This window comes from Oryzias latipes, chromosome 2, assembly GCF_053564925.1.
Source record: "Oryzias latipes strain Hd-rR chromosome 2, Olatipes_Hd-rR_3.1".
Classification (NCBI taxonomy): Eukaryota; Metazoa; Chordata; class Actinopteri; order Beloniformes; family Adrianichthyidae; genus Oryzias; species Oryzias latipes.
In genome coordinates, this window is record NC_136238.1 from 17842535 (window position 1) to 17897958 (window position 55424).

At 39.7% G+C, this 55424-nt stretch overlaps 1 protein-coding gene and 1 pseudogene across 3 annotated transcripts; both read right to left on the reverse strand.

Annotated features, from left to right (window-relative positions):
• Nucleotides 1-17085: 17085 nt before the first annotated feature.
• On the reverse strand, nt 17086-34177 carry LOC101172391 (uncharacterized). 2 transcript variants are annotated; one of them, XM_023964566.2, is made up of 2 exons: nt 34041-34177; nt 17086-18611 (listed from the first exon to the last, which is right to left on the reverse strand). In XM_023964566.2, the coding sequence occupies exon 2, from the start codon at nt 18547-18549 to the stop codon at nt 17227-17229; it is 1323 nt and encodes a 440-aa protein (XP_023820334.1). In that variant the 5' UTR covers nt 18550-18611; nt 34041-34177; the 3' UTR covers nt 17086-17226. The 2 variants fall into 2 exon arrangements, with proteins under 2 accessions (XP_023820334.1, XP_020563849.2); XM_020708190.3 differs by lacking the exon at nt 34041-34177 and adding an exon at nt 29246-29508.
• LOC101172139 (uncharacterized) lies at nt 33810-44030 on the reverse strand (annotated as a pseudogene). Its single transcript, XR_013652606.1, has 10 exons — nt 42758-44030; nt 42350-42469; nt 41427-41505; nt 41079-41277; nt 39146-40939; nt 38776-39045; nt 36516-36521; nt 36248-36459; nt 34315-36108; nt 33810-34214 (listed from the first exon to the last, which is right to left on the reverse strand). The product of XR_013652606.1 is annotated as an uncharacterized LOC101172139 (transcript).
• Between the last annotated feature and the right edge of the window lie 11394 nt (nt 44031-55424).

A 55424-nucleotide genomic window follows, 5' to 3' on the forward strand; every position in this document is an offset into this window, starting at 1 on the left:
TCTGTACAACAGTATAGGCAGTGCAGTAGGAATTGGTGTGGTCTTCCTACACCTCTTGTCGTTCCTGTATGTTAGGCCACAAATTCCTATCCACATCACAGCGAATATCCTCTCTTGCAATGCAGCAAAATATTTTTGTCACATTATGACAACTTGGTCAACCATTTTGCAGTTAATGACTTATATGATGAACTAATGACTGGGTATTTTGAGGAGTAAGACTATTGCACAATGAACTATATAATACATTTTGATCAACATGACATAAACAATTGATAATGTAGCAAAGAGCAGAGAATTGTACATAATCATTTGCATGGATGTACCAAAGCAATTGCAATTTGTTCAAAGAAGTGAAAAACTGCTTATATGATGTGCACAAGTGACATCATGATGTGAAGATTGAACAAATAGTTTTGGGAATTTCATTCTGATCTGAGAATTGTACTAAAGCGACTGAGAAAAACTGTAAAAGAATGGGGTGATTTGTGTCTGAAATCTTGTCATCACATATGCCCAAAAGTAGCAAGTAAAAGCTTCAGGAATCCTCAAGAATTTTCTGGGATCAGAAAATGGCTGGATTGACCTCGTAAAATGGTTACACTTCTTTTAATGTTTGTTATGCTAGAATAAAACGGAATACCCAGCTTCATCCAGGTGCACTTGTCTGGGATAAAGGCACTTTCACTACATTTTTTTTATGCTGCAAAACACAAGTAATAGTTGGCAATTATTGTGGGTGCTTTTATTTAAAATCTGACTTTGAAAGGGTCAGTGCCTCACCAGCCACAAACCTCACTGCTCTGCATATAGCTTATTTACGCAATTGAGGGCAGGGCTACTTGGCCAAAGGAAGAAGATATTGGTTCCAGTACCAAGATGCAGAAGCTGTTAGATGGTTTCAAATTTTCTAAGCGGATATAATTATAGCAAGTGAACATCTAATAATTTTAGCATTCATTGTTCCCCCAGGGTGTCCTAGTTGTCTTTTGAACAGCTGGGCACGCTATTCTCTAGAAATACGAAATGAATCCCGAACATTTCCCGACCAGTTCTATCGTTTCCCCCTTTATTGGAATCAGCGTCAGTTCATTGCACTTTACCATGGGTGCTTGTAAAAAAAAGTACTGTGGCTCAGGATCATTTCAACTCGACTTCTCCTAATAAAACAGTACACTATAAAAACTGGGTATAAAAAAACTACTTCAATTAGTCTATAATGACATGGCATGGTGGTATCAATAGAGATAGCGCAGTGGAACGGGCAATGGGGTTATAATCCAGAGGTCCTGAGTTCAAGATCAGTTTTAAACATTTTTTTAAATTTGCTTTGCGTTTGTTTTCTTCATGTGATGTATATTTTGCTGTGTCAAGCACTTCTCACAGAAAACGTCACCTTTTGTGTTGTTTTACGTTATTCTTTTTAATCATCATTAACAACATTGTTTTTTTTAATGTTTTTTCATCATCATTTTCACATTGAAGTGTTACAAGGAGCTTAGTTGAAGCACATGATATACGTCCAGTCCGCCACCAGATGCAGCTGTTCTGTGTGGTTTCATAGCTCGGAATTGGTTCATTTTTCTGGCACAATTACATGAAGCCCAAGGGAAGCTTCACGGGCCTGCTATTCCCATCCCTAGACTAGAGCTTTTAATCTCAGGAATAGGCTATTGCTGTTACATGGGATAAAACCAAACACACAGATACAGGACAAAGGGACACTATTTAAGGCATGAGGGAGGGAATGACAGGAGGAAACAATTATGGAGGATTATACTTATCTCTTTGGTTCAGGTGATTTGGGAGCTATTACAAAAATGACCAAATTTCCAATGCAATTGATATAAAAATTCATATAAAATATTTACCAGCTTTATTTAAAAAACAAAGTGGTCTGTCTGATGTGTGGAGGTTAGAACCAAATTTCAGCATTGGCTTTATCACTTTGTGTCAGGCAGTTTGGGAGCTATTAAAAAAAGTCCAAATTTCATATGTAAACCTCTGGAATTTTGATATAAAAAATAATGTAAATTATTAAACATCTTTGATTACAAAACAAAGGTGTGTGTCTAATGTAGTGATGTCAGAACCACTATTTGGCATAAGTTTCATCTCTTTGGTTCATGCAGTTTCAGAGCTTTTGAAAAAATGAACAAATTTCACATGCAAATTTTTGGAATTTTAACATAGAAATTCATATTAAATATATAAAATCTTTGATTCCAAAACAAAGGGGTGTGTCTGATGTGGAGAGGTCAGTACCAAATTTCGGCATAGGTTTTATCTTTTTGGGTCATGCAGTTTGGGAGGTATTGAAAAACATATTTAAAGTTCTGGAATTTTGATAAAACAATTCATATAAATTTTCTATCATCTATAATTTTAAAATAAAATTCGGTGTCTGATGTCGGGATGTCAGTGCCATAATTTGGCATAGGTTTTATCTCTTTGGGTCACCAGGTTTGGGAGCTTTTGAAAAAAGTGTCCAGATTTTTCATTTGAATCATTGGCATTTTGATAGAAAAATTCATATAAAATATTGAACATCTTTGATTACAAAATAAAGTGGTCTGTCTGATGTTCGGATATCAGTGCCCCAATTCGGCTTAGATTATATCTCTTTGGGTCATGCCGTTTGGGAACTATGAAAAAAATGACCAAATTTCATATGCAAACCTGCGGAGTTGTGAAGCGTGGAGATTCTGTTGGAATGAAAGCGCATAGACGGGGGTATTCAATTCAAGCCAAAGATTTATTACCCCAACAATTTTTCTAATACAGATATCCGGGCTCAATCAATTTCCCTCAATGCCTTTTACTAAAACAGGACTCACAGCAGAAACAAAGAAAAGAGCACTGTTTTCTCTCCCTGCCCAGGTTTCATACAATCTCTGGATGAATATGCAAATGCAAAGAGGAGGGTGTAGAATCCGCCTGGTCAGTGGTCTCCATGGCTCAAGGAATGTTAGCTGTCCCGCAGCCACCTGCATGGTTAAGATCAGAACACAAACTTCAAAGGATCCCCCCCCCACCATGGCTGCCTGACACCCTGCTCCACATCCTGACATTTGCTACTAGGAGCTTTAAGTGGGAGTTTTATGACATGGATTATCTATTATGCTCTTCAGTTGTAATATAAAAATGTATATAAATTTTGTGTAATGTAAGATTAAAAACAAAGTGGTGAGTCTGATGTAGGGATGTCAGAACCACAACTCTGCATAGGTTTCATCTCTTTGTGTCAGGCAGTTATGGAGCTATGGAAAAAATGACACCATTTCACATGCAAACCTTAGGAATTTTGATATAAGAATTCATATAAAATATTTAACATCTTTGATTAAGAAAAAAAGTGGTGTGTCTGATGTGGGGAGGCTAGTACCACAAATTGGCATAGGTTTCATCTGTTTGTGTCAGGCGGTTTCAGAGCTATTGGAATAGAAATTACAGATTTCATTTGCGAACCTGTAGAATATAAATATAAAAATGCATATAAATTGTGTTTAATGTACGATTACAAAACAAAGTGGTGTGTCGGATGTAGTGATGGCAGAACCACAATTCAGCATAGGTTTCATCTCTTTGTCAGGCGGTTTCGGAGCTTTTGAAAAAATGACACCATTTCATATGCAAACCTCTGGAATTTTGAAATAAATATACATACAAAATATTTAACATCTTTGATTAAAAAACAAAGTGGTGTGTCTTATGTGGGGAGTTTAGTTGCACAAATCGGCATAGGTTTCATCTCTTTGGGTCTGGCGGTTCAGGAGCAATTGAAAAAAAGGCAACATTTCACATGCAAACTTCTTGAATATTAATACACAAATTCATATAACATATTTAACATATTTGATTACAAAATAAAGTCTTGTGTCTGATGTGAGGTCATCATTACCACAATTCAGCATAGGTTTCATCTGTTCAGGTCACTTGGTTTGGGAGCTATTGAAAAAACTGACCAAATTTCATATACAAACCTTTGGAATTTTGTGTATGGTGTATGTTGGAGTAATAATATGGCATATATTTGCAATCATAAGGGCACATGATTTGGAAGCTAATTAAAAAAATGTTTGATTGTGCACAATTTAAGGAATCTCCTCATGTTTGCAGAAAAAGGGGACTTTGATTTAGTTCAACATTTGAACAGCAGATTCTTGTATTCAGTTTACATCTTGTCGTTTTGAAACTTTATCATGATTAGTTACTTGTACAGTGACGCAGCTGATTAAACCTACAGACCTCTATGCAACGTACACACCTGTTATATCTAGTGCATTGGTTGACGAGCTAAAAGCAGACTTTAGAAAGTCCATTTAGTTCATGGTGTTCTTACTGGTTTTACCTTGAAAGGGCTACTTAGTCTTCTTTTTCCCTAATGTTTGGTAGCACATGACTGCCACTTACAGTTGGAAAAGGGTTAGTGCAAAATGTTGGAAATCTCATTAATCCTCCTCTAGGCTTTTCTTTCACAGCTCTGTTCCGATATATGAAATACTTGGAAATACGAAATAAAGAAAAGGGTTTGTCCTCATAGCTAGGGATGCAATTTTTCTACTGTTACCTTCTGCAACAACAAAAGCTTTTTTATTTTTTGTCGTTGACCAAGACTGAAGTAGGCTAAAATGTTGCTGTTGATGTCATTGCCTATATTCTTATAGGCAATGACATTAACATAATTTTTATATTTTCTTATACCTTTCAGTTGCATTGACAGCTGTATGTAAAATAAATGGTAACCCTCAGCACCCTCGGTGGGTGGAGTGTCCCTGCCCCAGGAGTTTAAATATCTGGGGGTCTTGTTCACGAGTGAGGGAAGACCGGAGCGTGAGATTGACAGGCAGTTCGGAGCGGCGTCCGTAGTTATGTGGTCATTGTATCGGTCCGTTGTGGTGAAGAGAGAGCTGAGTCCGGAGAAGACCCAGGACACGCTGGAGAGACTACGTCTCTCGACTGGCCTGGGAACGCCTCGGGGTCCCCCCAGAGGAGCTGGAGGAAGTGGCTTGGACGAGGGAAGTCTGGGCATCTCTGCTCAATCTGCTGCCGCCGCGACCCGGTTCCGGATAAGCGGAGGAAGATTGATGGATGGATGGATGGATGGATGGATGGACCCTCAGCACGTCGTGACTCATGTATCTGCTGTGACATCAAGGTTTTATTGTATAATTAGTTCTTAAATGTATAAGGAATTGTGATTGTTATGCATCATGTGCAGCTACGATAAGATGGGACATAAAACATCTGATTAGGCATTACTCTAATAATCACTTGCGGCAGCCTTAACATTTTAAAAGATTTTAACCAGTTAACTTGAGATTTTAACAGCTAAAGTGGGGTAACTGTGAGCCAGCCTATATGAAGTTATTTTTTTATTTATATCCAGCATTTTGGGTTCTATACTTAGTCAATGGCAATTATCCTAAATCTGTAAGTTGTTTTGAAGATGAGTATTTACCATTTTCCAACATTTTTTTGATTATGCTGGTACCATAACAAGTTTTATCAACATCATTTCACATCACATCAACATCAGCACTTAATGCAGACAGGGGTTGTAATGAATAATCAATTAATTGATTTATCCAACCAAACTGATCTGTCTCATTCAAGTTGTTAATCACATCAAATTCAACTATAACATTATTAAATCATTTCAAAATGAAACAACCAAGTGCATCACATCAGATAACACTCATGTGATGTCTTTTAAAATATATGTAATTCTTTCAGAAGGGACACCTGACATCATTTGTCGGAACCAGTTATGCTTGGACTGTAAGTGTTTTTCCAGCATCGGGAATACACATTTTTGCACGACTCAATCTGAGATATTTAAATGGACTTTCCCCTTTGTTGTAGTTGTTTATTTTTTGGAAATATACCTAATAAAATAACTTTTGGCTCCAGTGAGATCTGATTTAAGTAATTTTCTCTGTTGTGACTTTCACTTCTTCCGAAAAGTTTGTATACATTTGCATTCCCAAGTACAGTGGAAGTATGTTCCTTTAGTTTCCATACATTTTGGGCAGACATCTGTTATATTTTTGTTATATGCATTTAAATCTGCTGGTGTTACATATACACTCATTAACCATTTATATTGTTTTAATATTAGTCTAGAGTAAATTGACACCTTTTGAGATGCAGAAGAAGCATCTTTCCATTCCTCATTTGTAATTCCTTTTTTAGACAGCTTCTTTCCATTTACTTTGTATTAAGAACTTTCATTTGAATTTGACAAAAACATATTGTAAAACTCCAAAATGGCGTCTTTTGGGAGCTTTCCCTCACCATAGATTTTTCTAAAACTGAGCATTGTGGTTTTTTTGTGTGATTTTTTTTTACTAAGTTTCTTAACTGGATACATTTATAAAAATTTAACTAAACTCATATTTAGTTTTTAACTCTTCAAATAACATCATAATATCAGAAGCTGCCAAATATGAGTCCTGGATGGTGGAAAGACCTTTAGTTGCCCATAATTTAAAAGTGGCATCCGCTCTACCTCGGGTGAAGAATTTGTTCCCCCAAATTGGGCTGTATTGTAAAAGTGGTTGAGAATTTTTCATGTAATTTAAAACTCTGAACCATATCTGCAACATGTGTTACAGATATGGTTATCTGTAAGAATTGGGTTCTACGTTTCTTTGAGTAATGTTTTTGATGTGTTTGAATGAAGAAACAATGGGAAGGGCAAATGTAGATCCTAGGAGTCTATTTCAACCCAATGAAAGTTATGTTTCTTTTTTGTGAAATGTTTCTGTTTTTCAAGACTTTTGCCTTGCCGTTTATGTTGATAATCTGGACCAGTGACGTGGGGTCAGGTGAGGCCCATGCCTCACCTGTCATGATGGTGATAAAATAGAAAAAGGTAAATTAAGTAGATTTTATTTCCACTGATCTGTGTTAAATATACATTTTCTGTCAACTCAACACATTTTCCACAGTTTCTGAGGTTAAAATCGCGGATTTGAGTGTTGCACAATCACAAACGGAGCGGAAACTCTGGGTGAGGCTTTGAAGCGCCTGTGCCTCTATGGAGTCCTATACTGTTCATAATTAAATAAATAAATATTTAATTAAATAAATAAATATGACCTCATGCAAATACACAATCAACCAATAAATCTCTCATTAATATATAAAAAGATCATGAAATTGTGAAAAACCTGCACACAGATTTTAAATTAGCCATTATATTATTCAATATATTTTATTTTGCTTTAAAAACCTGTTCATTATTTTAAAACAGCATTTTAAAATATTCATTTTAATCATGTGGAATATTATTATAATTCTACGTCTTTTTTCAGAACCTTGGATTTCAAAATCAATATTTTCCAAAGTAGCTTTGTTTTTATTTCATGTTGCTGTTTTTCACAATGGCTTATTTATAGACCTTTTTCACACTTCCGCATTTTTCGACCGGAAATACGTCAATGACGTGTAAAACAACTTCCTGTTAGCAAAGCGGCACATATGAAGAATGACAGAGTCGAAGAGTTGCAGTTTCTGTTGTGTTCCAGGCTGTTTGTCTTCCAACCAAAAACAGCCCGGCCTCTCATATCATTATTTTCCTGTAGATCCAAACCTGAAACCCAAATGGATACAGGCGATCCGAAGAGAGGAAGGGCATAGTTTAATGTAAACACAGGTAGCACCGTCTGCTGCCGGCACTTGCTCCGGATGTGGTGCGGCTGCGTCGTTCGTCGCCTGAAGAGTGGTGTCGTCCCGAGTATTTTCCCTTGGAAAAACTTTACTGCTCCGTGGAGAAGGGAGTCAGTATATGACAGAACCTCAAACGTCAGGCTATGCAGCTTTGCTGTGAAGATGGCGACATGGTGGCTAAGTTAAGTCAGTAAAGATGGATCAGGACTACGTGACACACCCACTGCAAGTAAGGTTGTTCATAATGTGTTTGGTTAACGTTAGTCAACTATGTGTACCGTTATTGGATAAATGCATTTCTACCTGAACAAATGAATGTTTATAATAAAAGCTGTTCACGCTCTCACCTTAGAGCGTACATCCATGACTTAGAAGCCAAGTTCCTTTGCTGGACCCAGGAGACGATGTCATGGCGGACAAAGAGTTCCTCATTGAAGACCTCCTTACTGACATTGGATCTAAGATCATCATTCCACCTTTTAAGCTTTCAGCTCAAATCAGCAAGGAGGAAATGGAACAAACCGCAGCCATTACCCGCCTCAGAATTATGGTGGAAAGAGTGATCGGTAGGATAAAGTCCTTTCACATCAGGGACTCTCCCGTTCCGCTCACACTGATGGGCAGTGTGAATCAGATCTGGCTTAACTGCCGTGTTTTGGCAAATGATCATGGACTTTTTTGTGTTGAAGAGTGAATTAATGTTTGGTATGTAAATAATGTATAATGTGCAAATAGTATGGAAAAATTTAGTGTTTCCACATATTCTTAAAATCTAATTAAATATAATTGTTATATTTGTAATATTTTCCTGTTGAAATGTGACTTTGACTTCACAAAAAAATTAAATGAACAAATAAAACAATTTTGGTCAAAATTGTGCCTCATTTAATTTTTTGGTTTGCGTAACAACAACTGATTAATCACAACACAAATAACATCAAAGATTTACAATAAAAAAGAACATTACAGATCATCAACAGTAAGACAGAAAGCTGAACTGATTGTTAAAGACAAGATAAGTGTAATTTAAGGTATGCATTCATGCATTTGCTATAATATATATCCAAGTTCTCTTTCATTCCATCTGAGAAACCCCATCCAACACAGCCATGAGAGGTTGGGGCTGCACCTGGCATAATCTGCTTCCAGATGCCATCATATATGGATCTGGCTGTGGTCCTACACAAGAGAAACACAACACACAAAAGTTAGACATAAGTGCATAACTACATTTAAATTTAATTCATTATATCTGCTGCAACCATAATTTGGTTAGTCATAACATCAAAAAAAAAAACTTAACGTGCTCTCACAAAGCAACAAAAAGTTAAATTTTTCACCTGTACAGTGCCTTGTACAGTGTGGACCTCAGACCGTCCCTGCCAACTGTTTTGGGCTTTTGCACCACCAGCTCACTAACCGGTTCAGGATGGATTCCCTTATAAATAAAAGGCAAAAAGCAATTACAGTCTGTAGTCACTACTGGGGGTGTTTTTATAATAATTTATAGTTGTTATGGATACACATCCGTTCTTAAATCATAATGATAATTTGATCACGAACCCACCTGTGCTCTCTCAGGATGGCAACTATGTGATTGCAGAATCCTTTATCAGCCGTACAACTGCAGTAGAAAGCTTTCAGGTTGTCACTTTCTGCATCCATCCAGTGATATCAAACCACAATAAATTAAATAGGTTAAAATTAAGACATACTTATGTTGCTACATCAATGTAACACGAAACTATAACTGTCAGTAGGGTGACCAGATTTGAGTTTGTAAAAAAGAGGAGTGAAGTGAGTTTGTGAGATATTTCATCGAGAGTAATTGGTGTTCAGAGCTGCATACATAAAGCAAATATGATTACATTTCATCCATGTTCAATGTTATTGTATTATATAAGTATCAAAAAAGAGGACATGTCCAGGAAAAGAGGACGTCTGGTCACCCTACTTTCAGAAAAATAATACTAATAGTAAGTGAAGAAAGTGTCTGCAGCAAGAAGAATGAACACGCAAACGGGCAACTTAACATTTCTTATTTACAGCTTCACCAAATTTTTGGGTGTTATGTTAATCCCATGCCTTTTAACTAAACATACACACAACATATTCACTGCGATGTGTTATACCTTATATTACAAATAACACCAGGATTTACAGTTGACGTAAACACACAGAGTTAGTTATCGGTGATGCGGCTATGGCTAAGCTAGCTGAAGCTTACCTTGGTAATGGTGGATAAACTCTTCGTGGACGAATTTATATCCCTTGTCCAATTTGTTTCCTTTAGTGGACGAATGCATCTTCACACTTTTCATCACATCGGCGCTGATGAACTTCGGAACACAACTCAGGCTCTTCGAAAACACTCTAGGCTCTGCCATTCTCCGCCAGCGAAGCACAAACCGGAACTAAGTTTACACGTTGCTGACGTGTTTCCGGTTTTTGCGACAAAGGTCTATTTCATGAAGAGGTTTTTCAGGAGAATAGGTTTGTCTGTCAATCAGTGATAGTGGGTGGGATCTAAACGCTCATTGGCTCATCCAATGAAATCAACTCTTATTCCTCGATACCCGCTCAGCGGTGTGTCAGTCAGAGAGATTACATGTTTCAGTGATATCCGCGCGGCTTTGCTGACATTAGAGATCAAATAGAGTAGAACAATATATCTGCTGCAGAAGATGCAAACATATACGACTCTGTTTTTGTAGTTTGAGGGTTTGTGTGGACCAAACCACAGAGGAGCTCCGGTCGTCCACGTCTCGAAGTCCCCGGTTGAAACACTCCTCATTCTTACGCCATTCACTCATAGCTCACATCGTGCCTGATGTCAGCACGCAGGAGGCGAGCTGGCGGACCGACAGTCAGACCAGGCAGCTGCGCAAAGGGGGACAAGCCTGTTCGTGCCTCCTGAACCTTATGATATTTTTCTATTTTCATTGAGACAATGATTATAATCCGGTCCTCTGATTTTATTTTCCCTCTCAGGGAAAATGTTGAACCTTTCCTGCGATGACGTTTCTGACATGTTAACACTCTCCATGTGCATTGTGCATCCATGCATTGTTACTGAGATAAGCACAAGCAACCGCTCCATGTGGCTATAAGGCTAAAAACATTAGCTGATAGCTCCTCCCACACACGGCATGGTGCATTCATGGAAACTCCAGTTCATAGAAGCTTAGTGGAACTCCAACAACCACTCAGCCTAACTTAGGCCACTACTAGATGTTCATGAGAAGATGAAAATTGCTGAACCGACCACAAAATCACCCGAATAATGCACACTCGCCCAAAGCCACTATTATCCGCAAATTTAGAACCAAAACTGCCCAATTTATGGTAACACTGTGGATGTGTTGAGGTGCATACTCCCCCTAGTGTTGAGGGGTGTGCATTGCGCCGTCACGTTTGCTGAAGCATCTTCGATCGATGTAGTTACGGTGCTGCTGCTCATGTCTGAGTAAGGAGGAGTAGCCAATCACAAAAGTGTCTCCACCTTGTATAGTTTGATTGACAGACAGACCCATTCTCCTGAAAAAGCCCTTCATGAAATAAATAAGCCATTGTGAAAAACAGCAACATGAAATAAAAACAAAGCTACTTTGGAAAATATTGATTTTGAAATCCAAGGTTCTGAAAAAAGACGTAGAATTATAATAATATTCCACATGATTAAAATGAATATTTTAAAATGCTGTTTTAAAATAATGAACAGGTTTTTAAAGCAAAATAAAATATATTGAATAATATAATGGCTAATTTAAAATCTGTGTGCAGGTTTTTCACAATTTCATGATCTTTTTATATATTAATGAGAGATTTATTGGTTGATTGTGTATTTGCATGAGGTCATATTTATTTATTTAATTAAATATTTATTTATTTAATTATGAACAGTATAGGACTCCATATGCCTCATGTCTGACGGCAGGGCTCAATCTTAACAGACACGTGCGCTGAAAACACTGCTGTAGGCCCGCAGAAAAGGCTTTTACGGGGCATGCCTCACCAGCAGAAGGCAGGCATGAGCTGGCAGCTCCTTTGTAGCTACACTGGTGCCGTAGAAGCAGACCAAAACTCATACAATAAAGGAAAATAAGAAAGACTATTCCCACAGTTCATGGAGCTTTTTGTGGAGAAGGATCGGCACATGGATTCAAAAAGTAAGGCCAACCATGGTTTTCAATTTTTGTATTTTAAGAAATAACAAGGGAGTAAGTGGAAATAATTGTAAGTAAAATCATTTATTTTATTTTTATGATAATTTTCACAGAACACATTTGATAATACTGATCAAAGCTCCAGAATTTTAAGTTGGAAAAATACCAGAAATAGTTACTGAGCGTCAAATTTGTGCTGAACACGTCTGTATAATTTAATTTGTTTACAGTAAATATGAATAATTTATACTCAAGAAGAGCGTTCTATCCATGTCTATAAAATAAATATTCTCTGTAGGACTATTTTCTTCTGTGTATTTTACAAGCTGTTTTTGGATGAGCAGGGAAATATTTAGTTCTTTCATTGTTTATTTTACTCCAGAGGAGTCGGTGCCTCACCAGCCATCAACCTCACCGCACGTCACTGATCTGGACCTATGTTTTAAAATTGGTTTCACGCCCAAATTTATCCATAACCCTGAACAGAAAAGGCCAAGGGACGTTCTCAAGGGCCTTTTCAGCATTCAGTGCTAATAAAGCCGTTTTGCTTTATTTTTGTTACTATGGATAGTATTTTAAATCTTCTCACTTTCTGAAACCCTTGCCTTACAGATATAAATTCATTTTGGTCTCTACCAATAATACTTGGCACTATATTCTGTAGTCGCATTGCTCAGAGTTAACAGCTTTAAGGTTGTCTAAAATGTTCACATTTGTTTAAAGGCTTTCCAGGTCTGGGTAATAGAATAATCTACATACTGTTCATTGATGGGGTGAGGTTGTTATTTCTAAATGCTGTTTGGAACATTTCAAAAATGGGTGTAAATTTTTTTTTTAATTCCTTAATCGATTGGAAGAACCATCTGGTCCTCATTTTTTTTGACAGATTTGAGACTATCAATTGCATGTCCAATCTCCTCTTTACGGATCTATTCTTCTCAGTAAAGATAGATAGTTTTAGAAAAATAAAAAGAACAGTTATCAGTTCTAAACTCTACTAGAAAACATGAACACAAGATGTAAAGACCAGTTAGTTTCTTTATCCACCTATTCCGTACTACATTTCTTGCTTAGCAATGCAAAATATTTACAGAAGTTAATAAACAGAGGAGTATACAAACTACTTCTACTGCTGTCATAGTACACACAAACTTTGATAGCATTCACATTACCTAAGCATATACACAACAAGGTCAATTACACAAATTCATACAAAAAAACATTTATACTTAAGTCTAAAAAAAATCCACCAACATCAAATTAAATATTGCCTTTGAATTGTTTGAAAAAATGTCCTTAAAAAAACAAATGAACAAAGTCAGTGTGAAAGTAATGATATTTTTAACCTGGTAAAAGCCATTCAAGAGCTGAAAATGTATGTTGTAACTCATAACCCTTTTCCTTCTCACATTCTCATTAAAAAAAAAATTTGTGAAAAAGTTTAACATTTGTCCGTCAATTAAAAAAGTGAAACTCATTTGTATAGAACCATTACACATACATTAAAACGTATACATTTTTATTTTTGTGTATTTTAAAGATTGTGAATTGTAGATGATGAAATAGGGCTGTAATGCGTATACTTGCAATCTGCTCCCAAAAAGTAATACGATTATTCGCAACATCCAAAAGAGCTGATTTGTGATCTTTTTGCAGGAAAAAGTACAATTATTTATTGCTCTGAAATGCAGAATATTGCTGAAATTTAAGTTCATACTAAGAAAAGGGAAATGTGCAGCACCACTATCACAACAATTAAACTCTCTAAAACAGTGTTTTCAATTTGTGTGCTTGCGCGGTGGAGCACCTGGGAGTTATCAATGTAAGAAGCCAACTCTTCCATACCAGTAGGTGGCAGCAGCAGGTAGCTAATTGCCTTATGCCTGGAGACAAGCAAATTAGTTATGGCAGTTAAAGCAGCAGGTGGCGTTGACGGTGGCATTATGGATAGCAGAGGACGGTAAAAGTGATGGATATGTTTTTAAAGAGGAAAAATACTGATTCTGAACTGGACGCTGGACAAAATTTGGAATCAGATGAAGGCCCTAGTGTGGGCGGAGGTTAAAAGAAAGCAAAGATGGTGATGTCCGGTAATGTTTCTGGCAACAAAGTCCCTCTCTCAGATAACACAATTTCCAGACATATTGATGAGATGTCTGCAGACATTGAAAGTGTGGTTTTGGGCAAGATCCGTATCAGCAATAAATTTGCATTGCAACTTGATCAGTCTACCGATAAAAGTGGACAAGCTCAGCTCTTGGCCTATGTAAGTTTTGTGGATGTAGACACAATCAGAAAAAAAACTATTTTGCAAGGCTTTGCTAGAAAAAACAACAGGAAAGGTTAATGTTTTGGGCCACATCAGAATATCTGGAAAAAGGAGGACTTAAGTGGGAAAACTGTACAACTGTTTGCACTGATGGAGCTGCAGCCATGGTCGGGTGCACCAAAGGCTTTGAAAGCAGATTGAATGTAAAAAACCCAGATGTGATCATTACACACTGTTTTTTACACCGCCCCCGTAGCCAAGACTTTATCAGTAGATCTCGTTCCTGTGTTGGATGATGTATGCGTTGTAAACTTTGTGAAGTCATGACCTATGAAAAGTTGCATATTTGCAGCTTTGTGTGAGGAAATGGAAGCGGAGCACAAAGCCTTGCTGTTTCATACGGAGGTCCGATGGTTGTCGCGCAGCAAAGTGCTGGCCTGTGTGTATGAGCTGCGAGAGGAACTTAAAGTGTTTCTGACAAATGAGGGTTCTGATTACGCAAAGCTGCTTGCAAATGATGAGTGGTGTGCAAGACTGGCATACCTGCCAGATATTTTTTATCATCTGAATGAACTGAATGCACGAAGGCAAGGCCAAAATGAAAACCTGCTTGCAAGTACAGATAAAATAAATGGATTCCGTTCAAAGGTGCAACTATGGCAGAAACATGTGGAAAGTGGCAATCTTGACATATTCCCACTTACCAATAAATGGGAAGATTTTAACACTGGTGCACTGTGTGAGATAATAGTGAAACATTTGAAAACTCTTGAGAAGAAGATGTCATTATTTCTCTTCAGCCTCCACAGAGTCTCTTGACTGGGATAGGGACCAATTCAGCTAAGGATAATTTGTTGGGAAGGACATGACTTTACAGGAGCAGGAGGAACTAACTGTACTGAGACAAGATTGGAGTCTCAAGCTAAGTTTTGCTGATCTACCTTTGGACAGTTTTTTGGTTGGCAGCTGACAAGGAGTTCCCCATGCTGGCTAACAAAGCTATTTTGAAATTGCTCCAACATATCTGTGTGAGCTTTTAAAGCCTGACTGCTGTACAAACAAAAACGTATTACTGTATACTAAAAAATTGGGAATTGTGGTTCAATCTGTGAATCATTGAACTTGATTCAGCTTATGTGGATGCGGTTTTGAATCCACCACAGCTCAGGTTTCTTATGGAGTTCTACAAAGATCGATTTTAGGGGTACATTTGTTTCCCTTATATATGTTACCTTCTGCTTCAATTCTGAGAAAGCACAAGATTTCCTATCATTTGCATGCAGATGACGGTCATTTTATCTGCCATCAAAAAAAAGGGTGATTCCTCCATGAAACAGCTGCTGTCATGTCTTCAGGACAGTAAGGACTGGTTGGCCCTAAGCTTTTTGAGTTTTAATAAAACGAATACTGAAGTTTTAGTTCCGGGACCAAATGATTTTAGTGGACCATCCCCAGTTGTGTTCTTTTAGTGGCTTTTCAAAACCAACTGTTTCTAACTTGGGTTTTAAATTGGACAGTCATTTTAAATTGAATCAGTAGATAAGCTCAGTGATAAAGTCATGCTTTTAAATCTTCGCCAACTTGCAAAGGTAAGACCATTCTTAAGAGCTGCACATGTTGAAACGATAATCCACACACGTAGACATCCCGGCGGGATTACTGTAACTCTTTATTTTGGACTTGGTGTCTTTCACATCTCTAACATGTTCAAAACGCAGCTGCCTATCTTTTGGTTGGAGGGACGTAAGAGAGACCACATCACAAGAGATTTTGGCCTGTGCCAAAAGTGCCTGTTAGGGTTGTGCCGATGGACGATATCATCGTCCATCGTGATGGGTGACTGACATCCCGATGGAGAGACCACCATCGTGATGCCACGCCCCCGCCACGTTGCGCGTCGACACCATAAGCCGCGGTTACATGTACAAAATATCTTGATGGGATCAATGGTCGGATTAGAATCCAACCGTGTACATGGGCCCAGAAAAATGTTTTTAGAATATAAAAACGTTCACTAAGGTCACACTTTCCGTCGGAATAAATCATTCGCACATGCGCAGTAGGGTTTGAAAAACGGAAGGATATAAACTCCGCCGAGCGGCTTTTTTTCTTTAAACTTTATTGTATGTAACAATTCAATACAAAACATTGTTAAACAGCGCCGAGCGGCTATATGCATTGACATGTCAGCTCGGTAAATTACGAGATGATCTTCTAAACGTGCTTTTAATAATGTTACGGTTACTATGAAACACCTGTTCGCTCATCATTTGAATTTTAATCCGTGTGGTCAGTGCTTTTTCTGAACGAAGCCAGGATTAGCAGTATGCTAACACGGGCTAACAACATTAGCTTTGGGTGGTGCTGCTTGCTGGCTGCACGTAAACATGTAAGAATAACATCAGCCTTTATTTAGTCGGGACACGACTGGAAACACAAATCCGCGTGATTGTTTGAATGTTTTCTAAGGACTGAGCGACATTTCTGCTTTGAAGCTCAAACCGCTCTGTGTCTGCTGACGATCCGAGCTGTGCACAGACACACACTTTTAGACCCGGTTCTGAGTTCGGTTGCTTGTACCCCTAGAGCTGCGGGACGGATCGCAGTCTTAAATCTCCCACACATATCGCTCATGTACCCCCCCCTTCCCATCAAACACAAAGCTGTAAGTCTGCACTCCCCCGGAAGTGCGGGAGCGGACTACTTCTCTTCTATTTTGTTTGTTACTTTTTTTGTTAAAGTCACTTCCCTCAGTTTATACTGGATCATCGCGGATTGGGAAATAAAATGAAAAAAGCAAAAAAACGAATAGCAGCTATATAAGAACGAAAAATGTAAAAATACCCCCCCCCCCCGACGATGTCATCGTCCATCCCGATGGTTGACAGCAAACATCGTCAACGGCCAATTTAAGGGACATCGCCCAACCCTAGTGCCTGTGCATTTTAGCTTCATTATAATATATTTTTATTTCTTTCCATGGTGCTGCCCCGTTATACCTCTCTAAGCTTTTCTCTCCTTATTCTCCACCCCGGTCTCTCAGATCAGTTGCTTCTGGAAGGACCAAAGTCTAGACGGAAGCTCAGAGTTTTAAAAACGCATGTTTCAATTTGATTTCTAAGAAGTAAAAGGTTTCTCCCCGGTGTGAGTCGTCATGTGTCTTTTAAGGTGAGATATTTGACTAAAACTTGCATCACATTCTTGACAAGAAAAGGGCTTCTCTCCTGTATGCGTCCTCAAGTGTCTTTTTAGATGAGATATTTGACTAAAACTTTTATCACATGCTTGACAAGAAAAAGGCTTCTCTCCTGTGTGAGTTCTCATGTGTGTTTCAAGATGAGATTTAAGACTAAAACTTGTGTCACATTCTTGACAACAAAAAGGCTTCTCTCCCGTGTGAGTTCTCATGTGTCTTTTGAGATGAGACTTTTCACGAAAACTTTTATTGCATTCTTTACAAGAAAATGGCTTTTCTCCTGTATGAATTATAATGTGCGTTTTGAGACTAGATATTCGACTAAATCTTGTGTCACATTCTTGACAAGAAAAAGGCTTCTCTCCTGTATGAATTCTCATGTGTCTTTTGAGATGAGATTTTTCACAAAAACATTTATCACATTCTTTGCAAGAAAAAGGCTTCTCTCCTGTATGAGTTTTCATGTGTACTTTAAGACTTGATTTAGTCTTAAAACTTGTTTCACATTCTTGACAAGAAAACGGCTTTTCGCCTGTGTGGCTTCTCATGTGAAGTCTGAACTTAGACCAATAACTAAAACTTTTACCGCATTCTTCACAGACATGAGGTCGTTTATCAGACTTATTTCTCTTGCAGACGGAAACTTTTTGAGCAATCAGAACATTAGTGTCAAATTGACACTGTGAAATGTGAGAGCTGTCCACATTTTGGACATGACTTGTGTTTCCTCTCTTACTCTGATCTCTGTTTTGAGAGTGGGTCTCTTCATCTGTAGTTGATGATTCTTCCTGCTGGGATCCTTCTTGATCCTGACTATAAATTACATTAAAGCTCTGCTGATTGTTTAGATCTGCTTCACTGTACTCATTTTCCTCATAAGTAGGAATCTTCATAACGGTATCAGTCTCCTGCTTCATATCAAACTGCTCTTCATCCTGACAGATGAAGAACTTTTCTTGCTCCTCTTTAATCTGTGGATGTTCTGGTTTATCCTGTTCCTCTTTAAACTGTGGAGCTTCTGGTTCCTCCTGTTCCTCTTTAAACTGTGGAGCCTCTGGTTCCTCCTGTTCCTCTTTAAACTGTGGAGCCTCTGGTTCCTCCTGTTCCTCTTTAAACTGTGGAGCTTCTCGTTCCCCCTCTTCCTCCTTAATCTGTGGAATTTCTGGTTCCTCCTGTTCCTCCTTAATCTGTGGATCTTCTGGTTCCCCCAGTTCCTCCTTAATCTGTGGTTCCTCCTGTTCCATTCTTGAGTTCCTTTGCTGGTTGCAGAGATTTTCTTCTTCGGTCACATAATGCTGGGGGAGGACTGCAGGGACACAAGAAAAAGTAGGACACTGAGAGGACAGAAGACAGTAGAAATACAAACACTGGCCCCTTTATTAGGCACACCTGTCCAACTGTTTAAGGACAGACACTTTTGCATATAGCATGAAAAAAAAAATCTTCAACCGAAGCCTTGATTAGACCTGCTCGTTTTCTCATCAAGAAGAAGGCATTTTCAGATTAAGAAGGTGTCAATCAAGCAATGATGATAATTACTAACACTGTACCTAAGGAGGAGAAACATGGAACTGATCTAATTTTCACTACAATGTCTAGACAAGTTTCAGCTATGTCTGATAATTTGGCCGATCAGGTGGACCGGGAAGTGCAGGTGGTTTAATGTCCAGTGTGATGAGTCTGTGGACAGCAGCAGTACATAGCTTTTGGTTTCCACAAGAGAAGAACTCTTGACACAACTGCCCTAACAGACAACTACAAGAGGAGTTGAAATGTATAACACGGTGAAGGAGTTTTTGTTCAGAAAAAGGTACCATTAGTAAAGCTGGTAGCAGTGACTGCAGACGGGGCTCCTGCTATGATCAATAGACAAACAGGTTTCATCACTCACTGTAAAGCTGACCCAGACTTTCCAAAATGTCTGCATTACTGCTGCTTCATTCAAAAGCAGGCCTTATGTGCAGAAGTGATTGGCTCTGGACATATAATGACTCCTGTTGTGAAAACCATAAACAACCTCAGCTGCCAAGCAAAATAGCGCAGAATTTTCAAGGTGCTATTGGAGAAGATGTCTGTTGAATATGGTGAATATGAATTTGGTGAATCTGAACTTGCATTTTTGACTGATATTACTGGAAAACTAAACCACTTGAGCTGCGAGCTGCAAGGCAATGACAAAACTATATATTTTTTATGGAACAGCCTGCCCGAACCAGTGTTTCTTGTGGGGATCTTTTCTGCCAGGGCTTGCCGGCTTGGTCGGTGGTTGTTGCTGCAGTTGTCGCCCTTGCTGGGACAGCTGGGGTTTAACTTTGCAGCCTCCCGGCTGTGAAGTGGACCCCGTTGCTGTCCCAGTCTGGGTGGGTGCTGTGGCGATGTTCCTATAGCCAAGCTGGCTCCTGGAATGAAGAGATTCCCAAAAACCGTTTCCTAACTGCAGAGCCAAGCATATGTTTACATGTTTAGGTCAAAAATGTGATGAACAGCTTCATGTTGTCTTGTGATGTAAGTTTTTAACCTAAGTAAGCCTAAACATGCCACCCTGTTACTAATCCAGTTGATATGGTTCTTCATTTGTGTCTAAGTGATTAAAAACATTGTTTTTATATTTAAAGCTCTAAGCAACAAAACAGTTGTCTATACAAAAGACCTTTTTACAATTGTGCACTTTTAACAGGACTCTGAGTACAGAGACTTTGTTTAAAACTGAAGGTGACAGAGACTTTGGAGAAGTGGCTACATTGTTCTGTACTTCTTTGTTTCACCCACAGAAAAGTTAAATTGCTGATTTGTTTTTAAAAAGCTGCTGAAATAATTATCTTTTTAAAATTGCAATTTCTAATTTGGGTTTTACATTTTGTGTTCCATTTTTTTATTAGAAAGATTTGTTATTTCTTTGGTGTTTAAAGGTGGTACATATTGTATATACACAATCATCTTAGAGACATTTGCTATATGTTGTGTTTGTTGTCGTAGTTTAATTTCTTTGGATGTATAGAAAGGAAAAGAAGTTGCAGCATTGATTAAAAAAGCATAAAAGAGACATTTACTGTCTGATGTTACATCTGTAGGAGTGTACTGAGGCTGGGTTTTGTTTTGGAGCACATTCATATGTGTCGTTTGTAAAAAAAAAAAAAAAAGATAAAATATAAAGTTAATTGTATTTTTGGATGACTAAAAAAGCAATGATTAGTGCTAAAGATCTATAAAAGCCAAACAAAACAAAGGAAAAGGCTGTCTTTCAGTGTTGAACTAGGCTTTCTAACTGTTGTCATTCTTGTCTGCCACTCCTGGCTAATTTACATGTGAGCACACAGCTGGGGGGGGGGGGGGGGGGGGGGGACTCCACTCCTGCAGCAGGGGAGACTGAGGAGAGGCTGGAGGATGTAAGATTAAAAAAAATCCTGGAGTTGACCAGTTCATTTTATATATGTATATATTTTTTATTTTGGTGCTGATAACCTAAACAGAAGCTATGATAAAAATATTTGTTTGAGTCAAAATGTCCAAAACGTTGCTTTCAGCACAATAGGGTGATTAAGGTGGTTAAATGTTTCTCATACGTATAGTGCTGCTTTTCAAACGTAGAGCTTTGTAAGACACATCTAATTATCAAATCTCAGCTTCCTGAGACAAACGGCTGACTGATATGAAGCTTTTTTCTATGACTGCAACACAATCGACCACTTCCTGTTTGGCGGTGGCGTACGAAGGCACCGTCAGATGTACAGCCATGAAACTTTAAATGATGAGAGAAGACCCTTCTGAGTATGGAAGCGATTCTGTAGCATTAATAAAAAGCAAAGTCAAAACCAGAAATGCTTTTTCATTTTCAAAATGAAGCTGCATTTTTTGACTCAAAAATAAAATGAAAAAGCAATCCACCAAAATGCTTTTTCTTTTCCTTCCTCAACACAGCTTATTCTGTCACTTAATTAAAATTAAAATTAAAATGGTATTTGACATTTCATTTTCAAGACGTTCTCTGGTAAATGTGTAGCATAATTGATTTAGAAATGTTTAATTTGACGTTTAAAATAGATTAATAGAAATGCTTTTTAATTTTCAAAATGAAGCTGCATTTTTTTACTCAAAATTTAAAAGAAAAAGCAATGTACCAAAGTGCTTTATCATTTTATACTTCAACCCAGCTTTTTCTGTCACTTAATTAAAATGATAAAGAAAATGGTATTTGACATTTCATTTTAAAAAAGGTCCACGGTAAATGTGTAGCAAAATTCATTTAGAAATGTCTAATTTGACAATTAAAATGGATTAACAGAAATGCTTTTTAATTTTCAAAATGTAGCTGCATCAAATGACTCAAAATTCAAATGAAAAAGCAATATTTCAAAATGCTTTTTCATTTTATACTTAAAACCGCTTATTCTGTGTCATAATTAAAACGAAAATGCAAAGAGGGGATTGCATTTGCATTTTAACATCCACCCTGGGAAACTTGTAGCAATATTCATTTCTTAAAAGCATTAGCAGAAGGGAGGCGGGGCGATGACGTCACTGCTTTCGCCGTGTGTACGGCCGCTGACACACACACACGCACCAGGAGCAGACTGTGTTAGCGGCAGAGAAGACGGCTTTGAGTTGGTTGTGAACTTCTGATGAGTTTACACAGCTTCTCAGGACTACATAACAGCATGTCCTTCTTCTGCGGTCCTCCTCCTGACGCAGCGCGGACAAGCTTTTGTTCTTCGGACCGCCAGCTGCCTTCGCACAGCGGAGCGCGAAGCTCCCGATGATCGCTGAAGGCGGAAATGCTGCTGCGATCTGAGAAACCATCATATGAATTTGTGTTTCCAGTGGTGTCCAGAACAAAATAAACACTGATGTTATTCCCACATATTTACACATTTATTTGCAGCTTCGCGCTGAATTTGCTGTTTGATGACAGCAGGAGCTCCATCAACAGATAGCAGATTTCTCGATGCTAAACGTTGCTGGTTGGACCAAAAACACTCACTCAGCGCGAAGCTGCAGGAGACTATCTTCATAATGTGCTTTTATTACTGTCATGATTATTATTAAGGGCCTGCTTTGCTCGATCATATGTTTTTAAATCCGTGCGGTCAGACGACGCTGAAGAAGTTGGTTTGCGATTCACAGCTTCTGATTCGCGAGGGAGATAAAGGAACATTCTGCTGCATTTCTCGCATTAAGATCCAGGAATCCAGGTTTGAGCAGTCCAGGTCCAGCGGTTTGTGAACAGGACCCGGTTTTAGGTGATCTCAATGCGAACACAGACACACCAGGTCTCTCAGCGACAGCGGCCGGACACACGGAGAAAGCAGTGACGTCATCGCCCCGCCTCCCCTCTGCTAATGCTTTTAAGAAATGAATATTGCTACAAGTTTCCCAGGGTGGATGTTAAAATGCAAATGCAATCCCCTCTTTGCATTTTCGTTTTAATTATGACACAGAATAAGCGGTTTTAAGTATAAAATGAAAAAGCATTTTGAAATATTGCTTTTTCATTTGAATTTTGAGTCATTTAATGCAGCTTCATTTTGAAAATTAAAAAGCATTTATGTTAATCCGTTTTAATTGTCAAATTAGACATTTCTAAATGAATTTTGCTACACATTTACCGTGGACCTTTTTTAAAATGAAATGTCAAATACCATTTTCTTTGTCATTTTAATTAAGTGACAGAATAAGCGGTGTTGAGGAAGGAAATGAAAAAGCATTTTGAAGTATTGCTTTTTCTTTTTAATTTTGAGTCATTTGATGCAGCTTCATTTTGAAAATTAAAAAGCATTTCTATTAATCCATTTTAAATGTAAAATTAGACATTTCTAAATGAATTATGCTACACATTTACCAGAGAACGTCTTGAAAATGAAATGTCAAATACCATTTTCATTATCATTTTAATTAAGTGACAGAATAAGCTGTGTTGAGGAAGGAAAAGAAAAAGCATTTTGATGGATTACTTTTTCATTTTATTTTTGAGTCAAAAAATGCAGCTTCATTTTGAAAATGAAAAAGCATTTCTGGTTTTGACTTTGCTTTTTATTAATGCTACAGAATTGCTTCCATATCTGAGTATCTCCAGTTTTAAGTTCATGCACATCGGACGAAGCACAGAGAAAATACAGGGCAGAATGTGCCCCATGCAATAACTAGGTGGCGCTATAGAGCTCGTCCAAAGTTGTCATATCCATGGGTTCAGAATGGAAGCTTTATCATATCCATTGAATTTCAGTGAGATTGGACAAGGAATGTGCACGTGAGAGCAACTTTTGTGTGCATGGCGAGATGCCCAACTTTGCTGCTATGTCACAACCACACCCCCGCATTGAAAGATATCGTTTTTATCAGAGTAAACTTCAATGGTTTTTCAACAGGTGGACGCCATTTTGAGGTGTGTCGGCTCATCCTACTTGGAGCAGTGATGCTCCAAGTCAAACATGTCATTTCCTGTTGCCAACAGGTGGAGCTACATCTGTTCCGGATTCTTCCACTGCTGATGTGTTTAAGTCAGACTATAATCATGCACATCAATTTTGGATCAGATAAGATTATGCATGGCTGAGTAATGGCCATTTGTCTTTTCATGGCATGTTTTCGAAACGACCTCCAATTTTTACGTGCCGCCACGGTCACAAACAACCATAAAAACTTAAAAGCTTCGCAATTTACCATCGGACATGTGTCTAGTTTACAAAACCAAAGTTTGGAGTCATTATTCACAAATCTGTAGGAGGAGTTCGTTCTAGAACGATGCCTGCAAATGACCAAAATACAGCAAAAATGACATATTGACATCAATATAGCAGACTTCCTGTGCATCTGACAGCTTGGTCCCAAGAGACTTTTTTGTAGGTTTTCATCTGATGAACATGTCCTGTAAAAATCAAGCTTGTATGTTAAAGAACATGGCGGGGCTCGCAAAAACAAACATTGTAGGTGGCTCTATTGAGCCGTTTTTGTGCACCCATGCGAGTGCTGTATATCTAAGTTGGAGATATGTAAGGCTACGTTCACACTGCAGGCTGAAACGACCCAATTCCGAATTTTTTGCACCTAAGTGGCCCGATTCCGATCTTTTCACGACAGTCTGAATGACACAGATCCGATCTTTTCAATTGCGACCCAGGCCCCGTGGGTTTGCCGTCCTGAATCCGAATTGTAGCCGTTCTTTTCAATTGCGACCGCCGTCTGACCGGCCAGGCGACTTGATTCCGAACCGTACGTCATCGACACGCAACAAACGTCATCATTTTGCGTTAAAGTAGGCAGGAACGAGAACGTAAACATCAACCATGGTGGACGATGCTGCTGAGATCAGTCAGTGGAAGGGAAGTGAGATCCCCGATTGGATTAATATTTGGGCTGATCGCTCTTTTCAGGCCGAACTCCAGGGCTCTTATTGCAACTGGGCGGTTTTTGAAAAATTTTCCAGATAAATGGCAGAGCGTTATAGCTGTAACCTTTACAGCTATAACTTTTTTTTCTTTCTCCCCTTCCGACCGTCACCGTGCTCAGAAGCGCAGGGGACCCGAGGCGATCCTCCTCCTCCTCCCTGTTCTGATCCTTAGATTCTCCAGAACGGGTTGATAAAGAGTCCATAGCATTTATTTTGGGGGAAACCTTCTTTTATTACCGTCCTCCGTAACACACAACATGAATGCGCGCCCACACTGCCCCCCCCTATTCTCTATCGCGGCACGCGCTTGCACACACACACGGGGCGCGCGGGCCCAACACATACACATTCCTCTTCCACTACAGTGGGTACAGACGATCCCGACTCCAATGCCTTCTTAAAATGAGAAGATTGTAATTGTGCTGCTCCTTCGTGAAAATAAATTTAATATTACAAAAAGAGTTCCGCTTTTGACAACACTGTTGTTGACATCTGCTCCGCAAACAAGTGACGTCGTTCACCGTTGAGTATTCTTCTGGCTTCTGCGCATGCGGGTCTCGTTTGGGTCGTGTCACGGTCACACTGGAGATCACAAAAGTTCGGATTTACTTGGAAATGTGAACGGTCTAGCAAACAATTCGGATTTTTTCAAAAAATCCGAATTGAGCATTAAGCCCTGCAGTGTGAACGTAGCCTAAGAGGCATCTCATTCTGAAATCTCAGCCTGGTGATACAAACAGCTGATTTATTATGAATTTTTAATTATCTGACTGCAACACAATCGACCACTTCCTGTTTGGCGGTGGCATGCGCAGGCACCGTCAGGTGTACACCCATGAAACTTTAAATGATGAGAGAAGACCCTTATGAGTATCTCTTGTTGTAAATTTATGAACGTCGGACAAAGCACAGAGAAAAGATAGGTCAAAATGTGACATAAAATGTATTTTTCAATATCTAGGTGGCGCTATGGAGCTCGTCCAAGATTGTCATATCCATGGGTTCAGAATGGAACCCTCATCACCTCTACCGAATTTTAGTAAGATTGGACAAGGAATGTGCACGTGAGAGCAACTTTTGTGTGAATTAGAATTGGAGTCTTCTTTTGTGTTTAATAGTTAAAACTCAACAGTGTTAACTGAACCTTGTTAATAAGGATGTTTAACTGTGAAAACGGCAGATATAGAAGACTGAATAAAACAAGAGTTGATACCAAGGAAGCTGTGCAAACATGATTCAGTCAGTATAAAAGGTCTAGGAGGCCAAATTACAAGGGCTGGCCTTCTGAACCTCCTAGAAGAACACAGGAAGTTCTGCTCGAAGGGGGAGTGAGTAAAGGCTCAAGTTGTTTAGACCTACATGTTCTAGTGGAATGTTATTGGCCAGTGCCCCTAATGTTTACATACATTTAAGTATTGTTTGTAACTGTGAAATGACCGAAAGGTTACTACTGTAATCACTTTGTTACTAAGCACTTGTTTTTATTCTAAATGTATGGTATTTTGTTTACCATTTGTACTGTCATGACAGCGATGGTGCTGTCAGTTTACCTTCTTGTTGCATCTTCAAAAGTGCATCATAAAATGTGACACTGAATTTGGAACAGCACATTGTAATTTCTGCATCTTTTATTAAAGTATGTATTAGTAATACAGTGAAAATTAGTGAATTTGGTTAGCATGTTGATTTACGGCATGCACCCCTAAATTTTCTGGTTGTGCCCCTAAAATTTTCAGTTGGGGGCCACTGTGCTCCTAGTGAAAAAAGTTAGTCTGGAGCCCAGTAAAGTCATGGTCTTTTTGAGAAATAGTCTTGAGAAATGCTTGTGCCACTTTAGTCATGTTTATTAGTCCTCTTTATGGTAAACTTTTTTTTCCCTGTACTCTCTGCACACAAGGTACACAAGCACAGCATTCGGCTGACGAAGAAGCCGCATTTGTGACAATCCCTAGGATCCAGACAGAGATGTAGAATAAACCCGCTGGACTTACAGCAGAAAACAAAGAGTTCAATTTAAAAAAAAGTGTTGATTTGGAGATAACGGTACCACAAAACACAGACAACACTAATGCCATGATGGCGTTTTATCGCTGCCATAAAGTGAAAGAGCGTAAAAACTGAGCAGTGTATTCAGGAACTGAGTGAGCGACCCTTACAATCGCAATTCTAACCGAGCGACCCCCCATTTTACAATTGCACGCTTACAATCCTAACTGAGAGGTGATCTTGCGCAGTCACTTCCCTTTTGCATGCTTGCCTGGATTTGTGCTCAGTGTTAAGGGGGCGTTTTTGTCACTTGGGGGGCGGTGTTCAGGGGTGTGTTTGTCGCTTGGTGCCGGAAAACTTTCTGGTTGATCTGATTGGCTGAAATTTGCTGGTCAAATCCGGCAAGGCAGCGGGGCGGGACTTTCATTTTTCAGAGCAGGGGGTGGCTAACAGGCGGCTCTCTGTCTATTATGATATTTTTTATATACCGTACTTTCAAAACCATATGTCTAACATAAAAGTTTTACATTTTCTCCAAAATGTACAGAGCGGCCCTTACGTGTTGTTGTGTGACTATTGTAAAGAGGACCTAAAAGAGAACAACATGAGAACGGTACGGAGAGAGGTGAGGATGTGACAGAACTCCCCCCATTGTACAAATATGTGCATAATGCAGAACAATTTCATTTTGGAAACCCTGGAAATGCAAAGAGACACGATTATACTGTAAAGCAGAGTTTAAACTGAAGGCTATCAGCTTCACGGAGGAAAATGGGAATAGAGCAGCTGAAGTTCGTTAGAAAGATCTTCACAGATTCAAACTTCCGCCCTCAATAACTCTTCTGATAAACGTTCAAATGTGTCAGAAAGTATCTCAATCCTTTTGTATTAACACAGAGAGTGAACTAAAAATGCATTTCAAAAGAAAAAAAGATAGCTTTTTTGCCTTTTAATCAGAATTGTTCTCTTCAAGCTGTGAATGGAGACATGCAGCGAGCCGGTGTAGGTACAATAACCGTTCGGCCTGGAACATCCGTTCGGGGTCCTTCGGGGTCCTGGGACTAATGCTGACGTCACATTATGTGATTGGCTGTCCGTTGGCCCGATGACGTGTCAGATAGTGATTGGTCTGGACAAAGTACGATACCACCATAGACGAAAATATTATGACGTCTGTTGTAAACAAACAGAGCTCCGTAATAGAGCTACATTGTCTTCTAAACGTGCTTTTATTATTGTTATGATTATTATTGAATGCATGTTTGCTTATAGTTTTTATAATCCCTGCGCCCAGTGCTTTATTATTGGCAGATCGGACCCGGAAGCACAACATTTAGCCGTGCTAACAACATTTTCAGCCATAATGGCTGAACTTAAACTGGAATAACAAGCGGACTGTGGCAAAATCTTTTTATAAAAATTACAAAGAATATTGTCAGACACAATTTATGAAGGAAAATAACTTTAGGTTACAAAAGAGAACGTGAAATTAAAATATGTAGAGCCCGAGCAGATCTCCACTCTACGTAGTTTGTCCAAGTGGGGCTACCATAGTGTGACGTTTCCTTCAGTCAATAGGACTCTGAACGGTAGTTCCAGGCCGAACGGTTATTGTACCTACACCGGCTGCCAAGGGACCGTCAACAAAGTGCAAACTCTGTGAAACACCATTCTGTAAAAATCAATAAACTTTTAAAAAGCGAATAAATGTCTATATTTATATGAACTGATAATGAAGACTCCTCAGCATATTCATGCTACATTACATATTTTGTGAGAAAGCCAATCTCTATTTTATTGTATTGCATATACTTTTTAAAATTTAATAGAGATAGAAATCATAACATATGTGCACAATAGCTCTGAAGATACTAAAGCTAATGTCACCAAACATCCTGTACTGACTAATCATGACCTTTTTGTCCTACTACAACAAAGATTGTCATAAATTCACTTTGTTTATTTTTAGGAATTTTTCATATTGAAAAATGAATAACATTCGGTCAAAAATCCTCAATAGCTCTGAAGATGCTGTAGTTACTGACACAGATCTCCGTACACTGACTCCTTTTTGATCTTTAAATCCAGTCTCAAAACCTATCTGTTTAAAGCTCGCATTTCCGGAACACAATTTCTCATCTTCTGTCAGCTGATGAATCCAATTTATCTATAGTCTTTAACATGTTGTGATTTTATTGGGTTTTACCTGTAACTTTGTACGGTGACCTTTTGAAAGGCGCTTTTAAATAAAATGTATTATTATTATTATTAAAACTTTCTGTTCTGACTAATAATGACCTGATTTTACTACAATAAAGGTTATGTCAAAACATTCTAGCATCTTCAGAGCTAGAATGTAGGTGATCATCAGAGCGACTGGCCCGCCTGCTGGCTGTGTATTTAGGATGGAATGCGCAACTGATGCTACCACAGTTTACAGTGGCTGGTGGGGGAACCAGGTGTCGGCCAGGGGGGGCCGTGGCCAACCCCTAGTGGCGCCACTGTTTCACTTGGATCAGATAGTTCTGGAGGATGAAGGCTTTATCTCCGAGGTTGAAGTGAACACATACCTATTGCGTGCAGCTGAAGCTGTGGTTTCCACATGATATCCAGCAGTCTGCGCTGACAACAGAGCTCCTTCTCATACTGGACGATGGTTCATTCAGCAGCAGAAAGTTGTTTTCTGACTTCATCTTTCTGAGGTTCTGAAGACATCGTTACTACTGCAGCTGCTCCGATCTTCACCTCACCCAAACACCGCCGTCCTCTTCACTGCTAGTCTGACTATCACAGCCACGTTGTCTTTAAAACACGTATATACTCACTTACAACACTTGACAAATGGTGAGAGTTCGGACGCAAACCACGTATCGTCTTTTATGCTCAAAAACCTCAGAAATGTCCGAACAAAACACTACCACCCTCTGACCACAAGCTAACCCTGCTAGCCTGCTAGGCCCCTACCCCGTGTTGCCAGATAGTCACGGATTTCCAGCCTAAAAGCCATCTAAAAACAGCCAGCTCCCACAGAATACCGCCCAAAATGTGTGGTCTGCAATGTTTGGCTTTTCTTGTAGCACTTTAGTTTAATGGGGATTCTGGAAGAGACTTAAGTGTCTTTTTTTCTAATTAAAATAAAACTAAGAAGCCAATTTAAAAAAAGTTAGGTAGTTTAAGTTAATAGGTTCATAACGTTTTTCATTTTATTCCGTAAATGTTTATTTTGTGTGGAATTAAAAATTGGGAGTTCCTCCCTCACACACATACTTTGTAAATTCTTAAATTATTCGTTTGTTTGATGTCTAGTGTAAATATTCCATTCTAAAAAAAAAAAAGTTTTTTTCTTTGGGGGGGGGGGACATGAACTCTGCCCCCCCCCCAAGACACACACACTTTGTAAACTCTTTAGTTTTCTGCCCCCCCCCCCCCCCCCCCACACACACACACACACACTTTGTAACTTCTTAGGTTTCCTTTTATTCTTCCATGTTCAGTCAAACAAGCAAAAGGCACTGGTAGATGGTACTATGGATTCAGCTGGACAGGGTTCGAGTCCCTGGAGTGTCCTTGAAAATTCATTGACTTTGACATGAAACATCAGTACAGTAAATAGTCTTCCAAAAAAGATTATTCTAAAGTTTTAAAGAGTATTCTAAAATTTTAAAGATTATTCTATGCTGATAAATAATTGTTTAGAAATTGAGTAATATAGCAATATTACATGTACATCATGTAAATTCTTTCTTTCTTTCTTTCTTAATTGGTTGCATTGGTTTGTGTTGGGTCACAACCGGTCACAACCGGTGTTGCCAGATAGTTTGTAGGCCTAAATTTTAGTTTCACAAACTTACATTTGTTCCCGCTTACTCCCATGTTATTTAAAAAAAAAAATTGAAAACCATGTTTGGTCTTACTTTTTGAGTCCATGTGCCAATCCTTCTCTACAGAAAGATTAATGCTGCTGTTGTGAAAGCCTTCCTTATTTTCCTTTAGTTTAATGAGTATCTCCCTCTCAATGGAGATATTGGCCAATGCAGAAAGACGTCATAGGTCTGTTCTGTTTTTACTGCAAAGCAGCTGTCAGTGCACACGTTCACCGGTAGTTGAGTGAATCACACACAAACACAGGTAATTGGGAGTATTTTTCAGTCTAACAATCATCCCTAGCTCTAACTACTTCCACACCAAATTACAGACTGCATTCAGCTTTAATGTATTTTTAAAACCCAATTCGTATCTCTCAAACATTCAATAATAAGTATTGGCTTAGCCCGAACCTGAAGTGATGCTAAGCAGTATTTGGTGTCAGAAGATGTTAACTTGTTTATTTCCGTGAATTCAATAAAATGAAAAGGACAAAACCATCCAGTGCCCAATTTGGAAAAAAATAAGAAAGAAGACCAAGAGAAACATGAAGAGGACAACGGTATGATATTGATGTAAACCTAAGACAACTTTATTAAACATGCACAATAATATTTGAAGAGTAGGTACGCTAAGGCTATTCCATCCATCCATCTTCCTCCGCTTATCCGGAACTGGGTTGCGGGGGCAGCAGACTGAGCAGAGATGCCCAGACCTCACCCCAGCCACTTCCTCCAGCTCCTCTGGGGGGACCCCACGGCGTTCCCAGGCCAGCCGAGAGATGTAGCCGAGAGATGTAGTCTCTCCAGCGTGACCTGGGTCTTCTCCGGGGCCTCCGCCCAGTGGGGCATGCCCGAAACACCTCTCCAGGGAGGCGTCCAGGAGGCATCCGGACTAGATGCCCGAGCCACCGCTTACAAAATATTTAGCCACTGCTTCTCCTCCACATCGAAAGGAGCCAGTTGTGGCTCCTTTCAATGTGGAGGAGAAGCGGTTCTACTCCGAGCTCTCCACGGATTGCCGAGCTTCTCACCTTATCTCTGAGGGAGCGCCCCGCCACCCTATTGAGGAAGCTCATTTCAACCGCTTGTATTCGGGACCTCGTTCTTTCGGTCATGACCCATAGCTCATGACCATAGGTGAGTATTGGACTGAAGATACTGAAGATCGACCGGTAAATTGAGAGCTTTGCTTTTCGGCTCAGCTCTCTCTTCACCACAACAGACCGATACAGTGACCGCATAACTATGGATGCCGCTCCGATCTGCCTGTCGATCTCGTCTTCTTTCACTCGTGAAGGCTATTGTCAACCTAAAATTTTAGTCCGAACTCAATTTGTGCTCTAATCCAAATAAATACAATTGTATATTCATATTTTATCAAAATAGCATACCATGACATGATGATCTGCTGTCACCTTATTCAGATATTCGTAAATACATATATTCAGTACACTGTCTCTTATTCTCAATATTATTAGAATTACTTTCTAGTGGTTCCCCATTTTGTTGTCAGAAATTGCATTAAAATATACTGTTTCAATCCCTTCTACTTTAGTATATTTGTCTAAATATTTTGTAAGAATGTTCTATTTTTCCTTTCACATTAAATGCACTTCTAAAATATTTGGAACCAGTTGCTGTGGTGTAAGACGAAAATGATGTCCCTGAGCCATCAACCTCAATTTCAGTCACTCAGAAGGAGATGGAGACCACTTCAGAACCCGTTTTGGAAGTTCAGGATGCAGAGCCGAACATTTCCACAGATGCTGGAGGCCCATTTGAATCTTATCCATAACTGCAAGAAACATCAGGTTTGCATTGCACATCATTTAGATTACTAGTGTAGTATAAATAAAATTAAAAGTAGATATATATTTTCATAGTCAGTCACAGTGTGTACATCATTTCATAAAATGTATTACTATCTGTGCTGCCTCAACAAATTCCGCAAACACTTATTTATTGACAATAAATGTGCCTTTTTTAGGATTACAAACACAAAAACATCCCCATCCAGTACAGTGGCTTCAGTGAATTAAGAACTGCCCACTGACACCCTTTTCCATGAATGACAGGATTCAAACACATCTGGTTTGCAGAGGACCAATTGAGGTGCCATCCACATTTGTTTCTTCCAGGAATGACAGTGATGGAAAAACCTGCCATATATAGTACTTCAAAAAACTTTAGTTAGTGGAGAAGAGGTAAAAAGAACATGGTTTGTGTACTCGGAAAAAAATGATAGACTGTTGTGTTTTTGCCGCAAACTTTTTTTCCAAAAAGAAAATTAGTTTCGCAAACAATTTAATGTTTGGAAGCATGCCAGTTCTTTGATCACCTCACATGACAGTGTCCCAGATCATATCCACTGCATGAAAACTTGGAAAGAGTTAGCTGTCAGGATAAAAAAGCTTAAGCTTATCAAAATGTTCCTACGATCAACCATGGCTCAAGATCGGCTATCTAGTTTGGCAGTTATAATCGTAAAATGCTGAGAGTCCAACATATGGGGATTACATTGATGACTTTGCCCGTAATAAGGCAAGACAGGCACATTTTTAGTTTCTAAGAGAAGAAGACCAAGTTCATAGTGTGAGCTATGAGAATTATATGATATGAGAATGAATTAAATTCAGTTTTATTTATATAGCCACATATTACAGCAATAATAATCTCAATCGGCTTAAAGCTTTAAATTGCACTAATTGTGTATAGTTTTTTAAATGGAGGTCTTTTGAAACCTCAAGCAAACGCGTGATGTTATCCTTGTAAGAGTTATTGTTACTTTTAGTTTTTTTTATAAGCTGTAAGGATTTAAATGCCTCTAGTTGCATTTTTTTCAATCATTTTTAATTATTAAATATTTGAAAAATAAAGTAAATAAGTATAAAAAAGTACATTTAAAAAAGTAAATAAAGTTAAAAAAAAGTATTAAAATATAAGCAATTGTACTTTTCTGGGTCATAATTGGGGGGACCTAGGGGTGCCACTGGTGTGGCTCGCCCAGGGTGTCATTTGTGCCAGAACTGCCACTTCAGGGAAGCCTAGAGTTGGGCCCCCTAGTGGCTACTAATCATATCAGATCCAGTTTATCTAAAAATAATAATCATGCATGTTTTATTTGAACCTTTCTGTTGTCTCTTCATTAGAAACTGCTGTTCTGTGGGTCAGAACTATGCTAAAATGTTTGTCCAGTTTAAATCTGCAGTTCTGTGAATGATGCATTTACTTTGTAATAACACAGTGAACAGGAACTTATCCCAGATACAGTATATACACCTGCATGGACTTGGGTGCTTGCTTTATTCTGGTATGACAAACATGAAAAATATATGATCATTGTAACCATCAGACAAGGTTACAATATTTTTAAAATTAAAACGGAAAGTTCTTCTTCTTCTTCTATGCAACAGTACTCTGCTGATTACTTTTTATTGACACCAATCTGAATTTTTTTCTCCAAACAGAACCTGGCACCAAGAGTTTAGTGAAACCTGACCTGAGAGTCTCCAGTTCACAGTGTGGACTCTTTAGTCCATCAGACAGAAGTTTCACTCCCGAGTCCTGCAGCTTGTTGTTACTCAGGTCCAAATCTCTGAGACTGGAGGACCGAGAGCTGAGAACTGAGGACAGAGCTGCACAGCTTCTCTCTGACAGGTTACAGCCACTCAGTCTGAAGAAAACAAAGCAAGAAAGCAGTTATTGATTGAATCTTTAACTTTTTAACTCAAATTCATTTGTTCACTGAAGGTGATTTTCCTGAGAGTTCTTACAGAGCTTTGTTGGAGGCTTTGATCACTGGCAGAAGCCTCAGAAGAGCCTCCTCTGAAGCAGAGTATTTCTTCAGGTCAAACACTTCCAGATAATCTTCTAATGACAGTAAAATGAAGGCCAGAGCCGACCACTGAGCAGGAGACAGTTTATCTATGGAGAGATGTCCTGACCTCAGGGACTGTTGGATCTCCTCCACAAGAGAATCATCATTCAGTTCATTCAGGCAGTGGAACAGGTTGATGCTTTTATCTGCAGACAGATTCTGACTGATCTTCTTCTTGATGTACTGGACTGTTTCCTGATTGGACAGTGAGCTAATTCTTTTCTGAGTCAGCAGACCTCGTAGGAGACTCTGATTGATTTGCAATGAAAGACCCAGAAGGAAGCGGAGGAGCAAGCCCAGGTGTTCGGACTCTGTAAGGCCTTTTTCACAGAACTCTGGTAAAACTGGACTGGACTGCTTTGGTTCAGATTACAGAGCTTGGGTTTTTTCAGTTCTTTCTCCATTAGGTTGACTCCAGAGTTGATGAAGGTCAGATGAACATGAAGAGCAGCCAAAAACTCCTGAACACTCAGATGGATGAAGCAGAACACCATGTCCTGGTACAGCCCTCGCTCCTCTCTAAAGATCTGTGTGAACACTCCAGAGTACACTGAGGCTGCTCTGATATCGATGCCACACTCTTTCAGGTCGGATTCATAGAAGATCAGGTTGCCTTTCTGCAGCTGCTCAAAAGCAAGTTTTGCCACAGACTCCATCATTTTCCTGCTCTCTGGACTCCAGTGAGGATCTGTCTCAGCTCCTCCATCATACTTGACCTTCTTTACTTTGGCCTGAACCACCAGGAAGTGGATGTACATCTCAGTCAGGCTCTTGGGCAGCTCTCCTCCCTCTGTGCTCTTCAGCAGATCCTCCAGAACTGTAGCAGTGATCCAGCAGAAAACTGGGATGTGGCACATGATGTGGAGGCTTCGGGATCTCTTGATGTGGGAGATGATTCTGTTGGCCTGCTCTTCATCTCTGAATCTCTTCTTGAAATGCTCATCCTTTTGAGGGTTATTGAACCCTCTGACCTCTGTCACCATGTCAACATATCTAGGAGGAATTTGACTGGCTGCTGCAGGTCGTGTGGTGATCCAGAGGTGAGCAGAGGGGAGCAAGGTCCCTCTAATGAGGTTTGTCAGCAGATCACCCACTGTGGTTGACTTTCTAGGGTCATTTAGTGTCCAAGTCTTGTGGAAGTTCAGTGGAAGTCGACCCTCATCCAGACCATCAAAGATGAAGATGATCTGGAAGTCTTCAAAGCTGCAGATTCCTGCTTCTTTGGTTTCAGGGAAGAAGTGATGAACAAGTTCCACCAAGCTGAACTTCTCCTCTTTCAGCACATTCAGCTCTCTGAAAGTGAATGGAAATATGAAGTTGATGTTCTGGTTAGCTTTGCCTTCAGCCCAGTCCAGAGTGAACTTCTGTGTTAAGACTGTTTTCCCAATGCCAGCCACTCCCTTTGTCATCACAGTTCTGATTGGTTCTTGTCTTCCAGCTGGGAGTTTAAAGAGCTCTTCTTGTCTGATGCTTGTTTCTGCTCTGTCTGCTTTCCTGGATGCTGCTTCAATCTGTCTGACCTCATGTTCTTCATTCAACTCTCCAGTTCCTCCCTCTGTGATGTAGAGATCTGTAAAGATCTCATTAGGAAGGATTGAGTTTCCTGCTTTGGTTATCCCCTCAAACAAACACTGGAACTTCTTCTTCAACCCAGATTGGACTTTATGTTGACAAACTGCAGCAGAAGATCCTGAAATAAGACAACAAATAGATGAAATAAAGTCTCCAAAACCCTGAAAGATGAGGATTTGAATCCACATTGTTCCATTTGATACATCACTAAATCTTCATTTATCCAGTAGGTGAAATCTTCAGAGAAATCCTCTTACTGCTATGCAATCGATCAGCCAGCTCCTCCTGCTTCATTTTCCTCAGGAAGTTCTCTGTGATCTTCATCAGTGACTCCCTGCTGCTCTTCTGCTTTTCATCTTCATCCTTCAGCTCCTCCTCATCTGTCTTCTGATTCAGAAGCTTCTGGATCTTCTTCAGCTCTTTCTTCACAAAAGTTACAATGTTTTCCTCCAGCAGCTGGAAAAGAATTCTAGATCAGAGTGAATTCATGGAGCCAAACATCTGCTCCATGTTGGACGCACTGACAATCCACTGGGGCACTCAAAAATCCACAAAATCACATTGTCTGATTTATAAAGAATTTATTTGTTAATTATCGTGAAAAATAAGTATTTGATCAATAACAAAAGTTCAACTCAATACTTTGTTATTTACCCTTTGTTGACAATGACAGCTGTCAAACGTAGCTGTAAGTCTTTAAAGTTAAAGTCATGATGAAAAAATAAAAATAAAAATTGCGCCGCCATGTAGCGAATTGGCGCCCCTGGGTGCAGCTGCACGTGCTCCTGCTGGAAATGTTTGACGAACGGGGGGGGCTGCGGGTATAAAAAAGGTATAAAAAAAACATGCTTTTTTGGTTATTTTTGTGTGAAATGCCCAAATAAAAAATGGAAAAACAAAAAAAATTCTTCACTTAGATGACAGTTGGTTTAGTCGACAGACTTGATACCTATGTCAGGACATTTATGCTAAATGCAAAAACATCTGAAATATGGAGAAAAAAGGTCAAAGCTGGTGCCCAATTTAGAAAGAAAAGAGAAGAAGAGGAGAAAAGAGACAAAGAAAAGGGTATTATCGCATAGCTAGATGCACGTTTTCTAAATTCGAATGCTACCTGCCCTACAACAACAACAGCGTTGCAGAGGAAAAATCTCTTGTTTGGTCTATCATGACCAAAACTGAAGTAGGCCCAAATATTGCAAATAACGTCATTTTTAAGATATTTATTCTTAAATGTTTGCTCTGCCTTAACTTGTAACATTAGTTATGATTCGTGTGTCTGTCTGCTCTGCTGTAACACAAAGTTTTTGTTGTGTTTTATTGTTGTATATTAGTTCATAATGTTAAATAAGCTGTGATGGTAGCATGCTGCTGCTGCTGCTGCTGCTGCTGTTAGCTTTTCAAAACTCCAGTTGATCAAATCATACCTGAGATCACCAATGTCTCAGGAGCAACTCACTAACCTGCTGTTGTTAGTATCAATCATTCAGGGGGGGGAGCAGATTTCATATGATGACGTTATTGACAAGCTTGCATCAGGAAGGCCACAAAGGTTAGGTTTAGTTAGTGTTTTCTGTTCTTAGTGCTGCAGTTACATTTATTCTAGTGTGTTATTAGTGTGATTTGTAGTTTATATTTATTTTAGATTATTTATTTGTGTTTGATTAAATATTTCCCACTGTATTTTCAGTTACAATAAATGGACAAAGTGACTCTATTGGGGGGAAGGGGGGGGGGGGGCGCCAGAGGAGGGTCTTGCCCGGGGAGTAATTCAGGGTAGAACCGCCACTGCATACTAACCTAAGATCACGTTTAAACTCTCAACGCCTCCGTGAAGCAGAAACTCACCACCTATCAACCAGACTAGACCATCAGCAAAACTACCCCCCCCCCCCCCCCCTGCACACATACAAAAATTGACAACAACATCCTGTTGTGTTCCATATCTTCTATTTAGCCATTTTACACAAACTTTTCTAGACTCGTATTACAGCCGGGGTCAAACTCAGTCACACAGAGGGCCTAAGTTAAAAACAAGCTTAAAATTTTGGGCCGAAGAAGATAAACATTTCAGAGAAACAGAGCAAGGAATTGTGGGAAATAATCCCCATTGCCTGCTTTTGTCGAAATTGGGTTGAGCACGGGTGATTGTTCTGCTTATTGTTACTTTTAGTTTTTTTTATAAGCTGTAAGGATTTAAATGCCTCTAGTTGCATTTTTTTCAATCATTTTTAATTATTAAATATTTGAAAAATAAAGTAAATAAGTATAAAAAAGTACATTTAAAAAAGTAAATAAAGTTAAAAAAAAGTATTAAAATATAAGCAATTGTACTTTTCTGGGTCATAATTGGGGGGACCTAGGGGTGCCACTGGTGTGGCTCGCCCAGGGTGTCATTTGTGCCAGAACTGCCACTTCAGGGAAGCCTAGAGTTGGGCCCCCTAGTGGCTACTAATCATATCAGATCCAGTTTATCTAAAAATAATAATCATGCATGTTTTATTTGAACCTTTCTGTTGTCTCTTCATTAGAAACTGCTGTTCTGTGGGTCAGAACTATGCTAAAATGTTTGTCCAGTTTAAATCTGCAGTTCTGTGAATGATGCATTTACTTTGTAATAACACAGTGAACAGGAACTTATCCCAGATACAGTATATACACCTGCATGGACTTGGGTGCTTGCTTTATTCTGGTATGACAAACATGAAAAATATATGATCATTGTAACCATCAGACAAGGTTACAATATTTTTAAAATTAAAACGGAAAGTTCTTCTTCTTCTTCTATGCAACAGTACTCTGCTGATTACTTTTTATTGACACCAATCTGAATTTTTTTCTCCAAACAGAACCTGGCACCAAGAGTTTAGTGAAACCTGACCTGAGAGTCTCCAGTTCACAGTGTGGACTCTTTAGTCCATCAGACAGAAGTTTCACTCCCGAGTCCTGCAGCTTGTTGTTACTCAGGTCCAAATCTCTGAGACTGGAGGACCGAGAGCTGAGAACTGAGGACAGAGCTGCACAGCTTCTCTCTGACAGGTTACAGCCACTCAGTCTGAAGAAAACAAAGCAAGAAAGCAGTTATTGATTGAATCTTTAACTTTTTAACTCAAATTCATTTGTTCACTGAAGGTGATTTTCCTGAGAGTTCTTACAGAGCTTTGTTGGAGGCTTTGATCACTGGCAGAAGCCTCAGAAGAGCCTCCTCTGAAGCAGAGTATTTCTTCAGGTCAAACACTTCCAGATAATCTTCTAATGACAGTAAAATGAAGGCCAGAGCCGACCACTGAGCAGGAGACAGTTTATCTATGGAGAGATGTCCTGACCTCAGGGACTGTTGGATCTCCTCCACAAGAGAATCATCATTCAGTTCATTCAGGCAGTGGAACAGGTTGATGCTTTTATCTGCAGACAGATTCTGACTGATCTTCTTCTTGATGTACTGGACTGTTTCCTGATTGGACAGTGAGCTAATTCTTTTCTGAGTCAGCAGACCTCGTAGGAGACTCTGATTGATTTGCAATGAAAGACCCAGAAGGAAGCGGAGGAGCAAGCCCAGGTGTTCGGACTCTGTAAGGCCTTTTTCACAGAACTCTGGTAAAACTGGACTGGACTGCTTTGGTTCAGATTACAGAGCTTGGGTTTTTTCAGTTCTTTCTCCATTAGGTTGACTCCAGAGTTGATGAAGGTCAGATGAACATGAAGAGCAGCCAAAAACTCCTGAACACTCAGATGGATGAAGCAGAACACCATGTCCTGGTACAGCCCTCGCTCCTCTCTAAAGATCTGTGTGAACACTCCAGAGTACACTGAGGCTGCTCTGATATCGATGCCACACTCTTTCAGGTCGGATTCATAGAAGATCAGGTTGCCTTTCTGCAGCTGCTCAAAAGCAAGTTTTGCCACAGACTCCATCATTTTCCTGCTCTCTGGACTCCAGTGAGGATCTGTCTCAGCTCCTCCATCATACTTGACCTTCTTTACTTTGGCCTGAACCACCAGGAAGTGGATGTACATCTCAGTCAGGCTCTTGGGCAGCTCTCCTCCCTCTGTGCTCTTCAGCAGATCCTCCAGAACTGTAGCAGTGATCCAGCAGAAAACTGGGATGTGGCACATGATGTGGAGGCTTCGGGATCTCTTGATGTGGGAGATGATTCTGTTGGCCTGCTCTTCATCTCTGAATCTCTTCTTGAAATGCTCATCCTTTTGAGGGTTATTGAACCCTCTGACCTCTGTCACCATGTCAACATATCTAGGAGGAATTTGACTGGCTGCTGCAGGTCGTGTGGTGATCCAGAGGTGAGCAGAGGGGAGCAAGGTCCCTCTAATGAGGTTTGTCAGCAGATCACCCACTGTGGTTGACTTTCTAGGGTCATTTAGTGTCCAAGTCTTGTGGAAGTTCAGTGGAAGTCGACCCTCATCCAGACCATCAAAGATGAAGATGATCTGGAAGTCTTCAAAGCTGCAGATTCCTGCTTCTTTGGTTTCAGGGAAGAAGTGATGAACAAGTTCCACCAAGCTGAACTTCTCCTCTTTCAGCACATTCAGCTCTCTGAAAGTGAATGGAAATATGAAGTTGATGTTCTGGTTAGCTTTGCCTTCAGCCCAGTCCAGAGTGAACTTCTGTGTTAAGACTGTTTTCCCAATGCCAGCCACTCCCTTTGTCATCACAGTTCTGATTGGTTCTTGTCTTCCAGCTGGGAGTTTAAAGAGCTCTTCTTGTCTGATGCTTGTTTCTGCTCTGTCTGCTTTCCTGGATGCTGCTTCAATCTGTCTGACCTCATGTTCTTCATTCAACTCTCCAGTTCCTCCCTCTGTGATGTAGAGATCTGTAAAGATCTCATTAGGAAGGATTGAGTTTCCTGCTTTGGTTATCCCCTCAAACAAACACTGGAACTTCTTCTTCAACCCAGATTGGACTTTATGTTGACAAACTGCAGCAGAAGATCCTGAAATAAGACAACAAATAGATGAAATAAAGTCTCCAAAACCCTGAAAGATGAGGATTTGAATCCACATTGTTCCATTTGATACATCACTAAATCTTCATTTATCCAGTAGGTGAAATCTTCAGAGAAATCCTCTTACTGCTATGCAATCGATCAGCCAGCTCCTCCTGCTTCATTTTCCTCAGGAAGTTCTCTGTGATCTTCATCAGTGACTCCCTGCTGCTCTTCTGCTTTTCATCTTCATCCTTCAGCTCCTCCTCATCTGTCTTCTGATTCAGAAGCTTCTGGATCTTCTTCAGCTCTTTCTTCACAAAAGTTACAATGTTTTCCTCCAGCAGCTGGAAAAGAATTCTAGATCAGAGTGAATTCATGGAGCCAAACATCTGCTCCATGTTGGACGCACTGACAATCCACTGGTCTACAAAGTGCAGCATGGAGATGACTGTGAACAGAATGATGGAAAAGTAGTTGTTGTTCATGTACAGACCAGAAATATGGAGTCCAGCTGTGTTTGATGCTGCTGGACAGACTGACCACTGGGAGTCTCTGAGCTCTGCTGGTCCACTCTGTGAAGAATCATCAACAATCAGCACTATTCTGTCTGTGCACAAAAAGACTTACATGAGGTGAAGGTCCATGCAGTCAGATGTGGGTGTGGACAATGAACCAGAGGATTCCCTGTTGTGGGAACGCTTTACTGGTCCTTCTAATCCAACAACAGCTAAGTCTGAACATGTTTGCAGCTTTCAGCTCGTCAGCTTTGACAGAGTTCCAGCAACTCTTACCAAGCATTCAAAGCTGTAGATAACTGCTGAAGTGCCCTGGAGCGAGGTCATTCACTCTGGTGTTTGGTTCAGATTGATTGTACTGGGTAGCCCTCAATGTGAATGTGTTTTACTGTGATTGTCATGTGAAACCATGACGCTTCAGATGAACTTTGTAAATCTGCTCAGCATCATCAGCATAAGAGCTCTGGAAAGTCAGACCTCCAACTATTTTTTTACATTTGACAAAGCTGATGTCAGGAAATGAGGTTCCATGAGGAGGAAGATCAGATCTGAAGCAGTTGATCCAGAACCACAGAGCTCCAATAAGATTCTACAAACCTGCAAAGTCTCACTTTTTTGCAGCTATTTAAACCAGCGATCACAACCTAATGTAGCTACACTGATTAGGAGCAAAAGCACATAGCTCTGCTCGGCCAACGGGAGCCCTACAGACACTCAGAAACTCCTCCAACATCCATTATCTCATTGTGATTGTTGTGTTTGTGGAAAAAGCTCCAACACTCACTGCTGCACACATGAAGATAGAAATATCTGTGACAAAGAGCCTAACTCACATCAAACTCATGTTGGAATGAAACAATTCACTCATTTGACTCTGTTTCAACATTTATTTATGGCTCACCTCTCTGCACAAGAAGATGCTGCTGATTTAAAGTCGATAATATGATGCTTTGACTGGTCACTCCTCAAGGACACACAGCTGTGTTCAGATCCAGATCCAGTTCTGAGTCTGTGATGACTCCTGATAGAAAAACATTTATTTTATTTTCAAACAAACCCAATTTCTTCTGTCATGAAGCTTAATCATATTATCTTCAAAAATGAACTATTGAGGTCAGATCAAGAAGAGACAAATCTACAATAATATTCTCCTTTGTGAAAACATTGTGACCCTACATGCAGTTGTTTCAATTGAAGGAAAAAGTATGTGATTCATAAAAATGTATATTTTTGTTTACATTTTAACCTAAACATATTTGACAAACAGTATTTCATTCTTGAACTGCTGTAAATGACCTAATCAGCTCACCTTTCTGCAGGAGAAACTGCTGCTGATTTAAAATCCATAATTTGACCCTTTGACTTGTCACTCCTGAAGGACACACAGCTGGGTTCAAATACATGCTCAGTTCTCCCTCTCTGTTGAATCCTGATGGAAAAGCATTTGTTATATTAGTATATTAACAATTCATTTTTCTTGTTATAAATATTGATCAGATTGTTTTTCCTTGTTAGACTATTGAACTCAGATAATAAAAAGATTGGTTTGTTAAAATGACACCTTGTGACTACTTTGTGACCCTGCATTCAGAGTTTTTAATTAGGGGTGTCAAATTATCGCATTAATTGGGAATAATTCATTAAAGAAAAATTAAAGCATTATTTTATTTATTGTGTTAATCTAATTTAAATTAACTCTTGTCGTGTTCCCAAATGTCAAACAAGGGTTCAACTGTTACTTGCATGAATGTTTTATTTGAACACAGCTTAAAACGTGTCTTACATCGCTCTCAGTGTCAACCATTGACCATATATTGAACTGAACAAAGTGCCTCTGATGTCAACCATAGAAAATGATAATTAGGGTACTCTGGACCGGATGTTTTGTTCTAGTTATTTAATTATTTTTTTGTAATTGTTTGAAATTCGAAATAGTATGTCTTCATGGTTCAAAATTAAAGGAAATCTGTTGTAAACGGAAAACTTCATAAAGACCCTTATAAAATTGTATTTTGATCTTTTAGTACACTACGATGTTACACATTTAAATGAAAATACAGTATGGCAAGACAGTTTTTAGTCAGGCATCAATTTTGCAAGTTCCCTACTTAAAAGATGTGACAGGCCTGTAGTTTTCGTCATGGGTAAACCTCAACTATGACAGACAACATGAGACAGAAAAAATCCACAAAATCACATTGTCTGATTTATAAAGAATTTATTTGTTAATTATCGTGAAAAATAAGTATTTGATCAATAACAAAAGTTCAACTCAATACTTTGTTATTTACCCTTTGTTGACAATGACAGCTGTCAAACGTAGCTGTAAGTCTTTAAAGTTAAAGTCAAAGCCCCTTTAGCTGTCACACACAGGTGTGTGAAATTTGTTTTCGCATTTGACCCATCCCCTAGGGCAGGGGTCGGGAACTTATGGCTCGCGAGCCATATATGGCTCTTTTGATGGTCACATGTGGCTCGCAGACAAATCTTTAATTATACTTTTTTATTCATTAGACCAGTCTTTCTCGGGCGCGATGCGATGCCAGAGGCGCGCAGTAGTAGCGGTGCTTGGAGAAAAAAATCTGCGCCAGCATTATCACTTCACTTTACTATTATCTATTATTTCACAGAGTTTGTACCACCCGGAAACCTGTGAATTGCCGTGCCCAAAACTGCGCGCTCCCGTCTCTGAGAAAGAGCGCGCAGTTGCGGGGACCGGAGGTGTGAAGAAAAAAGCAGAGGGTGGGGGTGAGGGGTTGTGGGGACCGGCAGCAGGTGAATCGCGCAGGGATTGTAAAAACGTAAAACCCGCTGCCCGTCACTCACTGCGGCGTGTGAGTGTGTGTTTGGCTCCCCGTCTGCATGTGATCAGTCTGTCTCACATCTAAAGAACATTCATACTAACAGTAGCGGTTTTAGGCACGGGCCATACGGGCGATCGCCCGGGGCGGAAAAAATGACGGAGGGGCGGCGCCAGCGGCTCAGCTCTTGTAAAATACTTTATGCACCACTATTGGTTTACTTATATCACAGAGTTTGTAACAGCCTGAAACCTGGCGGCGCCCCCGCCCCGCAGCTGCGCTCCCTCCTGTCTTTGAGAAGTAGACGCAAATGTGTGTGAGAAGGAGAAGGGAGGGGGCGCGGGGTGAAGAAGGAGAAGGGAGAGGGCGCGGGGTGAAGGGTGCAGGCTGAGAGGTGAGCACGGAGCGCAAAACGCATGCGCAAACCTGGCTGGATCTTCTTCCAGGGGGGCAACGGTCGCGGGCCGCGGCTCAGTGCTTGATGAAAAAATAAAAATAAAAATTGCGCCGCCATGTAGCGAATTGGCGCCCCTGGGTGCAGCTGCACGTGCTCCTGCTGGAAATGTTTGACGAACGGGGGGGGCTGCGGGTATAAAAAAGGTATAAAAAAACATGCTTTTTTGGTTATTTTTGTGTGAAATGCCCAAATAAAAAATGGAAAAACAAAAAAAATTCTTCACTTAGATGACAGTTGGTTTAGTCGACAGACTTGATACCTATGTCAGGACATTTATGCTAAATGCAAAAACATCTGAAATATGGAGAAAAAAGGTCAAAGCTGGTGCCCAATTTAGAAAGAAAAGAGAAGAAGAGGAGAAAAGAGACAAAGAAAAGGGTATTATCGCATAGCTAGATGCACGTTTTCTAAATACGAATGCTACCTGCCCTACAACAACAACAGCGTTGCAGAGGAAAAATCTCTTGTTTGGTCTATCATGACCAAAACTGAAGTAGGCCCAAATATTGCAAATAACGTCATTTTTAAGATATTTATTCTTAAATGTTTGCTCTGCCTTAACTTGTAACATTAGTTATGATTCGTGTGTCTGTCTGCTCTGCTGTAACACAAAGTTTTTGTTGTGTTTTATTGTTGTATATTAGTTCATAATGTTAAATAAGCTGTGATGGTAGCATGCTGCTGCTGCTGCTGCTGCTGCTGTTAGCTTTTCAAAACTCCAGTTGATCAAATCATACCTGAGATCACCAATGTCTCAGGAGCAACTCACTAACCTGCTGTTGTTAGTATCAATCATTCAGGGGGGGGAGCAGATTTCATATGATGACGTTATTGACAAGCTTGCATCAGGAAGGCCACAAAGGTTAGGTTTAGTTAGTGTTTTCTGTTCTTAGTGCTGCAGTTACATTTATTCTAGTGTGTTATTAGTGTGATTTGTAGTTTATATTTATTTTAGATTATTTATTTGTGTTTGATTAAATATTTCCCACTGTATTTTCAGTTACAATAAATGGACAAAGTGACTCTATTGGGGGGAAGGGGGGGGGGGGGCGCCAGAGGAGGGTCTTGCCCGGGGAGTAATTCAGGGTAGAACCGCCACTGCATACTAACCTAAGATCACGTTTAAACTCTCAACGCCTCCGTGAAGCAGAAACTCACCACCTATCAACCAGACTAGACCATCAGCAAAACTACCCCCCCCCCCCCCCCTGCACACATACAAAAATTGACAACAACATCCTGTTGTGTTCCATATCTTCTATTTAGCCATTTTACACAAACTTTTCTAGACTCGTATTACAGCCGGGGTCAAACTCAGTCACACAGAGGGCCTAAGTTAAAAACAAGCTTAAAATTTTGGGCCGAAGAAGATAAACATTTCAGAGAAACAGAGCAAGGAATTGTGGGAAATAATCCCCATTGCCTGCTTTTGTCGAAATTGGGTTGAGCACGGGTGATTGTTCTGCCCAATTCCTTTTCATGTGCCTGTTTTACGTCCTTTCACTCTGAGTTATTTCATCTTTTTTTTTTTTTGCACCAGAAGTGTGAAGACCAAATAGGATGAAAACATTCTTAAGAGTCTGATGTATCAAAATACAAGTGTTAAGTGTCGGCAGCTGAAGCAATTTCAAATTAAAAGCTACAAGCTTCCTCTTTGAATATCATCTATCGTAGCACAGCATAATGTGTGCGTAACGCACGCATCGGGCACGGCAAATGCCGCCCCCTATGAAGTGCCGCCCTGGGCGACCGCCCACATCGCTCATATCAAAAACCGCCACTGCGTTTATGGCTCTCTCGGCATAAAAGCTTCCCGACCCCTGCCCTAGGGCCTAGGGGATGAGTTTTATTGGGTCCCATTTTTAGAGTCTTTGGTATGACTCTGCCTGGATTTAAACTCACAACCTTCCAGTTACAGGGCGTACACTCTACTACAAGTCCACTGACCTTTACAAGGTTTTCAGAAACTGTTGCTGGTATTTTGACCCATTCTTTAATGCAGATCTCCTATAGAAAAGTGATGTTTTGAAGCTGTTGCTGGGCAACACAGACTTTCAACTCCCTCCAAAGATTTCCTATGGGGTTGAGATCTGGAGACTGGCTAGGCCACTTCAGGACCTTTTCTTTAAACGGACAGTCGTCCTTGTCCCTTTGCTTAAAAACATCCCCGAAGCATGATGTTTCCACCCCCATGCTTTACAGTTTGTATGGTGTTCTTTGGATGCAACTCGGCACTCTTTCTCCTCTGAACACGGCGAGTAGAGTTCTTATCAAAAAGTTCTATTTTGGTGTCATCTGATCATAGGACATTCTCCCAATCCTCTTCTGGATCATCCAAATGTTCTCTAGCCAACTGTAGACAGGCCTGCATATAAACTGGCAAGGGGCACGTCTGGCACTGCAGGATTTGAGTCCCTGGCGGCATAGTGTGTTACTGATGGTCGTCTTTGTTACTTTGGTCCCAGCTCTATGCAGATCATTCACTAGGTATCCCCCTTGTGGTTCTACGATTTTTACTCACCGTTCTTGTGATCATTTTGACCCCACGGGGTGAAATCTTAGAGGGACCCCCAGATGGATGGAGATTATCAGTGGTGTTGTATGTCTTCCATTTCCTAATAATCGATCCCACAGTTGATTTCTTTACACCAAGCTGGTTACCTATTACTGTCTTCCCCAGCCTGGTGGGGGTCAACAATTTTGTTTCTGGTGTCCTTAGACAGCTCTTTGGTCTTAGCCATAGTGGAGTTTGGAGTGTGACTGTTTGAGGGTGTGGAAAGGTGTCTTTCATAAAGATAATGAGTTCAAACAGGTGCCATTACAACAGTTAAGGAGTGAAGGAGAGAGGATCACAAAGTCTTGCTGTAGGTGACAAAAAAATTATTTTTCACATAATTTGCAAATACGTTTTTGAAAAATCCAACATTGTGATATTCTGGATTTTTTTTCTCATTTTGTCTTGAGGTATAACTATGATGAAAATTACAGGTCTCTCGTCTTTAAGTGGGAGAACTTGCACAATCGGTGGCTGACTAAAAACGTTTCTGCTCCGCAGTACCTCAAAATCGGCAATCAGTAGGTTAGATTAAAAATCGATTAATTATATTAATCAATTACATGTCATTATTAATTAATAACACAAAAAAATAATCTTGAGATTTTTTTAATTGTCAGAAAAAAACTCAAATTTGAACTATTATTGTTCGTTTCTTGAATCCATTTGGCAACCACCTACTGTTTCACTCTTGACCCGCTGCATTTGAAATCAATGAAAACATCATCTAAGTTGTCACTCCTTAAGGACATCCAGCCGGGTTCTGATCCAGGTCCAAGGTTCATGTGAAGAACGAAGGTTGTTGATGTGAGTACTGAGCTCTTACATCAAGAAGAGTCATGGACAGTTGAAGATTTTCATCTCACCTCTGAGCTTTGCTTTGGCTCTTATCTTCCCCAGAGTGCTTTTGGAGTGAGGGGATCCCTCCTTTCTGTCCTCACACTGATACATGCTGCTGGATTCACTGGATCCACATCAGCTCACACAAACATTTTACCTTCATCTTCAGAAGAGAAGCACATCATCCATCTGCATATCAATATCAAGTTAAACTGAGACACTTTGTTTTCATTTTCAATCGTCAACACCATCATCAAACCTTTATTTCATTTCAGTATGTTTCAGTATGTATTAGTATCCACAAAGTTGGACACTTTGTGGATACTAATACATACTAATCAGCTTTTTATACAGTCAAAATTGTTGAAACTGCAGGATCTTGTAAAATGTTAAACTCTAATAATACAATAAAAAGCACATAACTACTTAACCCTTGTGCTGTCCAATGGGTCAAGATGACTATGGACGTGTTATTTCTACCATGACAAAGGTGGATAAAGGTGGAAAGATTTCATGTAATCCATGGACACCAGAGAAGATAACAAATCATTGAAAAAAATAAGGTCTTCCGAGTGCACTGTCTTGTGAGTCTAGAATCTAGACCCACAAGACAGTGCACTTTTTAGTCACTAAACGGTAGAACATTTTTGACAAGAGATTTGAAATCCATTCATTTTGTGGAGTATTACAGTTTTTCTCAGTCGCTTTAGTACAATTCTCAGATCAGAATGAAATTCCCAAAACTATTTGTTCAATCTTCACATCATGATGTCACTTGTGCACATGATATAAGCAGTTTCTCACTTCTTTGAACAAGTTGTAATTCCTTTGGTACATCCATGCAAATGATTATGTACAATTCTCGGCTCTTTGCTACATTATCAATTGTTCATGTCATGTTGATCAAAATATATTATATAGTTCACTGTGCAATAGTCTTTCTCCTCAAAAGACCTAGTCATTAGTTCATCAAACTTCAATTCTGAAGACTCTTTTTTCCCCGGGGCTCCCCCCTCCTGGGCGGGGGCGGCGGGCCCCTGCCTCGCTCCTCCCTGGACCAACCGTGGGCCGGGCGGGTGGCTGCCTGGAGTGCGGAGCGGGTCTCCCTTGGGGGGTCCTGGCTCGTACCTGGGGTTGGGGCGGGGGGATGCCCGGAACTCCTGGGTGGTGGTGGGGTGCTCGTTTGGGGCTGTGGGCGTCCTTCTCCGGTGGGGCCCTGCGTTGGGTTTTCCCGGCGCGGCGGGGGGGCTGCTCTCCTGGTTGGGCTGGGGCGGCGCTCTCTTTCCCTCCGTGCGTCCCTGGCCTCTGGCTCTGGGGTCCTTGCGGCGGCCCTGCTGGCCCTGGCCTGGGTGGCAGGCTTGGTCGCCCGGGCGGCGGTTGTTCCCTGCCGGTTCCCGTATGGCGTTGGGGGGATACCGGCTGCCGCTGCTGCTGCGGTGGGGGTCTTGGGGTGGGGATGGCTGGGCACTCTCCCTACTTCTTTTCACGTTCCACCATCCATTTTAGAAGAACATAAACACTCACCTGAGCACTGGTGTTAGCTCACCTTTGCACTAACAGTTTGCATGACTGAATGACTGAAATATTTCACACTAGTTGGTTTTAAGGCATAAGTATGCGTGTGAACACTATCTGTTTTGTGTACATGTCGACAGGTGGACATTTTTGCAGCTAGCAGGTGTGTTTATAACATTTGAGTGTGTGTGTGGACAGGCTCCGCCCCTTTTTTTTTTTCTTTTTTTTTTTTCTACATTTGAACCTTACCATAATGATTAACAACCAGTAAACTTGTTGCTTTATGCTGCTTCATGGTCTTATCCCCCTTCCCCTCCTATTATCACCCCCTACCCCCCCTCTCTCTTCTTCCCCTCTTTCCTTTTCCGTCCGGTCCAACACCAAAGATTTTCAGACATGATTGAAATTAATAAAGTTTGGCCTCAATTACAAAAGGGGTTTATTCAGACATACCTTTGGTTTGTCTGAAGATTAATAACCCCTCTTGTTAAAGTAAAATATGTCCAACACAAGAGGCCCTCAGCTCTCATCTGTCTGCCCAGCTGTTGGACAGGACAAGTTAAAAAAAAAAAAAAAAAAAAAAAAAAAAACTTCAATTCTGATCTGAGAATTGTACTAAAGTGACTGAGAAAAACTGTAAATCAAAATCAATTGTTTCATTGATTTTTTTAGTAACGTGCTGGTGAGGCACTCGTGGTATTAATCTGTTTTACAAAAATTAAACCCTACAGAGTAGCTTTGATTGGCAACATGAATAAAATTTAGTCTTTGAACATCTTACTTTATTTTATTTTACCAGGAAATTCCACTGAGACTGCATCTCTTTTTCAAGGAAGACCTGGGCCAAAAGGCATCAATACAAAATAAATACAGTTAAAAAAGAACTGAAATAAAATACATTACAAAATACAGATGCAATTAAAATTGAAATGAACAGTGGGGCAATGACTAATAGGATTATTTAAAAAGTGGTACAGATAGGTCAAGGGTGACATGTGCATGTTTCTTTTAAAAGCTCAGAAAGTTTTGCTTTAAAAAATTCAATGGAATAAGGTCACTTAAATGCAGTGAGTTTTGAATATTATTCCAGGAAAGCGGAGCAGCAATGGAAAAGGCTGTTTTTCCTAGTTCACTGAGGAATCTAGGGACATAAAGAAGTATGGAGAGAAATTAGACTCAGTCGGATTTGTGCGTGCGTAATTCTTGATTTGTGCGTAAATTAGAATTTGTGTATGCATATTCTTGCTTACAACAGCTTGAAACTACTTACACACACACATCTTTAAAAAACACGCACGAATCCCTTGTCACGCACACACGAAGCCAAAGTTACGCACGGATCTACCGTGAGACTGTTTTCACGACTCACAAATTCGTCCGTAAGTGCTGCGTTTAAATACCAGTGGAATGCTCAGTCATTGGAATTTTCCTATCAGCCTTAGTAGTAAGTAGTTTCAAGCTGTTGTAATCTTAATTTGTGCATACGTAAATTGCATTTTGTATTTTTTTCATTTTATATTTTTTTAACTTATACACAAAACGTACTATGTGAGTAACAAATCACGCATAAATTCAAATTTATGCACAAATCCTAATTTACGCACGCAAAAAGCAAGAATATGCATACACAAATCCTAATTTACGCACAAATCAAGAATTACGCACGCACAAATCCGACTGAGTCTAATTTTTCTCCATAAAGAAGCAATTTGAGTGAGGAACGAGAGTTATATATGTTGTTAACAGGAGAAAGAAGACGGCACAGATATTGAGGTAGTTTGCCGAGAATGGCCTTATAGGTGAATATTTATGGAAGCGATTTTGTAGCATTAATAAAAAGCAAAGTCAAAACCAGAAATGCTTTTTCATTTTCAAAATGAAGCTGCATTTTTTGACTAAAAAAGAAAATGAAAAAGCAATCCACCAAAATGCTTTTCCATTTCCTTCCTCAACACAGCTTATTCTGTCACTTAATTAAAATTAAAATTAAAATGGTATTTGACATTTCATTTTCAAGACGTTCCATGGTAAATGTGTAGCATAATTCATTTAGAAATGTTTAATTTGACATTTAAAATGGATTAATAGAAATGCTTTTTAATTTTCAAAATGAAGCTGCATTTTTTGACTCAAAATTAAAAAGAAAAAGCAATACTTCAAAATGCTTTATCATTTCCTTCCTCAACACAGCTTTTTCTGTCACTTAATTAAAATGATAAAGAAAATGGTATTTGACATTTCATTTTAAGAAAGGTCCCTGGTAAATGTGTAGCAAAATTCATTTAGAAATGTCTTATTTGACAATTAAAATGGATTAACAGAAATGCTTTTTAATTTTCAAAATGTAGCTGCATCAAATGCCTCAAAATTCAAATGAAAAAGCAATATTTCAAAATGCTTTTTCATTTTATACTTAAAACCGCTTATTCTGTGTCATAATTAAAACGAAAATGCAAAGAGGGGATTGCATTTGCAATTTCAAATCCACCCTGCAAAACTTGGAGCAATATTCATTTAGAAAAAGCATTAGCAGAGGGGAGGCGGGGCGATGACGTCACTGCTTTCTCCGTGTGTCCGGCCGCTGACACACACACACACGCACCAGGAGCAGACTGTGTTAGCGGCAGAGAAGACGGCTTTGAGTTGGTTGTGAACTTCTGGTGAGTTTCCACAGCTTCTCAGGACTACATAACAGCATGTCCTTCTTCTGCGGTCCTCCTCCTGACGCACCGCGGACAAGATTTTTTCTGCGGACCGCCAGCTGCCTTCGCAGAGCGGAGCGCGAAGCTCCCGATGATCGCTGAAGGCGGAAATGCTGCTGCGATCTGAGAAACCATCAAATGAATTTGTGTTTCCAGTAGTGTCCAGAACAAAATAAAGACTCATGTAATTTCCACATATTTACACATTTATTTGCAGCTTCGCGCTGAATTTGCTGTTTGATGACAGCTGGAGCCCCATCAACAGATAGCAGATTTCACCGTACTAAACGTTGCTGGTTGGACCAAAAACACTCACTCAGCGCGAAGCTGCAGGAGACTATCTTCATAATGTGCTTTTATTACTGTCAATATTATTATTAAGGGCCTGCTCTACTCAATCATATGTTTTTAAATCCGTGCGGTCAGATGACGCTGAAGAAGTTTGGTTGCGATTCACAGCTTCTGATTCACGAGGGAGCTAAAGGAACATTCTGCTGCATTTTTCGCATTAAGATCCAGAAATCCAGGTTTGAGCAGTCCAGGTCCAGCGGTTTGTGAACAGGACCCGGTTTTAGGTGATCTCAATGCGAACACAGACACACCAGGTCTCTCAGCGACAGCTGCCGGACACACGGAGAAAGCAGTGACGTCATCGCCCCGCCTCCCCTCTGCTAATGCTTTTTCTAAATGAATATTGCTCCAAGTTTTGCAGGGTGGATGTTAAAATGCAAATGCAATCCCCTCTTTGCATTTTCGTTTTAATTATGACACAGAATAAGCGGTTTTAAGTATAAAATGAAAAAGCATTTTGAAATATTGCTTTTCCATGTGAATTTTGAGGCATTTGATGCAGCTTCATTTTGAAAATTAAAAAGTATTTCTGTTAATCCATTTTAATTGTCAAATTAAACATTTCTAAATGAATTTTGCTACACATTTACCATGGACCTTTTTTAAAATGAAATGTCAAATACCATTTTCTTTATCATTTTAATTAAGTGACAGAATAAGCAGTGTTGAGGAAGGAAATGATAAAGCATTTTGAAGTATTGCTTTTTCTTTTTAATTTTGAGTCAAAAAATGCAGCTTCATTTTGAAAATTAAAAAGCATTTCTATTAATCCATTTTAAATGTCAAATTAAACATTTCTAAATGAATTATGCTACACATTTACCATGGAACGTCTTGAAAATGAAATGTCAAATACCATTTTAATTTTAATTTTAATTAAGTGACAGAATAAGCTGTGTTGAGGAAGGAAAAGAAAAAGCATTTTGGTGGATTGCTTTTTCATTTTATTTTTGAGTGAAAGAATGCAGCTTCATTTTGAAAATGAAAAAGCATTTCTGGTTTTGACTTTGCTTTTTATTAATGCTACAGAATTGCTTCCATAAATATTAGCCAGTGTTTCTGTCGCCTGACTTTGAGTGAAGACCAAGAGAGCAGGGAGTACAGTTCACAATGGTGGGTTCTGTTTGCAGAGTTTGTGATAAAACGCAAGGCACTGTGATAAAGTGTGTCCAGACTACGTAGAGTTGACGAGGCAGCATTCATGTACAGAATGTCCCCGTAATCCAAAATTGGGAGGAAATTGCTCTAAACAAGTCTTTTCCTCACACCTGGGCTTAGACGAGATTTATTTCTCTAGTAGAAACCCAGAAGCGGGAGCCGGTTTAGCTCGTGCTGGTTTGCGGTGCCTTCCGTCCGTGAAACCAGGGCTCAACCCCAGGCTGCTCCCTGTTCCCTTCTCTACTTCTGTACCGGTCCCAAGCCCGGTTGCTTTGAGATGGTTGCGTCAGGAAGGGCATCCGGCGTAAAACATTGCCAAGTTTACCGTGCGACTCGTTCACTGTGGCAACCCCTGATGGGAAAAGCCAAAAGGGAAACAACAGTAGAAACCCAGAAGCGCTTTTTGCTTTTTTAGCAAGTGGTTAGTGTGAGAGGTAAAAGACAATTTTTCATCAATCCACACACCCAGATATTTATATGAGGACACTTTTTCAATTTTCAACCCTTCCAAAGTATGAATATCAGCCTTCAGTACATCATGTGAAGGAGACCTGGAAAATATCATGAATTGTGTCTTTTTAGCATTTAAGGTCAACTGTAATTGATGAAGAGAATACTGAAGTTCATTGAAGACTTCCTGGAGCTCGTTCACAGCAAGATGGACCGAAGAAGCAACTGTGTAAATGATGGTGTCATCTGCATAAAGATGGGATTTAACGTTTGGCAAATGACTACCTAGGTCATTTATAAAGATGGTGAACAGGATAGGAGCTAAGATTGATCCCTGTGGGACTCCACTATTGATGTTCATAAAGTCTGATTTTACATCTTCAACAATCACACACTGGGTTCTCTGTGAGAGATAATTTCTAAACCACCCAATAGCAGAATCACCTATACCAATAAGATTTAGCTTTTGTAGTAGAAGCTGATGGTTTACAGAATCAAAGGCTTTAGATAAGTCCACAAATAGGGCTGCACAGTGCAATTTCTTATCTAGGGCATTGATGATGTCATTTGTTACAGATACAGCAGCTGTTACAGTACTGTGGCCTGATCAGAAACCTGACTGAGTTTCACATAGAACCGAGTTAGATGCTAAAAAGAGTGCAATTTACGTATGCACAAATTAAGATTACAACAGCTTGAAACTACTTACACACACACATCTTTAAAAAACACGCACGAATCCCTTGTTACGCACACACGAAGCCAAAACTACGCACGGATCTACCATGAGACTGTTTTGACGTCTCACAAATTCGTCCGTAAGTGCTGCGTTTAAATACCAGTGGAATGCTCGGTCATTAGAATTTTCTGATCAGCCTTCCCAGACAAGGACTCAATCAATACATGTAGACAGTGGATGTTGTAGTGTAGTAGTGTTGAACATAGAGGCTACTTACTTCGGGGCGCTGACCACCGAGATGGGCTGCCATTCTTCCCGTGACTCTCTCAGTCTGACTGCCTTTGATTTTTCCGGAAGAAAAAAAACAGTGCCCCCTACTGGTCGTTCCTGTTACTCATTTTGTATCAATTCGGTGTCTCTGAGAATAATATACTTTTAATATAGTGTATAATAATAATTTTATTATGAT

Coding starts and splice junctions, on each gene's coding strand:
- LOC101172391 (XM_020708190.3), bottom strand. CDS start 29,279: ATGTGGAAACCACAGCTTCAGCTGCACGCAATAG. Junction 18,612..29,245: donor GCTTCAGCTGCACGCAATAG/GTATGTGTTCAC, acceptor GTGTCCCTGCAG/TCCTCCCCCAGCATTATGTG.